Source organism: Citrus clementina, unplaced genomic scaffold, assembly GCF_000493195.1.
Source record: "Citrus clementina cultivar Clemenules unplaced genomic scaffold, Citrus_clementina_v1.0 scaffold_10, whole genome shotgun sequence".
Lineage (NCBI taxonomy): Eukaryota > Viridiplantae > Streptophyta > Magnoliopsida > Sapindales > Rutaceae > Citrus > Citrus x clementina.
The window spans coordinates 48,296-120,384 of NW_006263302.1; the positions used below are offsets into that span (position 1 = coordinate 48,296).

At 33.7% G+C, this 72,089-nt stretch overlaps 3 protein-coding genes and 1 pseudogene across 3 annotated transcripts; 3 read left to right on the forward strand and 1 right to left on the reverse strand.

Annotated features, from left to right (window-relative positions):
- Nucleotides 1-2,424: 2,424 nt before the first annotated feature.
- Nucleotides 2,425-8,752, forward strand: LOC18053646 (beta-amyrin synthase). Its single transcript, XM_006449959.1, has 17 exons — nt 2,425-2,628; nt 3,959-4,144; nt 4,624-4,713; nt 4,831-5,028; nt 5,144-5,228; nt 5,337-5,503; nt 5,607-5,798; nt 5,913-6,026; nt 6,119-6,238; nt 6,342-6,464; nt 6,565-6,663; nt 6,974-7,033; nt 7,415-7,605; nt 7,717-7,894; nt 8,056-8,136; nt 8,315-8,398; nt 8,639-8,752. Exons 1-17 carry the CDS (start codon nt 2,425-2,427, stop codon nt 8,750-8,752), a joined length of 2,286 nt encoding a protein of 761 aa, XP_006450022.1.
- A 13,880-nt stretch (nt 8,753-22,632) lies between these two features.
- On the forward strand, nt 22,633-31,214 carry LOC18053633 (pollen receptor-like kinase 4). The gene is made up of 7 exons (XM_024192212.1): nt 22,633-22,901; nt 23,021-23,219; nt 24,958-25,331; nt 28,426-29,081; nt 29,455-29,525; nt 29,586-30,120; nt 30,559-31,214. Exons 1-7 carry the CDS (start codon nt 22,633-22,635, stop codon nt 31,212-31,214), a joined length of 2,760 nt encoding a protein of 919 aa, XP_024047980.1.
- Nucleotides 31,215-41,590: 10,376 nt separating this feature from the next.
- On the reverse strand, nt 41,591-45,725 carry LOC18053647 (annotated as a pseudogene).
- A 7,823-nt stretch (nt 45,726-53,548) lies between these two features.
- Nucleotides 53,549-57,366, forward strand: LOC18053636 (U-box domain-containing protein 35). Its single transcript, XM_024192210.1, has 11 exons — nt 53,549-53,770; nt 53,873-53,985; nt 54,137-54,258; nt 54,587-54,786; nt 54,886-54,931; nt 55,053-55,344; nt 55,448-55,549; nt 55,635-56,063; nt 56,181-56,936; nt 57,016-57,100; nt 57,196-57,366. The coding sequence occupies exons 1-11, from the start codon at nt 53,587-53,589 to the stop codon at nt 57,213-57,215; spliced, it is 2,349 nt and encodes a 782-aa protein (XP_024047978.1). The 5' UTR covers nt 53,549-53,586; the 3' UTR covers nt 57,216-57,366.
- Nucleotides 57,367-72,089: the final 14,723 nt, after the last annotated feature.

Consider the following 72,089-nt stretch of genomic DNA (forward strand, 5'->3'; position numbering starts at 1 on the left):
ATAAATGGGTGACACAACTTTGTATCTATCAACTTTATACGACTACTTTGTGAACATTTGCGTTATGAATTTTTTCTTACTTCACCTTATTTATTTATATTTCAACTATCGACACGTTTTATAAAAGAGTAATGATACAACCACAAACTCTTGTACAAACTTATTTTGTACAAACTGATGTGACATTAATTCATTGGTTGAATGAAAATATAAATTAATAAAAATAAATCATGTGGGCCAAGTGATATTTAATTCAACCAATCTTATCATGCCACGTCAGTTTGTACAAAATAAGTTTGTACAAGAGTTTGTGGCTGTATCATTACTCTTTATAAAAATAACTGTTGAACATTTATGGTAAGTAGCTAGATCGAGTAAGGAATTCCTTTTATGGTAAGTAGATCATGTAGTAACTTTCATAGTACGTGGGTTCACACGTACGTGGGTTGATCGTGTAGTAACTTTCATAGTACGTGGGTTCAGGGCCGACTTTAGAGTCAGAGGGGCCTTAGGCGAAAATTTTTTTATAAGGCCTTTATTTATTTTATAATTTCAATATTCAAAGATATATTAAAAGGATCAAAATTTATTTCATCTTTTATTCTTGAATTTCAACAATAATTAAAAAAAGATAAAAAATTTTAAAAATAGAACCTAAAAAATAGTCAAGAAGATATATTTTTGTATTCCATTAAAACCATTAAAAACAAACAAACAAACAAATAAATAAAGACAATATTATTTTCAAATAGAATATTTAGAATGATAGAATATAAAAATTTGAAATGATAAATTGATGTTCAAAAATAAAAACGGACTTTATATTTTAAGAAACCAATTATTTTAAATGAACCAATGAATATAATAATTTTCTTTGTAGAGAAAAGAACAAGAAATTTTTTTCATTTACTAATTCTTGAGATTATAAGGTTTTTAATAAAAATTAAAAGAAATACTAAAAGTCAAGATTTTAACATTGAATAATTAAAAAGGTAAATAATTTTTTAGAAATATTAATAATGCATGAACTAATGGTTAAATCATATTATTAATTATATTTCTTTAAAATTAAGGTTCCGAAATATAGATTTTTTTTATCAAACATTTCTTAATTGTAGGATAATTAAGAATAGATAGATATTTAATAAAATTTTTGATTTTTTAAAATACATATTAAAATTTTTTATTAATTAGAGAATTATTAAAGAAATATTAAAAATATGAGGTCTTCTTAAAATATGAGGCCTTAGGCAACTGCTTTGTTCGCCTATATCTAAAGCCACCCCTGCGTGGGTTAACACGTTCTACAATTCTTTTTTTTTTTAAATGGATGTTATACAAATATGCATACAAATCAATCAACTTTATAAAGGTTCATAGTGGAAATCATCATAATTTGCAACGGCTCCACCAATAAAAAAACTAATATTCATTCAGAAAATTCAAATCTGGCGTACTCTGTAAACTTATGTTCGTGATTACCACCAAGAAGTCAAAGTTAGGCTATATTAAATAAAAGGATTCTCATTGCGACACTTGATTATCTTTATCTACCGATTTATAATTTCATTATATATAGAGTTTCTTTGGACCATAATACCATGCATAGAGTGGCATTTAAGCCTTGTATAGCTTTTTTAGCCAACCCCAACATTCTCAGTTCTTGCTCCTAGCAACCAAATCGATCAAATTCGTAAGCTTTTCAATATGACTCTTATTAGATTTCATTAATATGAGTTTAAATTTTTTCCCCTTCTTTTACACAGCTTTATTTTGTGTGTTTGTGTGTGTGTGTATACATATATGTATATGTATATGTATATGTAAAATCTTCATATCTGCAAAGTGAAACCATTTTGTTTTATTTTTATTCTTTGTTACTACTTTCGGATGTGCACATTTTATAAAAATGACAACTAATTAAACATTTATTGTATGCAGATCAAATAAAGAACTTCTTTATGATTGATCATGTAGAAACTTGGTTAATTATTATCATGTACGTTTTACTATTGTTTTTTTAAAGGACGTTTTACAAATCATAAGTATCAGAAAATGTTGATAAACTCATATTTTAATAAGTCGGTAGATTCATCTAGCTCTATAAACTTAGTACTAATCGATCAAATTGGTATATGCTATTTATGTTCCCAAAAAATTAAAAAAGAAAATCACTCATGTTAACTTACGTAATTAAAGTAGAAGAACACTTATAGGTTCGGCGAATATTCGAATTCTATTGTAGCTCTATAATGACAAGAAAATCGAGGATGAGAGATAAGTTTAATTTTCATGAATATAATGAATTAGATTTCTTCGTCTTTCTATCATTTTTTTTTTAACATCAAAGCATAATCTATAAATTATATAGTTATACCGTAAAGTTAACTATATGTATAAACAGAAATAAGGATCGAATCAAATATGTGGAGGCTGAAGATTGCAGTGGGTGACAAAAACAGCCCATATATGTTTACAACAAACAATTTTGTCGGGAGGCAAATATGGGAGTTTGATCCAAATGCTGGCTCACCAGAAGAGCTTGCTGAAGTTGAAGAAGCTCGACAAAGTTTTTACAAAAATCGACATAATGTGAAGCCGGCGGGTGATCTTCTTTGGCGCTTACAGGTGTGTAACTAATAAATTACTTCGTCTAAATTTCAATTTACCAGCTTTTATAAATTCATGCACTTCATTTTACCTCCGCGACCTATTAAAAACACATCAATCTATCCCCATTCTTCATTGAGAAGACAAAAATTTTTAATCAATACAACGACCTCCATTTACCTTAATCTTTTGAACCGCATATGAAGCTGCGTTCATGTTTTAAATAATTTGGGAAGTAAGTTGAAATTAAGAAACAAATTAATTGCATGCGTTAAATGTGAATTTCAAAGTTAGGTAGTACTCAACTATGTGTTTTATTTGGAAGTACTGTTCTCGTCATCATATGCGTCATATACTGTTCTGGACATTTAACTAATTAATTTGTTGCTGTGGACCATGATTTAATTGACAACGTATTAATTAATTTAAAAGTGTGTTCATTTTCTTATGGATTATTAAATAATCTACTCTTAGAAAGTATTACCCTACCATACCTACTTAAAAAATAGTACTGAAATAGAATAATTATAAGGTAATCTGTTTAAAATAAATGAATAAAATTAAACGGATTTTCGGTTAATTAACTTATTTGTTCAAAACCATAATCCTATTTTAACAGTAATCCCAACTGCCAGGTGGGGGACAACTTAACTTTATTAATCCCACATATTCCCAGAAAAGAAAAAGAAAAAAACTTTTAATTCCAATTATTTCCAAAATGGGGACGACGGAAGTCAGAGACTCGCAGCTAATTATGGTAGAATTACTGTATTAGACTTCCAGGTGGGGGACAACTTAACTTTATTAATCCCACATATTCCCAGAAAAGAAAAAGAAAAAAACTTTTAATTCCAATTATTTCCAAAAGGGAAAGTGGGGAACGACGGAAGTCAGAGTCTCACAGCTAATTATGGCAGTATTAGACTTTTTTTTTGACACTCGTCCAGAGACCTAACATTCTACTCTGCCCCACGATTTCCATATTGCCCTATAACTACTTCAGCGTTTTTTAGAAACTACAAAAAAAATAGTATATAAAAAATCAACTAAATGTCTCTTATAGGCATACTCAAAACTCAAACTTTCGACCTTAATAGAGAAGAAGCATGTGCCGACCAACTAGTGGGGAATTGTCTTTTAGGATTTAAATTGAATAAATATTATGAATTTTTTTTCAAAAGATCAACAAGATAAATAAGAGTAATCTCCGTTCTTATTATCTGAAATATTTAATTATGTATCCTTTTTCGTTCTTTTTTTTTAGAAGTAATTATGTATCTTGCCAAAAAATAAAGAGCTCTATTTTCTCATCGAATATTTAATTATGTTTGAAAAAAAAAAAAAACAGTTTCTGAGAGAGAAAAATTTCAAACCAAGAATTCCTCAAGTCAAGGTCAAGGATGGTGAAGCAATCACATATGAAACTGCCACCACTGCAATGAAGAGGGCTGCTCATTACTTTTCAGCTATACAAGCTAGCGACGGCCATTGGCCTGCTGAAAATGCCGGCCCCATGTATTTTCTTCCTCCATTTGTAAGTATTTTCTTTTCAACCTCACCTTCACATTATGAGAAAGGGAGAACGTCACTTTATCTATGATTTTTTCTCTTTCTTTATTTATTTATTTATTTATTATTTTTTGTTGGTAACTTGTCACTTTTTTCCCACAGTTTATAGAATACTCTATTACTTCTTGATGTGAAAATTTTAACAGCAAAATGTAGTTACTTTATGACTAGATTGAATTTTTTTGTGAAATAATTGACATCAGGAAAGTATGAAGTATGGTAAAAGCTGAAAATTATAGTGTGTCAATTTCCTTTGCCAAAATATAGTTGGGTCAGTATAGCCAAAAGACAAAACAAACTTAAAAAGTGTCTATGTGACCATTTCTAGAAACAATGGGATCTCTGTAACTATTTTCACTAAACCTATTGTTGTCCTTTTATTAGTTATTTTAGAATTTAGACAACTAACCTTTCAAATTTTTCTATTTCCTTGAAAATTTTCAGGTCTTCTGCTTGTACATTACAGGTCATCTTAACACTGTCTTCACAGTTGAGCATCGCAGAGAAATTCTTCGCTATTTGTACAACCATCAGGTGCTTGCTAAATAATTAATGTTCTTAGTTTTCTTAACTGAGCTTATTTATTAAACTTTGGTCACACACATTTATATACATGTATCTAATATTGTGACGATATTGTTTGTGCTGCAGCATGAAGATGGTGGCTGGGGAGTACATGTAGAGGCTCCAAGCAGCATGTTTGGTACAGTTTTCAGCTACCTTTGCATGCGTTTACTGGGTCTAGGACCCAATGATGGAGAAAACAATGCTTGTGCTAGAGCTCGTAAATGGATTCGCGACCATGGTGGTGTCACTTACATACCCTCTTGGGGAAAGAATTGGCTTTCAGTAAGATTGATCATATATGAATTAATAGTTACTTACACGCCAAGAAATATTTAATGATCAAAATTTTAATTTTCATTCTTCTCTTTATTTTGTTCCGTTGCACTGTGATCTATAGATACTTGGAATATTTGAATGGTCTGGCACCAACCCAATGCCCCCAGAGTTCTGGATCCTGCCTTCCTTTGTTCCACTTCATCCATGTATGTTCATTTTGTAATTCAATAGATACCTCTGATCAGGGCAGAGGATTTGCTTCTGTCTCTTTGACGGTCAATTATTCTGAAAACTTACATGAATTGTAAATGCAGCAAAAATGTGGTGCTATTGTAGACTGGTTTACATGCCCGTGTCTTACTTATACGGGAAAAGGTTTGTTGGTCCAATCACTCCACTAATTCAACAATTGAGGGAAGAACTTCACACTCAGCCTTACAATGAAATCAACTGGAGAAAAGTTCGCCATCTCTGCTCGAAGGTGATTTTATTAACATTTAGTGTTCTCGTTATATTTTGATTTTTAGGCACTGATGCTTTTATCTTGATCAAGTGTTATTAAATTTGCGAAATTGTTATTACAGGAGGATCTCTACTATCCCCATCCTTTTGTACAGGAATTACTTTGGGATACGCTTTACTTAGCCAGCGAGCCTCTCCTAACTCGTTGGCCTTTGAACAAGCTTATCAGACAGAAGGCTTTAAAAGAAACAATGAAGTTCATTCATTACGAGGACCACAACAGTCGGTACATTACCATAGGCTGTGTGGAAAAGGTAATGTTGTTATTACCATAATGCAGAACAAAAGGAAAACATGTATCAGTTTTCAATTTGTGCGTGTACCGTTGATGATCCAATTGATACAGTTACCACTCTCGAATTGAACAGCCATTGTGTATGCTTGCTTGTTGGGTTGAAGATCCAAACGGAATTGCATTTAAGAAGCATCTTAATAGGATTGCAGATTACATTTGGCTCGGGGAAGACGGAATGAAAGTTCAGGTTGCTACACTAGTACTCGTATTCGATACAATAGTACTAACAAGTTAACAATATATATAGCTAAATTTGATACTATTACCATCCTTATGCAGACTTTCGGCAGCCAAACATGGGATACTGCTCTTGGTCTTCAAGCTTTGATGGCTTGCAATATTGCTGACGAAGTTGAATCTGTACTCGGTAAAGGACACGACTACTTGAAGAAAGCTCAGGTTTCATAATCAAATCCTTATGTTAATACATGCTATATTTGTTTTTCCGGCCCCTCCAATTACTTTGCTCTTCATTGAAACATTCCCTTTGAAATTTTTGAAGATTAGGGACAATCCAGTAGGTGACTACAAAGGCAATTTTCGACACTTTTCTAAAGGAGCATGGACATTTTCGGATCAAGATCACGGATGGCAAGTTTCAGATTGTACCGCAGAAGGTTTGAAGGTAGCTCTATATCTTATTTCAACCACTTAAAGCTAGTTTAGAGCCAAATCTTTTATGCCAATCATGGTGTTCCTAACAAAAGTTTCTTGTATCTTCATAGTGTGTCCTACAACTCTCACTGATGCCACCAGAAATTGTTGGCGAGAAAATGGAACCTGAGAGACTATATGATGCTGTTAATTTCTTACTCTCTCTTCAGGTGACATTTAAATTGTATGATAATTCTTGTAGAGTTAATTTCAAATTATCCTCTCATGAATTAACTACCTTAAATCGCTATCTTTATTTTTAAAAACCTAAATTTGCCCTACATTTTTGTTAAGAATACCAAAAAAAAATTCATTAACCGACCTCTATTTTTTCTCCTTATCTTTTGACCAAACAAAGGCATAATTTGAGGTTCTTAAAAATAAAAAGGACAATTTGAAAATAGTGAATTTGTGAAATTTACCCTTCTTCTAATTCTTATTAGTTCAATATCGTTCAATAATCTTTTAAACTTATTGTAGGATGAAAAAACTGGTGGATTAGCAGTTTGGGAGCGAGCTGGAGCCTCGTTGCTGTTGGAGGTAACAATTTAAACCACACACCACACCAATTTAGCTCTATTTGGTATTGAGGTGTTGTACATTTTAAGCTGCAGCTGCTATAGAGAAAAAAATTATATATATGCAATAAAAGTTAATAGTATATAATAAATATAATTTTTAAATAATAATCTTAACAAAATTAGTAAATATATAATAGATTTTTTGTCATGCAATTATATAGTTAAACCAACTTAACTTTCAAAGTACACCAGCTAGTGTTTATGAAATACTTTAGTCCTGAAACTTAAAAACTACAGCTGTCTAGTCTTAATTCTAAATAAGAACTTAGTTTTCATTGTAAGCATTATTATTATAATCCTAAATGATACAATAGTTTTTGTAATCTGTTTTCCTCTGCAGTGGCTAAATCCGGTGGAGTTTCTTGAGGACCTTATAGTAGAGCACACTTACGTCGAATGCACTGCATCAGCAATCGAAGCATTTATGTTGTTTAAGAAATTATACCCTCATCATAGAAAAAAGGAGATTGAAAATTTCATCGTGAAAGCTGTGCATTACATCGAAGACGAACAAACTGCTGATGGTTCATGGTTAATTTTTTTTTTTTTAACATTAATTGAGCCTTTTGTAACATTTCTGTTCGATTAACGTCAAAGTGCTAGAGAAATTAGCATAATGAGCAAACATGTCTATGTCTATAGGTATGGAAATTGGGGAATTTGCTTCATATATGGTACCTGTTTTGCTCTTGGAGGGCTGCAAGTTGCTGGCAAGACTTACAACAATTGTCTTGCAATTCGAAGAGCAGTTGATTTTCTACTAAATGCACAAAGTGATGACGGTGGGTGGGGAGAGAGCTACAAATCATGCCCAAATAAGGTAATTTCACAATACTAGTGATGGCGCGTGCGTCCGTAGACATATCTACTTAACCGTTAGGCTCAAGCTATAACATATATGTATTTATATTAAGTTTTTTCATATAGTATACTGGCACTTAAAATAATTTAGCTGACTTTTGATTCTCATTGTTGATACAGATATATACACCTCTTGAAGGAAAGAGATCAACAGTGGTACACACCGCATTGGCAGTTCTTAGTTTAATTAGTGCTGGGCAGGTCAGTTTATATATTAACACTCATCCCGTGACATTATGCTTTAGTCACGTTAATTTTTATATTTCTATTGGATAAGAAAATAAATGCGCACAAACTATATCTTTAAAAGATCAACGGCTCAGATTAGCACGAGACTTGTTAACTACTGAACTTAAATTTATATTTTATTTTGTAATAGGCTGATAGAGACCCAACTCCTATTCATCGTGGTGTGAAGTTGTTGATCAACTCACAATTGGAAAATGGAGACTTCCCGCAACAGGTAAAAAATTGGTGCTTATAATAATTTTTATTTATTTATTTATTTTTAAAAGGTAGGAGTAGAGAAGGCTCAAATGAAGTTTTAGTCCCTATTTCTTCCAAAATTTAAACTCGAGTAATCAGTTAAAAAAAGCCACTTAAAAATGCTTTGGCCTTGATGCTTATACTATCAAATGCTTAAACAAGTGGCTTCAGTGACATCAAATGTTTGCTAATTATTGATTAATTTTTTTAATTGCAGGAAATTATGGGAGTGTTCATGAGAAACTGCATGTTACACTATGCAGAATACAGGAATATTTTCCCATTGAGGGCTTTAGCAGAGTATCGCAAAAGAGTTCCACTGCCTAATTAAAAAGCTTTTTCCTCCATTGGAAATAATAAGCCGATAAAGATTCGTATATATATTTTCATGTATGGAATCATGTTGAGAAATGGAACTGCTGCATAACTTGTAATGGAGATATGGAGCAAAATAAGTCTCAAATAATTGCTAAATTCAGCAAATATGGCCATCCAATTACTTGCCTTGCACTTATTAGAAGAATGATCTTGTTCATTATGTAAATAAATAAATAATTGATAAATGAGTCGCATCTAATTAGAAGTATGTTTAATTGTTGTGGCTGTGGTTCGATAGAATTACTTACTGTTAAGTAATAGTTTTGTAGTGAAAAGAAAAAAAATTGATTGAGTGAGTGCTAAATTAATTAAGTCAAATAAATTCAATTGTAAATATTGCCCTCAGATGATCAATATCCAGTGGAGTCCTAATTACAAGTAATTCTTGGGGGTGATTAGTTAAAGTGTAAATATTTTTATTCTTTCCCTACTCCATGTCAAAATAACAAATGACTAGAAGAGTTATTAAATTGTGACAGCTTACTACATCAAATATGTAAAATAATAGTTTAGTTGACTTATAAAATACCAATATTTGCTAAATAATTATAAAAGGTACAATCCTCCATTGAGTACTGCAAATTATTTCTTTTATGAATAAAAAGTAGAGTATACAATATTTGAGAACAGATAATGATTTAAAAAGTTAAAAAAAAAATTGAATTTAAGAAATTAGATTAGCAAATAAAAGGGATACAATGTGGCGACAAAGTTTTGTTTTGTTTAAATTTTGTTGAATAAAAGGGAGTGGGATATTATCTGTCTTGTCTCTACGACAAGTTTGTTTGTCCTGCCTCTATGACAAGTTAGATTTGGTTTTTTCATTGTTTGACCGTCTTTTCTCAATCATTGACTCTAGTCTCTTCATTATTTCTTCATCATTTCTCAATCATTTCCTCTAAAATCTTGCTTTTCCACCAAACTTTATGGGCGGCTCGAGTGATAACACTAAGTCAGACTTGCAAAATGCATATGCACGTCTGCAACTTGAAGACGATGAGGAAGGTAGTCTTATAGTGGCTGGAGAAGAGGAGGAAAGTAATGGGTCGGATAAGATTGACTCTCGCTATTTTCTTGTGGAACGATTTTTAATTGATAAGGTGATCAATTTTGCCGCTATGAAGAATACAATGGCAGGTCTATCTGGCAAGGGACTTATCATCAAGGATTTGTCTCCCACTTTGTTCCTATTTCAATTCTTCCATGAAATTGATATTAAGAGGGTGCTAGAATCTGGTCCATGGACTTTCGATCAACATATCCTCCTTGTCCATAGATTGGGGGCGGATGAACAAACTCAGCATGTTCATTTGTTTCATACTATCTTTTGGATCCAAGTTTACAATTTGCCCATTGGATTCCAATCGGAAAATATTTTGCAAAGCATAAGCAATTACATTGGCGCTTTTTTGGAGTTGGACCAAAATAATTTTAAAGTTATATGGGGGAATTACATATGGTTGCGAGTGTTAATCAATGTCAGGAAACCCCTCAAACGCTGAATGCATTTGAAGAGAACATTGTTAACATATATGTTTCCATAATGTTGATTTTGATGATAACAAACAAGATTAAGAATGATTAATCTTTTAAGCTCAAAATTATTTTTTTATATATTTTAAATAAATCATTATTTTCACATTATAAAGGTTTTATATTTAATGGAAAAATTATTTATGAAATTAGTTGTTTTTCAAGTTTATGATTTAATTTAAAGAGTTTTGAAAACTTTGAAATCAACAAGTATTGTTCGAAATTTTAGAGGACTTATTGGAAAAGTTTCATAACATTTGGGTCATATCATAATTTTAGAAAGTTTTGGGAATAGCAACCATTATTTAGAGATTCTGAAATTGGACCTATTTACAAAATAATATAACATTTTGGGCCATAATATATTTTTATAAAATTTTAGGGCCAAACTATAATTTTGGAAAATAGTGCATTGTACTGGTTACTGTAGCAAGCGGCTAACCGGGTATGGTAAACGGCAATCCGAATTTTGGGCAGTAAGCTTCTGGAGCATAAACAACTATCCGGATTTTGCAAGCGGCTGTCCGGATTTCGAAAGCGGCTAACCGGATATGAAAAGCGGCATGCTGGATATTCTGAAATTCAAATTTTTGCCTTAACGGTAACATAAAAGTGGCTAACCGAATTCCATAAACGGTAAACTGGTTATCACTAAAATGTGCATAACAGCTAGTTTTTGAGCTCAAACTATATAAACTCAAATCCAATTCATTTTCAAGCACTCGAGCAAGCAAAATCAAAAAGTACACAACATTCATTGAGCTCTCATTTCGCAAATCATAAAACCTTGAATCATCTTTTGTTCTTCAATTTATATATCTACTCTTTAAGGGAGTTTTTATTGTAATCTTCAATTCCTCATCTTAATTGTGAGTGTTTAAGTGTGTGAGACACTTGAGTGAAGAGATTGGGAGATAATCTATTTGTTGTAAAGGTTCATTGACACCGTGAAGTCAATTGTAAACTTTTGAAGCCTTGGAAGGCTTGGATAGTGAAATCCTCAAGTTTGGATTGCTTGGAGGCGTGGACGTAGGCGGGGATTGCCGAACCACGTAAAATTTCATGTGTTTGTTTCTCTTCTCTCTTACTCATTTGTTATTGTGCTTTTATCGAACTTATTGCTTTCAAATTTATTAAGGCTTTAGATTTGATTGTTGTGTGGTTTTGTTAGGATAATTTTTAAAATATCAATTCACCCCCCCCCCTTCTTGGGTTGCACACTTGTATTTCAAACATGAGGGGAATGGATTTTGGTGGACTTTAAGTACGAACGCCTTAAATATATTTTGCCTCATTTGTGGTCTTCTTGGACACACCGAGAGGAATTGTCCATCATTATATGAAAATGAAGATGGCAATGTTATTAAACCTTATGGCTCATGGATGAAAGCCCCTACTCAGAGAAGAGTGATGAATTCTGCGAGCGTTGGCTGAGGACTGCACCACCAAAGATGGAGGAAGGAAAAATTGGTATTCCTTTAAAATCTAGGATTGCAATGATTGTGGACGAGAATGTGGGCACCAAATCCGAGGATGATGGAAGCAAATCTCGTAGGAAGGAAATCATGGTTGAGAATATGGCATTAACTAAGGAAATTGTAATCCCTCCCACATCTTGTAGGCAAACGTGCCTTAATGGAAAAGATGTTGGGGATTCTGCCAATACTATGATTTTATTAAAGAAAAATGCAGAGGATTATGATTCAGAATTAATTATTTCGGATGCTAAGAGAAGGAGGTCACAAGTTGGGCCACAAACCCCAGTGGGCCTTGAAGATCCAACTACAACTCAACTAATGGAGATTACTGAAGATACAAAAAACGAACCAGCGGTGGGACCCGAGACCCAGGCCCATCGAGAACAATGAGTTGTTTAAGTTAGAACTGTTGTAGATTGGGCCACCCACAAACAATTCAAGTGCTTATAGATTTGGCCAAAAATAAAAAGCCTGATTTTATTTTTTTCGTGGAAATTTTATGTCAAAAATAAAATAGAGGGTATTAAAATTAAATTGGGTTATGTTCGTTTATCTGTGGTAAAGAATGTGGGTCGGAGCGGTGGGTTAGCATTGTTTTGGAACCCCAACTATAATGTCCATTTGTTAAAGTTTGGCCGTAACTTTATTGATGTTGCCATTGAAAACACAAAAGGGGAAAAGTGGAGAACTGCATGTTTCTATTGTTTTCCAGAGTCAAGTCGCCGTCAAGAATCACGGAATCTCTTGCGTTCACTTGCTTTGTCCTCTTCTTTGTCGTGGGTTGTCCTTGGTGACTTTAATGATTTGCTCAACTCAAATGAAAAATGTGGGAAGCTTGTCCACCCTAACTGGAAACTTCAAGGATTTAATAATGCTGTCTCTAATTCGGGGCTTCATGATTTGGGTATGGAGGGGTATCAATTCATGTGGGAAAGGTTAAGGGGTGATGAGAATTGGGTGGAGGAAAGGTTGGATCGTGTTCTAGCATCAATAAATGAATTTATCTCTTCCTGCGAGCTAAAGTCATCAGCTTAGAAGCCTTTTGTTCAGACCACCTCCCCATCTTCCTTGATCCTAATCCACTGGTATCTCAATCACAGGTAAAGAAATTTCATTTTGAAAATATTTAGCTCCGTGGGCCTGATTCTCAGGCGATTGTTCAAGATAGTTGAGCTTCTTCTGGTAATGTTTCTATTCAGAGTAAAATTGATGTTTGTGGTTCTGATTTACTTCGATGGGGCAACCATCTTTTGTGGGGTTTTCATAAATGCATTCAGGATTATAAGTAGAGAATGGGCTTGTTGCGGGGTTTGCGTGATGCTGTCAGCTTGGCTGAATTTACTGACGCTCGAAATAGATTTAATGAACTATTGCATAGCCATGAAATTTTCTAGAAACAGCATTTGAAATCGCTTTGGCTAAAGGAGGGTGACATGAACTCTAAGTACTTTCATGCTATGGCTTTGGCAAGGAAACGACATAATATGATTATAAAGCTTCGTAATAATGAGGGGCAGTGGTGTACTGATCCTGCAGAAATTAATGAGATAATTGGAGATTATTTGACTCATATTTTCTCTTCTAAAACTGGATCCTGTGATGAAGTTATCCAATGTGTTGAACCAAAGCTTACGGCCGAACAAAATCACTCTCTTACGGAGTCTTTTACTGTTGTGGATGTCCGTGATGTTATTTTCAGTAAACATCCTGATAAATCGCCAGGCCCAGATAGTATGAACCCTTTTTTTTTTCAGAAATTATGGTCTATTGTTGGTGCGGATGTTTCCTCTGCTTGTTTAGATTTTATTCGACAGTGTGAATTTCCTATTGGTTTGATGAAGCCTCTATTGTTTTTATCCCTAAGAAATCTAATTTGGAGCATATTACTGATTTGAAGTTGATTTCATTGTGTAATGTTCTCTACAAAATAATTACAAAGATGCTAGCTAATAGGCTCAAACTGGTTTTGGGGTCTATTATTTCTTATTAACAGAGTGCTTTTATCCCAGGCAGAGCTATAATTGATAATATTTTGATCTTGACTGAGATCATGCATTATTTAAAGCGGAAAAGGCAAGGTAAGGAGGGGACAACCGCTTTTAAGATTGATATGTCCAAGGCATATGATCGGATTGAGTGGAGTTTTCGTAAATCAATTATGTTTCGAATGGGGTTTGTTGTTGACTTTGTTGACTTGATCATGCTTTGTGTGTCTACTGTTACCTACAAGATCACGAGAGAGGGGGTGGATGTGAGCCCTATTTTACCTAGTCGTGGGCTTAGACATGGTGATCCTTTATCACTGTATATCTTCATTATATGTGCAGAGGGGTTGAGTTCGTTAATTCACCATTATGAGAAGGCAGGTTTGTTGCATAGGGTTAGAGTTGCTAGAGGTGCTCCTTGTATTACTCACCTCTTTTTAGCTGATGATTGTTTTCTTTTTTTCAAAACTAGTGTCCAGGAGGCTCATTTAATGAAGAGTATGTTAGAGTGCAATTTATGCAATAAATTTGTATTATTTACTTCCCTTAATATCGATGTTTTGCACTTAATAATAGTGATTTACTTGTATTTTACTTTTGCAGGTGCAATTCTATTGATTGGTGATAAAATTGAGTTACAAGATGATGTTTAAGGATGATTGTTCTCTTGGAGAAATTATGAGCGTCAGAAGAACTTTGTTGATAAAGCGTGGGTGCGTGCTGTCAACTACGGATTTGCAGTTTTTAGTTTAACGTGTTTTGTATTTTTTTGGTTATTTTTGTAATTACGAATTTAATATTTCAGATATTAGTATTTTGTTTTAAATAGAATTCTAGAGGAGAAGAAAGAGAGAGTATTTAAGGGAGGAATCTATTGTGAAAAGGGAGATTAGAGAAAAGAGAGGAACCCTAGATCTAAACTTTTCTCTTCTCTCTATGAAGAACTAAACCTATTTTTCTGGTTGAAGGTTAATGAAGCTTTGATTCATCACTACTGTGAGATCTTTCTTATGCTTTAATTGTTTTATTACTTTTTGGGTATTTGTTTATTCTTTGAATTATTTTCATGATTATGTTTGTTAATTAGGTAATTGGCCACTATTTAATTATCAACTTAATCTATTGTCAATTAAAGGATTTATCGTATGAAGATTTTAATGTTTGTGACAAATAACATAGCAGTGAGTTGTGTTATGAGAATAAACAATCTAATTTAAATGAACCATCGTATGTGTTTGTTGATTAGGATTTGAGTCTCTCTGGTTTTTCAGGCTGTCAATTGATTAAATCATATGATCGTATCTAGGGTTGTCCATTGATTAGGGAAATAAGCAACGGTCGTACCTTGGTTATCAACTAGTTAATGAGAGATTGGCTATTAGAGAGTCTCAGTAGCTATAACCGGTCTATTCATAAGTAGTAATAATTTATATTTGAATCAATAATCAGTAGTCGAATCAAGCTGAGTTAATTCCTTCAACCAGAGGTTTCTCCAATTTGAATTACAGCTTTAATTTGCATTCTAGTTATTTTAATTTGATTTCTATTATTGTCAACAAAACCCCCATTTTATGTTTTACGTTTTAAAAGGATTTAAATAATTACCAATCTTTGTGGATACGACCCTGCTCAATCATTATACACAATTTATTTAAAGTATGTATTTATTTTTGCTAGCTTCGACAACCATCAAATTTTGGTGTCGTTGCCGGGGATTGCTGTCATATAGTTAATCTTTTTTACATTTTACTTGGTGTATGGTTCGTTCTTCTCGTACAGGTAAGCTTTCGTTTGATCCTGAAATTGAGAAGACGGCTCGCCAGCTGAGAAAGCAGACGAAGCGAGCTAAGCAACGATCATCATAGCCTTTGCTTTCTGAAACAAATACGGTGCCTGATTTAGTTGAATCATCTAGCGATTCAGAAGAACAAGTGATGGATAGACCTGTACATGTAGAAAGAACTCTTAGAGAGTTAGCTGAACCAGACTTGAATCAACAACCACTCTGCATTCAATATGTAGACTTGGAAGTAAATTTTGAATTATAGTCTGGTCTTATTCATTTATTGCCCAAGTTTCATGGTTTTGCAGGTGAAGATCCTCATAAACATCTTAAGGAGTTTCATGTTGTGTGTTCAAGTATGAGGCCACAAGGTGTGACTGAAGAGCAGATTAAGCTGCGTGCTTTTCCGTTCTCTTTAGATGGACTAGCTAAAGGCTGGTTGTACTACTTGCCTCCTGGCTCAATTACAAAATGGTTTGAAGAAGCAGTTCCTCGAGAAGTACTTTCCTGCTTCAAGAGCTGCCAACATCAGAAAAGACATTTGTGGGATTAGATAACTTTCTGGGGAGACTTTGTATGAGTATTGGGAGGGATTCAAACAATTGTGTGCCAGCTGTCCTCAGCATCAGATTTCTGATCAACTTCTTATTCAATATTTTTACGAAGGACTGTCATTGATGGATAGGAGTATGATAGATGCTGCTAGTGGAGGCGTGTTGGTGAACAAGACCCCTACTCAAGCAAGGGAGTTGATCTCAAATATGGCTGCCAATGCACACCAATTTGGCAGCAGGCAAGATCCCACTTCAAGGAAGGTGAATGAGGTAAATATTTATTCTGTTGAACAACGTTTAGATAAACTTACTTCTCTTGTAGAAACGTTTGTTGTAGGTAATGTGCAACAGGTGAAGACTTGTGGCATTTGTTACAATATGGGTCATTTTACTGATATGTGTCCTACACTTCAAGAAGAACCCGTTGAACAAGCCAATGTAGTTGGAGGATTTCCAGGCATGCCTTAGAGGAGGTATGATCCTTATGCACAAATATACAATCCGGGATGGAAAGATCATCCCAACTTCAGTTATGGAGTTAGGCCGTCAGGATTCCCACAACAGTATCCACCAAGATAACCAGCACCTCCACAGTCAAACTCTAAGTCGGGTATATCTCTTGAAGAAATTGTTAAATCACTTGCGACTAACACTCAACAATTTCAGCAGGCAACTACAGCAAGCATTCAGAATTTGGAGAACCAAATAAGTCAATTGGCGACTACATTGAGCCGTCTGGAGTCTCAAGTATTAGGGAGATTGCCTTCACAATCTGAGGTGAATCCAAAGCAAAACGTTAGTGTTGTCATCCTTAGAAGTGGGAAGGAGTTGCAAGAGCCTAGTAAGAAAGTGACAAAGTATGTAGAAGATGAGCTTGAGAAGAATGAATTGATGCCTAAATCTCAAGATGCGCAACCCACCATAGCGAAACCCCTACCTATTGTGATACCTCCTCATTTTCTAAGCCGGTTTGTAAAATCCAAGAAGGAGGAATAAGAGAAAGACATCCTTGAGACATTTCACAAGGTTGAGGTAAATATTCCTTTATTAGATGCTATAAAACAAATACCTCGATATGCTAAAGTCCTTAAGGAACTGTGCACCTCCAAGAGAAAATTAGAGGAGATGAAAAAGTTCACATGGGGGAGAATGTTTCAGCAGTTCTCCAAAAGAAACTACCTCCTAAGTGTAAGGATCCAGGTATGTTTACTATCCCTTGTAAAATTGGTAGTGTTAGAGTTGAAAATGCTATGTTAGATCTAGGAGCTTCTATTAATGTCATGCCTCGTTCCATTTATTCATCTTTGAATGTTGGTCCATTAAAAGAAACTGGCGTGATAATTCAACTATCTGATAGGTCTAATGCATATCCTGATGGGGTATTAGAAGATGTCTTAGTACAAGTTAATGAGTTGGTTTTTCCTGTTGATTTTTATGTACTTGATATGGAAGAGGATAAGTCCTCTAATTCTGTCCCAATTTTGCTAGGAAGACCTTTTCTTAAGACTGCTAGGACTAAAATGGATGTACATAAAGGGGCTCTCACTATGGAGTTTGATGGAGAGGTTATAGAATTCAATATGAATGATGCCATGAAATATCCTAGTGAGGAACATTCGGTATTTTATGTGGATGTTATTAACCCTATAGTGCAAGAAGTTTTTTACAAGGAAAAGACGAAAACATTTCATGATAGAATGATTTTGAGAAAGGAGTTCTCTGTTGGTCAAAAAGTTCTTCTTTTTCATTCTAAGCTTTTTTCGGGTAAATTAAGTTCTTGCTGGGTTGGACCTTTTATTGTTACTAATGTTTTTCCTCATGGTGCAGTTGAGATTCGAAGTCCGACTTCTGACAAAGTTTTTAAGGTTAATGGTCATCGCTTAAAACCTTTTTATGAAGGTTTTTCGGTGAATATTGTGGAGGATGTGGCTCTCGAGAGTCCCAATTATGGAGATTGATGCATGAATGTGTCTAGCCAAAGACATAAAACAAAGGCGCTTTTTGGGAGGCAGCCCAAATGATTTATTTATTTTGTTTTTTTTGTTATATATTCTTTTAATTTTGATTTAGATTTTTTTAAAAAATAATGTTTTTGCTTATTTTGGACAGAAGAAAATTTTTTATAAGGCGTGCCCACGTCTTAACTAATAAGTACTTCTGTGATTTTTAACGTAAAATGGTTTTAAGGCGTGCCCACGTGCTTATTAAAAAAGTATTTCTGAAATTTTTAGTGTCTCAAAGTGATTCATTACTAAAACTAAAAAATAAAAAAAAATTTATTTATTTATTTATTTATTTGAAAATAAAAAAACAAAAAAATGTTTTTTTTCTTTCTTTTATATATATATTTTTTATTTATTTAAAAAAACGAAAAAAAAAATTTACTGTTCACAAAATCCCTAATTCACATAATTGGTTTTCTTCTCTAGCCGCTCCAGCCTTCACCGAGCAGCCACGCAGCACCAGCAATCCCGCGTCTCGCACTAGTCCACGTAGCAGCAGCAGCAGCAGTGCGCGCAACCAGCTCCATCTCGCGCGCGCGTAGATTCAGCCTTCACCGAGCAGCCATGCAGCACCAGCATCCCGCATCTCGCAGCACCAGCATCCCGCAACCATCAAATTTTCATGCAACCAGCCCCAGCCCGCGCGCGCAATGCAACCAGCGTCACCAGCGCGCAGCACCAGTTCCATCCCCCGCGTGCAACCAGCCCCAGCGCGCAGCATCATCCCCAGCCCGGTCGCAACACAACCAACCCCAACCCGCGTAGCACAACCATCCGCGAGCAACCTGAACCAGCAGCCGAGCAGCAATCATCCGCAACCAGCCTACGCCGTGCATTCCAGCCGCATGAATCGAAATCTGTGAGTGAAATTATTGTAACAATGCCGAAGAGGAAAGTATCAACTTCCAAGTCATCTAAAAAGACACCCGTCGCAAAGAAATTCAAGATTGTTGTTCCCACTACGGTTCCATGGAACACAGTTTCAGATTCACGCTAAGTCGTGAGACAAAGATCGAAACATGGAAAAGGCATGAGTGTTTTGCCACTTGCGGAATCCAATCTCGGAGGGTGCCTCGCATTCGCGACTCAACAAGAAAAAGAGAGGAATTTTTGGATATGTTTGTGTTTGAAAGAACATGTGTGATCGAATTCAAGGAGGGGAGATTTCAGTTTACTAAACCAGGACCCACTCAACTTCCAAAGAAGCTTTATGCTAGAAGTGGTGCTACCTCTGATGACGAGTTTGACGACGAAACTGCTGCCCCACCAACTATTCCTTCTACATCTGCACCACATTTGAGCATTAAATTAGAGAAAATGGAGCACAAGCTAAACAAGATGGAGCAGAATTTGGCCGCATGCTTCGAGAGTGTGGGATTTATCCCACCATTTTTGCCAAGCCCATAGACGTTATGAGGATCAAAGCTCACAATTCAGGGAAGTTTTTGCCTTTAATCTTTTATCATTACGCTTTAATTTTTATGTGAGCTTTGATTATCTTACATTGGGGACAATGTAAGTTCTTGGTGTGGGGGAGGGATTTTTGCATTATTGATGTCTGGAAGTATTATTTTCACTCTACTCATCCTTAAATGATTTTGGAGTTAGTATGCTTCATATATTATTATTTTTCTTTTCTTTTCTTTCTTACTACTATTTTCCCATCTATCTCAAATTATTTACATCTATTTTTATTCTATCATACTCTTTCATCAATTACATTTTATCTTTCACTTTTCATATTACTACATACATCTTTCTCACTTGTTATCATTTTTACCTTTCCTTTTATATATCACTCCTACCTTCTTCTCATTCCAAACTACTATTGATGGTTGATTCATTTGAAGAGTGTACATGATTTGATGGCAAATTTACCAACTTTGTGAGGATTTGAGCCTATGAGCAACCACTTTGCTCTAATATTTTTGTTATGTGGATATCAATCTTAGTTTGTATATTCTAGAACTTGCTTTGTTATGCATGTTGAAGTCGCATTACGGCATTTTATGCATTAAAATGATAAGGGCAAACCACTTTCCATTTTTCTATTCTCACATTTTTCTTCTTTTTCTCCACCCGAAAACCTTTATTTGTTATCTTTGTTTGAGCCTTAACCATTACCCATCTAATTCTCTCCGTCTACTTAACCATTTTTCTTCTTTTTGAGCCTCAATTTAAGGAGATTTTTGGACTCATTGGGTGGATATATTTTGTATATATTTTGTTGCTTTTTCTACCTTGTATTAAAGTTTCTCAATTAGATCAACAAGCATTATGCTTGAATTAAATTGTGCAAGGTTTGTTTCTTTTGTTTGATTAAAAAACAAAAACAAAAACAAAAACAAAAAAAAAAGAAAAGGAAAAGGAAAAAGAAAAAAAAAGTTTACATTCTTGGTGACTTGAGTAGAAATAAGTGTTTCGATATCATAAGGTTCATTCAATGAGTTCATTCTTCTCATTTTGATCTCTTTTTCTTTCATAGACCTTTTTTTTCATTTAACCCATTTAACCATGTTACAACCTTTTTAAGACCCTTAGATTTTTGCATTTAATTCATGTTTTGTGGATTGAGATGTGATATATAAGCAAGCTTATAGTAATAGCATTCTTTGATTTTATTTGAGTGCATAAATGACACCCTAAACACTTTGAGTGCATGGAGTGAAGTCAATGAGAGGGCTATTAAATCTTGTTGCACTTGAATTTTGAATGGATCTTCTTGGTGGTTGAATGTTTTTATTCTAGCTTATGAGATTCTATGCTTTAAAATCCTTGTCTCTCGAATGTTTATCGACTTAAATTCTTGAGGTATGCTTGCTTAAGATTGGTTTTGGATGAGTTGAGATGAGAATTGAGTGGAGATTTGGGATTAGTTTTGAGTTATATGGTTTTGGATGAGTTGAGATGAGAATTGAGTGGAGATTTGGGATTAGTTTTGAGTTATATGCTTGAGGACAAGCGTCATCTTGGTGTGGGGGAATTTGTTAGAGTGTAATTTATGCACTAGCTTTGTATTGTTTACTTCCCTTAATATCGATGTTTTGCACTTAATAATAGTGATTTACTTGTATTTTACTTTTGTAAGTGCAATTCTATTAATTGGTGATAAAATTGAGTTACAAGATGATGTTTAAGGATGATTGTTCTCTTGGAGAAATTATGAGCGTCAGAAGAACTTTGTTGATAAGGCGTGGGCGCGTGCTGTCAACTACGGACTTGCAGTTTTTAGTTTAACGTGTTTTGTATTTTTTTGGTTATTTTTGTAATTATGAATTTAATATTTCAGATATTAGTATTTTGTTTTAAATAGAATTCTAGAGGAGAAGAAAGAGAGAGTATTTAAGGGAGGAATCTATTGTGAAAAGGGAGATTAGAGAAAAGAGAGGAACCCTAGATCTAAACTTTTCTCTTCTCTCTATGAAGAACTAAACCTATTTTTCTAGTTGAAGGTTAATGAAGCTTTGATTCATCACTACTGTGAGATCCTTCTTATGCTTTAATTGTTTTATTGCTTTTTGGGTATTTGTTTATTCTCTGAATTATTTTCATGATTATGTTTGTTAATTAGGTAATTGGCCACTATTTAATTATCAATTTAATCTATTGTCAATTAAAGGATTCATCGTATGAAGATTTTAATGTTTGTGACAAATAACATAGCAGTGAGTTGTGTTATGAGAATAAACAATCTAATTTAAATGAATCATCGTATGTGTTTGTTGATTAGGATTTGGGTCTCTCTGGTTTTTCAGGCTGTCAATTGATTAAATCTTATGATCGTATCTAGGGTTGTCTATTGATTAGGGAAATAACCAACGGTCGTACCTTGGTTATCGACTAGTTAATGAGAGATTGGCTATTAGAGAGTCTCAGTAGGTATAACCGATCTATTCATAAGTAGTAATAATTTATATTTGAATCAATGATCAGTAGTCGAATCAAGCTGAATTAATTCCTTCAACCAGAGGTTTCTTCAATTTGAATTACAGCTTTAATTTGCATTCTAGTTATTTTAATTTGATTTCTATTATTGTCAACAAAACCCCCATTTTATGTTTTACGTTTTAAAATTATTTAAATAATTACCGATGTCTGTGGATACAACCCTGCTCAATCACTATACACAATTTATTTAGAGTAGGTATTTATTTTTGCTGGCTTCGACAACCATCAAAGTATTCTTTCTATGTATGGTGTTGTTTCAGGACAGAAGGTCAATTATAACAAGTCATCTATTTCTTTTAGTATGAGTGTTAGAAATGTTGTTCATTAAATTTGTGAATTACTCGGAGTCACGGCAATAGTAGATCATGGTACTTATTTGGGATTACCTTCCTCTATTGGCAGAAGAAAGTTGGATGCTCTTCGTTATATTAAAGACAAAGTTTAGAAGCGCCTCCATGGGTGGAATCTTTGGAAGCGCCTCCAGGGGTGGAATCAAAAGTTGTTATCTAGAGAAGGCAGGAGAGTTTGCTCAAGACAATTGCATAAACAATGCCCAACTATGCAATGAATATTTACCTGCTTCCTCTTGAGCTTTGTAGAGAGATTGAAAAGATGATGAATTCTTTTTGGTGGGGCAGCAAGGGTAACAGCAGTAGAGGTATTATTTGGATGAAATGGGACCGGTTATGCAAACCTAAGAACTATGGGGGATTTGGCTTCAAGAACCTACATCAATTTAACATCGCTATGCTCGGCAAGCAAGGATGGCATCTCTTAACCAATCCAGGTACTCTTGTGGCTAAATTGTTTAAGGCAAGGTATTATCCTCAAACTTTTTTTACTGAAGCTGCCTTGGGTAGCAATCCAAGCTATGTTTGGAGATCAATTTTGGCAGCATAGAAGGCTATTCTACAAGGTAGTCGTGTTCAAATTGGAGGGGTCAGCAAACTGTTATTGGTTTGGCTCATTGGCTTCCGGACAACAAGAATAGGTTTGCTCCTTCGTCTCTGCCCGATAATATTGCTACTGCTGTAATGGACAGTCTAATGGTTCCTAACCACCACCGATGGGATTATGATGTAGTCGTTGATATATTTAATATCAGGGACCGCAAGCTTATCCGTCAATTCCTCTTGGTACTTGTCTCCACAGTGATACTTGGTATTGGTTACCCGGTCCTAAAGGCTTGTACACAGTTCTCAGTTGTTACAGAATGTTAGAAAATCTGCCTAATCCTCCCAATAGCGGTATTTGGAAAAAAATTATGGCAGCTTCCAGTTCCTGCAAAGGTTAAAAACTTTCTTTGGAGAGCTTTGGTTAATGTGTTCCAACAGTTGACAATCTTTTGCAGCGCCGAGTAGAAGTACATCCTTTATGCCCTATTTGCAACGCATCAAATGAAACTATTTATCATATTTTGGTTGAATGCCCTATTGCTAAACTTGCTGGTGTTAACATATATGTTTCCATAATGTTGATTTTGATGATAACAAATAAGATTAAGAATGATTAAGTTTTTAAAAGCTCAAATTATTTTTATACAATTTTAATAAATCATTATTTTCACATTATAAACGTTTTATGTTTAATGGAAAAATGATTTTATGAAATTGGTTCTTTTTCATGTTTATGATCTAATTGAAAGAGTTTTGAAAACTTTGAAATCAACAAGTATTGTTTGGAATTCTGGAAAAGGACTTATTTGAAAAGTTTCATAGCATTTTAGGTCATATCATAATTTCAGAACATTTTAGGAATGACAAGCATTGTTTAGAAATTTCGAAAATGGACCTTTTTACAAAGTTTTATGATTTTTTGGACCATAATGCCGATATTAAACATTTTGGGGTAAAATTATAATTTTAAAAAATAGTTCATTGTAGCAGTCACTGTAGCAAGCAGTTAACCAGATTGAAGAAAGCGGCAAACCGATTATGGGCAGAAACTCTCTAGAATAAAAACGGCTAACCAGATTCATGAAAGTGGCATACCGGATGTGCAAAAATTCAAATTTTTTAACATAACGGTAACATGAAGCGGCTAATCGGATTCACAAAAATGGCAAGCCGGTTTTCACTAGAAAGTCAATAACGGCTAGTTTTCTTCTTCAACTATAAAATGGCTCAAATCTAATTAATTTAATATGATGCAACTATTGATATTTTGAGTATTTCTCTGCAAATCTAAAAGCATAAACTTTGTGTATTCATTTCATTTATTCACACATATTGGGCTTTCATTTGTATACAAACACATTGTGTAAGAGAAATTTTTGTAATCTTTTTTGTAAAATCAAATTGAGAGGTTGTAAGTGTTGGGATACACTTGGGTTAAGAGATTGTGGATAATCTCATGTTGTAAAGGTCCATTGATACCTTGGAAGTCAATTGTAAGCGTTTGAAACCTTGGGAGGTTTGGATAATGAAATTCTCAAGCCCGGTGTGCTTGGAGGAGTGGACGTAGGCGGGGATTGCCGAACCACGTAAAAATTATTGTGTTTGCTCTCTCTTCCCTTACTCTTTTATTATTGAGCTTTATTGAATTTATTGTTTTTGATTTGATTAAGGCAATAGATTATTGTTGCGCAATTTGTTTAACTTAAGTTTTAAAAAAAAAACAATTCACCCTCCTCTTGGGTTGCCTAGTTAGTGTTTCAGTTGGATGTCATCTGTGATTGGTTTTGTTGGGAGTTTTTTGAAGTTTGGAGAATGGCTAGAAGCTTTATTTGCTCACTGTAATGGAGATGATTGTAGTTTGGCTGCCGTGATTTGTTGGGGTATTTGATTAAATAGGAATAATAAAGTTTGGAAAAATATCAATGGAAGGGCGACAAATGTGCTCAATTTGGTTGGTCAGAGCTTGTTTCAATGGCAGCAAGCTTGCAAGAGTTCTTGCTTTGCACTGGCTTCTAATACTTTTGATCACGGTCTGCTTTGCTGGAAAAGACCTCATGAAGGGTGGCACAAGTGTAATGTTGATGCAGCTATTTCACGCTCTCGAGACACAATCAGCTTTGGGGCTGTCATATGGTCTTCTGAGGATGATTTTGTTGCGGCGATGAGTGGTTTCCTCCCCGGCATATTTAAAGCTCGCAAGGCCGATGCGATTGGCATGCGTGAAGCTCTTAGTTGGCTCAAGAATTTTCCAGACTTTCCTATTATTCTTGAGATGGATAGCTTACATGTTTTTAATGCTCTATGGATGCGTTTGGCACATTGTATTGTATTATGTTGTATTGCATTAGCACTGTATTATAATGATACTATACAATGTTTGGTACTATACTGTACTATATTAATTTTTTGTGATTAATTTCAATTAAATTAAATATTAAATTAGATTATATTAATATATTTAAATTGTATTAATATTTTATATTATTATTTATACTATTATTATTTTTAAATTAATATTATTAAAATTTATTCATATTTAAATATTTATTATTAGTTATAATCAATTATAAATTTATTAATAAATTATAATATAAAAATAAAAATATATTATAACAATATTGAATAATAAATTACATATTTATTAATTTATAGTAATAATTATAATGTAAAAAATTAAAAAATATATATATATATATATATAATATTACATTAAATAAAATATTTTATTTTATTTTATTTATTATTATTATTATTGTTAATAAGCAAAGGCAAAAGTCAAAGCAAAAGCACGTGAAAACGTTAAAGGAAAAAAAAAAAAAACAAACAAACAAGCGGCAGTTGCTTCATTAGCTTAATTCCGACTGTGAGTTAGGTTTAGTTGTTGTTGTAGCCTTTTATCTACCAAACATGGGGATGTGTAAATTTAATGAAATGAGGAGTTTTAATACCTCAACCAAACACACCCTATGTGATACTGCTGTTTATCCTAATGGCTTTGGTACTATTATTGCTGATTGTGGAGCTTTGGCTCACTCTTTAGGAGATGTTTCTTTCTTTTTTGTTCGTAGATTTGCGAAAACTGCCGCCCATACTATTGCTAGAGTGGGGGGTTCTATGTCAGGTCCGAGTGAGTGGAGTCATGTTCTACCTACCTATTTGATTAATTTCTTGTTTGTTTAATAAACTCTTATTTCCTTTAAAAAAAACTACAAAAGTACAACATACATTTTGTAATATCTAAACAACCCCAAAATAAACACAGATTTGAATAATTTCTATTTTTCTTAAAATTAGCCCAATTGACTCAACAAGTAGAGCTTTTTATAAGTAGAGATGACATTTTTTCCTGTTCGAATGGAATCATGTGGGATCCGATCTCCTTTGGGAAGAAATTGGAAAATATTTACACATCCCAAATTAAAGTGGGATGGGACAAAGACAAAAAATAAATCCCACCTTTATTTCTGGGATAGGAGGAGGACCAATTATAAAATCTCGTCTCATCTTGTATATCCCATTAATAATATAATTTGAAGACTATTTTAAATTTTTAATTATTTTATAATTTTAACTTAAGTAACGTTCAAAGTTGAAACCTAAAGCCTAAAATTAAATAATAAAAGTAATATAATTAGAAAGTGAAGTGTCAGCCAATAGTCACAATTAAAATTTATTTTTTATATTTTTTTATAGTCAAAATATAAGTTGATTACTGTCCAAATCTATAACTTTTGAAGCGTAAATCTTACTATTAATATGCAATGAAAGCAAACAGGTAATTAAAAAATGTTAGCATAGAATTGTATTCAAACATGTATGTAGTCAAAATAAAACTATTATTTGATTATTTTATTTTGTATTTATTTAAGATTTTTGCTCTATTGAGTTTTGATGGATCTTTAAAAGAAAAATAATGTCAAAATTTATTTATTTATTTATTTATTTATATTTAGGACTATTCAGGATAACGGATGAAACGAGATATTTAATAGGACAAGATTGGGATAAATTTTTGTCTCAAAAAAATAAAGGGACAAAAATAAGATTTTTTTATCTCACTTGCATATACTAAATAGAATTGGAATTGGCAAATCCTGCCCCATTCCATTCCATTGCCAACCCTACTTATTAGTAAGTTTTTATCAAAAATATTTTCGTTATCTGGTTTTTAATAAGAGGTTTTATTAAAAAATTATAAAATTACTTAATAGATAGGTTTTAAAAGTTGTATCATAAAATGAATGAAATAAGATTGTGAAATAAAAACATGACAGTTTAGACAATTTTAAAGGTTCTCTAACCTCTAGTCTCAAAAGTCTAAATAGCATATGTTAGTAAAGACAAAATAACTTACTTGAGAAAACTGAACAATACTAAAGGTTTTTAAAAGAGTTTTGAAGACTAAAAAAACACTCATGCCTATTAAATAAGTCATCTCAAGCATGCATATTATGTGTACAATGACAATAACTAACGAGTGTAGCACTTTCTTTTTTAACATTACCATGACAATAAACTTATATTGTAATAATAAAATAAAAAAACAATCAGACCATTTTTTATCCGTGAAGCAATTTTTTTTTTTCATTAACTCACATTTATTAAATTTGAAAAATAGGGGCTGAATTCTATGAAGCTTACTCCATACTTCTAAAATGGTAATAGACCTTAGCTAACTTTTACCTATAAAGCAACTAACATAATTCTGAGTACATTAGGAATATTTGTTGGGATGAAGAAGAAGTCTACTCCACTTAATTACGGGGAAATCAATAGAATTGCAAGAATTAAACCTCCTTCCCCGCAAATTTGGGGATAGAATAGAATAAAGTTGGTGATTATGCATCTATAATTAGGATATTATTTATAACCTACTTTAAGTTCACTAGCAAAATTTACTTAAAACTAGCAATATTGGTTGAACTTCGCTAGATAAATTAGTATTTTCACTACCTAAAAATCCGAAGTGTATGTGTTCCCTAAGGAGATTCAACAAGTCGAAGAGCAATAGATTTGCTAAAATTAAGGTAAATGGCTTGTAATATTTCCAAATAAATAGAGAATCCACCCACGTAGCCAACAAAATTGCACAACAAACATCATAAATATTCGAGGGCCAGCCTTAGATTTCTCTTACTGACAGCTCAACCTCTAAATGACAACTCATAGACTGGCAAATGAAGGAAAAAATAAAATTAATGTTAGCGTCTTAATTCCACTAATTTGGTTTAATTTCCTTTTGTTAGAAAAAAAAAAAAAAGAAGCCATCGACTTTCTATTCTTATCATTTTTTTCTGCTCAACTTGGCACCACCTTTGTCTCCATGATCGCCAGTTTTCTTTGCAAAGAAAATTTGATAAAACAAAAATTAATCTCTTTTCCTTGAAGAATTAAATTTGAAGAAGGTTTTGTTGTGTTCTCTTGGTACATGATTGCCAATGGGCAGGCACATTGGCAGGCCTGCGCGCAATGTTTTACATGTTTTGGTTTTAATATCATTTGTTGGTGTGACTTTTGGTTTATCAGACACTGAAATTCTCTTACAATTCAAGAGTTCATTGAATGATTCATCATCTGCTCTCGTTAATTGGAATGCTTTAAGGAATCCATGCACATTCAATTATCCAAATTGGAATGGTGTTCTTTGTTTGAATGGCAGTGTATGGGGACTGAAACTTGAGCAAATGAATTTATCAGGGACTATTGCTGCCGAATCTCTCGGTTTATTATCTTCGTTGCGCACAGTAAGTTTCATGAATAACAAATTTGAAGGCCCATTGCCTGATCTAAGGAAAATGGGGCCATTGAAATCTATCTATTTGTCAGACAATGGCTTTTCAGGGAACATTTCTGATGATGCATTTGAGGGTATGACTTCGTTGAAGAAATTGTATATGGCAAATAATAGGTTAACGGGTACAATTCCTTCATCACTTGTTCAATTGCCCAAGCTTATGGAGCTGAGGCTTGAAGCCAATAAATTTCAAGGACAAGTACCCGAAATTAAACAGAATGAGATGAGGTCTTTAGGTTTGGCCAATAATGAATTGGAAGGTCCAATTCCCGAAAGTTTAAGCAAGATGGACCCGTCCACCTTTGCAGGTAAGTATGTTATCCAAATCTATGCACATTTCAGTTACATATTAAGGTTTGAGCATCATAAATAAGGGTAAATTCTCCTGTAGTCTCTAGGATTTAAGCCAATTAAGCAGTTTTGTTGCTACTCCCTATAATTTTAAAGTTACACAAATCGTTGCCCCTTGAATTTGTTTGAATTTTAAGTTTTATAAAAGTAAAACAAAAGCAATTTAGCCTTAAAAGGTTCGATTCGGCAACCATAAAAATAACACTGTAAAAACATTTTATGTAATTTTTAAAATGAAGAGAACTAAGAGGATAGTTGACAGCATTGCCCTTTTCAATTTTTCACTTGCACAAATACTTTTGGTTCATAACTTTCATTTGCTCAATCCAGGTAACAAAAATTTATGTGGGCCGCCTTTAGACCCTTGTGTATTGCCGAAACATCCTGAGATTCCGAACAATGTGAGCCAGCCGCCGAAAGGGCAGCCGCCGATCATAGTCCAGGAGAATCCAAACCAAAAGAAGGAGGTATCTCTGCTAAAAATTATCATGATAGTATTAGTTCTAGGAGTTTCACTTGGAATTATTGCGGCTATTTTGATAATCTTCTACTTGAGAAAACGCAAAACACAGATCGAACGAGCCTCGTCATATGAAGACTCAAGCAAGTTGCCAACTTCATTTGGAAGTAGTAAAGTGGAACCGGAGCCTATTGAGATCAAGAAAAAGGCTGATTATGGGAAGCTTTCATTTGTGAGGGATGATATGGAGCCGTTTGATTTACAAGACATGCTTAGAGCATCGGCTGAGGTTTTGGGAAGTGGGACATTTGGTGCTTCTTACAAGACAGTTATATCAAATGGGCAAGCATATGTCGTGAAGAGATATAAACAAATGAACAATGTCGGAAGAGAAGATTTTCAAGAGCATATGAAGAGGCTTGGGAGATTGGAACATCCGAATTTGTTGCCTCTCACAGCTTTTTACTATCGGAAAGAGGAGAAGCTCTTGCTTTATGAGTTTGTTGAGAATGGTAGCTTGGCTAGTAAACTTCATGGTAAGATTCTTAACTTACCTGATTTTAATTTTAAATGTTTTTGCGCTTACAATTATCCGTGTCAATTCATAGATGTTTATTTGGGAGCATTCTTTTATTAGATCAGGATTCCTTAGGATCAAGATTTTTTTATAATATGAGTTTATTCACATAGGTGATTACTGATTAATATAGATTAAAAAAAAAGTTAAATTCCGACAAAGAGCTTTCACTAGTTGAGTTGAGACACAAAATCTTTAAAAATTTATGAAATTTCAGATCAGAATGATACTAATTATCTATCAGCATCTAAAACGATGTGTGTATTGCCCATTTTCTTAGCTTTCTGTTGACAATATTGTCTTGCACACCACTATTGCATCTCTCTTGTGAAATTCTCAACAAACCACAAGTATTTGCTCAGATACTGATCATATTGGATAATTTTCTTTTGTCCAGCAAATCATACTAAACAACGACCAGGCCTTGATTGGCAAACCCGGCTGAAAATCATAAAAGGGGTAGTCAAAGGCATGGCTTATCTCCACAATGAGCTTCCAGGCTCAATTATCCCTCATGGTCACCTTAAATCATCCAATGTGCTTCTTGACAGGTCCTTTGAACCACTATTAACAGATTATGCTCTAAGGCCATTGATCAACCCCGACAATGCACACACGCTCATGGTTGCTTATAAGTCGCCCGAGTATGCACACAATGGCAAAATATCGAAGAAGTCTGATGTATGGAGCCTTGGAATACTAATCTTAGAGTTATTAACTGGCAAATATCCTGAAAACTATCTATTACAAGGTTATGATAGTAAGGCAAGCTTGTCAAATTGGGTCAATAACATGGTTAAAGAAAAACGGACAGGTGATGTGTTTGATAAAGAGATGAAGGGAGCCAAATATAGTAAGAGTGAAATGATAAATCTTTTGAAGATAGGATTGAGTTGTTGTGAAGAAGATGTGTTGGCAAGGATGGAATTGAAAGAAGTTATTGAGAAGATTGAGCGGTTGAAAGAGGGAGGTAATGATCATGATGAATATTTTTGTGATGGGTATGTTCAAAGCATTAATGGGTCAGGGGACGGGTTCTTCTCACATGGCTGATTGGAAACCACGCAAACATTTGAGGTATGATTTGTTGCACCTGCTGATAATTGACTATAAAAACATAAAGATAAAGATGGAATTGGTTATTCTGAGGGGATCAATTTCATATTCATGAATGAAACGTGAGGTTAGTAGGGAGAAAAAAAATGAGGTTATTGTGGTTAGCCAGTCGTGTAATTAATTTGCGTAAGTTGAAGTTTAGGCGATAGAAATTCATAATTTGTTGGTTTGTAGAAAGAAAATGAATGAAACGATCACCTTTTTGTTTTCCTTTTCTTTCTTTTTGTTTTGTTTTATTTTATTTTTGGTTAATTCATTATTTTACTTACCTGTTAATTGCATGATCATCTCTATATCATGAAACATGATAGATTCACCATAACAACGTGAGTCTTATAGATTTTATCAATTATAAAATTCACTATTAATAGATGAAATATATATAATAGTTGGAACTCAAATATTAGGATCCTTAATATTATTCATAATGATAATTTAATTTCTCTAGAAAAAATGCATGGCGAGGATCAATTAGTTGAATTGAATTTTTTAATAGAATGATTTGAGTTTCAATGGAATAAAATTCACGTGATTGTAGTTAATTACACCATATAGTTAAAAGGATCAAGAGACCTCAAAAGCTTAATCAAAATTTACACAAAATCTCGAGCAAATGTTTTTCACATTTCTATAATTCGTGAAATGTTTATAAATAAAAATATAAGAATAGTTTAAATCACAAACAAAATCTATCATCAATATTCAATACACTCGTTACGCCATATAATTAAAAGGATCAATAGACCACAAAAGTTTAATCAAAATGCACACAAAGACCTTGAGTAAATGTTTTTCACATCCCTATAATTTGTGAAATAGCTCAACACATCCCTCTCCCCGATTTTTTTGTATATTTTAACTGTTTTACCCTTAATGAATTTGGATATTTCAAATAGATGAAAAAACTGTTTTAAACAAAACTATTGTGAATTACTTTTTTTTTTTAATTTTCTTACTATTTAGAGGAAACCAACTCAACCCAATCAAATAACTATTGAGGATATATGTTTTGTGGGGAATGGAAAATGCAGATAATTGAAGTGATAAAAGTGGAATTGTAATAAAGTCAAGATAATTGCAGTGATAAAAGTGGAACTATAATAAAGTCATATGTCTACAACCATATAGGTACAAAGAAAACAATAATAATAGGTGAATTACAGAAAATTAATGTGTATTTTAAGACACGTTACAATTGTTGCTTTCTATAAGATATTATTTGTCCCCATCAATCGAGTGAGGCACATGTGTTAAGCAATACACCTCCAGGATATAATATAGCACTTATTTGTTAGCTTGTATTGTGCATTGATAAAAACAAACCTGAATACTCTTGGATATTTTATGCATAAAAAATAAATGTTATGTAATGCAATTTGTTTTAGGAAAAAGGGCTGAGGAAATAGTGGTGTAGGATCATTATTTTCGTGATTATTTCAAATGAAATACCATCATGAAAGGATACATCCTTAAGTAAAAAATATCTCATGTATAAGGCATAACTAATTGGACATGTCTTTATAATAAGACATATTTTTATAATAAAACATCATTTATTTCGAAATTATTCATAATTTATTTTGAAATTGGTCCAACAATAACATGCCCATCCCAAACCAATGCAACCCTTAAATAGTTGGGTTGGGTTGGGTTGACGGGGTTGACAGTTCAATTATAATTGAAAATTAAATAAATTAAAACATTGAAAAAAACTATTAGTACTTAAAATCGAATTAAAATGGAGGTAAAAATAAAACATTAATTCTGCATCATAATATGAAATGTTGTTTGTAGTCTAATATTTATCGGTAAACAAGGGAGCAAAAATAAATGTTGTAAACCATATGGCATAATATATTTGAATATCAACTTATGTTTATTGACAATCGAATGGGATTATTAAATTTTGGAATTGGGACTGAACATTAGAATAAACGCCAAGCTTAAAAGAGAAAAGTTCAAAAGAACTATTTTTCAATAAAAGAGTAGAAAGGGTTAAAAATTAGGTTTATTTATTTTGGGTTTGGTAGTTGAAAGTTAACAGATTGGGTAAGTTGGGAGGGCTATTTTTAGAAATCTTCCCTGAAGTTTGATATAATTTCAGTTAGATAGCGAGATTAATTGTATTCTCACTTACCTCCCCTGCCGTTAGTATACACACTACTTGACCGTTAGTTGACTTGAGAAACGACTGAAATATCCAAACCAATTATTCAACCCAAAATTTTGGCGCCAGCAAAGTAAGGGTATGACGAAAATAGCTTGCCAAATATATACCTTCTCTTCTCTCCAAATTCAACCTAAGTCTTGAGTTTTCCGGCGACAAGGGAACAGCGGTTGGACGGGCGTTTGACAGCAAGTTGATCTCCGGCAACACGTTGCTCTACTTCCGCCATTTTGGCCACAATATATCACGTTAGTTTCCGGTAATTTGGCAAGCCTTATATTGTAAATTCTTTTTGTTTTTTGTTTGCCTAAGATTGATTGATGACAAATGAGTATATAAATGATTATAGATGAGCATTAGGATTGATTGGTGTGTAAATATTAAAAATGGTTTAATGAAATGGTAGTTAATAAATGGCACATGAGGTGCTTGACAAAATGTCTATTCGGGTTTGTTTGTCTTGTTTTAGGTAGATTAAGGTGTTGATGGTGCATTCATGCGAATTCTTGTTTTGTAAGCTCATTATCTAGAACGAAAAGTTTGCGATTACTAGCTTAAGAGGGTCTTTTGCATTTATGCAGAATCCCACGCGCGACAGGGCCTATTGCGACAAGCGCCTGTGATTTAGAGCGACGGGCACCGTCTCCCGGGCGACAGGTGTATGTCTCCCCAAATTACAGAAAGCTTGTTTCTGTAATTTTGAGCCATGAATGCTCGTCTCCCGAGAGACAGTGTATGTCTCCCCAAATTACAGAAAGCTTGTTTAACTAGTGCGTGAAATCAAAAACCACTAAAAAATAATTTAGTTCTCTCAGCAACTTACTATACCAGTCTCCAAAATACGTTAAAGGATTTCATCACCACCAAACCACCAATATTTTACTTGTTTAAAGAAATAAGTAAATTCCAAACCATCAAGTTGTATGTCACCAAACCAGCAACACAAATAACAAATAACGAACATTTAAATTCGTACTGAGAGGAAAAAAAACATTAGTATGAGTTAATTGAATTGGAAAATAATACTAAGTGGATTGGCACCATAATTTAAATTACAGTCACATGTGCATTTCTGCAGCTTACAGTTGGTGACAGTCACAAATTGACTAAATTTCATCAACCTATACATCCAACAGTAACCCATATATACAAAAAGAACAAAATTAACTAACAGTGTGTCATGATAGCTGAGTTATACTTTATATATGGTATTGTCACTATAATGTGAGTTTATTAGTATCACATTTATACAAAGTATACAAAATATACAAAAATTCAATCTTGTGCCTATGACTGAGTACAAAAAGATGGTACGACATCCTAATTTGCTAGCATCCTCTCAAGAGAATCTTTTATTGCCGTCACCTGCTCAATGTGAACCTCATCATTCAAATAAGGGAGAGCAAACTCATTCTCGTTTGCTAAGTCAAACAAGTCCATTTCTGCTGCCGGTTTCAGTGGAACACCAGACGATTCAACTAGCCTTTCGCCCCTATCATATGTGAATATGCACACGTTAATAAGTGAAAGAAAAGTAATAATTAAGAATAATAATAATAACAACATTACTAAACAACAACAACAACAACAATTACAATAATAAAGAAAAATAATGATAATAGTAATACATTTTAATAAAGATATTAAAAATATGTATATATATGTTTTAATTACATATGTGTGTGTGTGTGTGTGTTTACTATTTTTATTTTGAATTAATATTAAGTAAAAACTGTGATTTTCATGTGACATGCATGTTGCACAAGCGACAAAATACTGTCGCACGAGAGACAAAACTTGTTGCCCAAAAACACAGAATGTGTGTACATGCGACAAGAGTATGTCGCCGCCCAAAACATAAAAACAGTATTTTTGGGCAACATTGGTTGTCGCCCAAAAACACAGAAACTGTGTTCGTGCGACGTGAGCCTATCGCACGAGGGACAAGCAATGTCGCTCAAAAACGCAGGAATTGTGTTTGTGTGATAGGCGTACAAAAACACTGCAAATTCATAAATAGATCCACTTTAGCAAACTTGAAAAATAAAAACTACAACTAAGACTACTATTTTACATACCCATTTGCATAAGAATAACAAATAATTGGCTTTATATGTCTTATTACACTATGTATAGTGTAAATCACAAATATAAAATAACCAATAACAATTTTTTTCAACTCATGGCCACATATGGTTGAACCCACTCTCCTTTGAATCAAATTTTCCACCACCAACCAATGAACAAGACAAATCAAACACAACCAACTACCACTTATAAAATCTCCAAAAACAAGAAAATCAAAGGTATTTAAAAATTTTAGACTTTGATAAAGTAACTAATTTCTTACAAACTCCAATACCAGTGGCATATACCGGCCGCCGTTGATCGTCACCAGTTGGTAGCCTTCTCCGACCACTCATGTTTGTCTTCTTCATGGGTTATATATGCTCTTTGTGTTTAGTTCCTTTTGTTCTAGCAACTAAGAATAGGAGAGTGGAGTGAAAAATGCTTTGATTGTTAATGTGAGAGAAAGAAATCTTCATTACTTTTTTGTACTGGAGAAAGAGAAATACACTCTTTTACACAATGAATATTGTGTCTAATCGGATAATATAATTATCCAATGGATTTCAATTTTTTTTTATTATTACTTGATTTTTTTAGATTTTCAGCATATCTTTTACATTTTTGCTCTCAAATAGTCAAATACTAATGTTATACGTGTATGTATACTAACGGTAGGGGAGATAAGTGAGAATATAATCAATCTCGCCATCTAATTGAAATTATATCAAACCTTAAGGGAGGTTTCTAAAATTAACCCTAAATTGGAATGTATGGATCCATCATGAACCAAACCCAACCAATCATTAATGGGCTTTGAAAAAATTGATTCAATTAACTCATTAAAATGCACCCAACTCATCCGAATTTAATTAGGAGAGGTGATATTTTCTACCCCTCATTTTATCTAATTTTCCCCACCAAGCACTTTTATTATAGTTTTTATATTGTCCTTGTGTGAGATTATTTCAGAGAGTAAATAGATTTTAAGTACATCTAAAATTTTAATAATTAAAGATTTCAGACAAGCTTGCCCACACCCACAAGCCATGGCTGCCCTTGTAGGAGAAAAAAAAAGAAACACTGCTGCCCCAGTAAAGAAAGAGAAAGATTATTATTTTTTTAAGATAAAATTATAATAAGGATAAATAGAGATTAGGTGGGATATATTATGAGATAAAGATTATTTAAAAATTTTTAATAAGATTAATTAAGAATTGAATTAAAGGGTCAAACATCGGGCTGCGTTGCGTTTGCCACCTCTATTTTCATGTGAATATATGAAAAATGTAAATAATTTATAAGATTAAATTTGTAGAAGCTTCTGTTGCTAGTCATGTATTGTAAATTTTCATCAAATCAAACATGAATTTTGAATGAAAAAAAATTTATATATATATATATAGTTTCATAGATTATTAATTTTAATATACTTTTAGTTTTTTTTTTTTCATAATCCATTGAATATGGATTTTTAAAAAATATTCAATTACCAAAAAATGTATATACATTTAAAATACTAGAGGAAACTAATACCATGTTTTGTTGTTATGTAATAATAAAAAGATAATTGCAGGTATAAAATTTTTTAATTTATTAATTTACTGAAAAATTAATTAATTTCTTTGAAAATGCCACATTTTAATTGTTTTATTGTGTTAAACTGTTTTTAATTTATTACTTATATTTGTTTCTTTATTTTTAATTAATTAGTAACTGTACCTATGCTATTTGTTAAATGTTGATGATTTGGTCTTGTGAGTGTTGTTGATGTTGCACTGCTTGTGCGGTGTTATATTAGATTTGTTGCAATTTATGATCAATATGCTTTATTATCTTTAGATTAATAATATCACCACAAACTAGGGATGGCAATAAATTTTGGATTCGACCCAAATCCGCAAAGATCTCGAAAATCTAGACCCAGATCCGGATGCAAGTGCATCTGAAAAATCGGATATCCGAATCCGTATTATTTTATAATTAAATTTTAATTGAAAAAGTATATAAATTAAATTATTTATTTAATATTTATGAGCATAATTAACTCGACAATCTTTATTGACTATGAAAAATATGTCAAAAACTAAAAAAAAAAAATAATAATTAGAGAATATTGTAATGAATCGGTTTACCTGAGATTTTTTTTTAAATTTTTTTATGTTTGATTTATGTTGTGCAATTATCGTTTGTGAATTTATAGTGTTGTTGTACGTTATTGATGTTGAATTGTTGATTGTTAGATTATAATTGAATTTTACTTGATATTATTAGGTAAATTATTAAATTTAAAATTATATTTAATTTTATTATTATACGGATTTGGATTTCAAGAAAATTTGCCCGCAATCCGTGCGGATATTACCTGCATTCGGATGCCAAAAGTTCAATGCGGATTTGGATTCGGATCTGGATTTTGCCCTCCCTGCCACAAACACTTGTACAAATCTATTTTATACAAACTGATGTGGCATAATTAAATCGGTTGAATTAAACATCTCTTGGTCCACATGAAATGTTTTTATTATTTTCTATTTTCATTCAATAAATAAATTAGTGTCAAATCAGTTTGTACATCAAAAAGTTTGTACATGAATTTATAGGTGTATCATCACTCTTATCTTTATTGTAATTAAAATGGACTACTCATTTTACTAGTATTAAAAAAGTTCATTTTTAATATTTTATGTAGATATTCAGTGGTTGAAATTAAAAAGAAGTTTGATGGGAAATGTAACACTAAAAGAAGGTTTAAGGAAACGAATGATTGAGACACAAAAGAACAGATGAAAAGCATGAAAATAGAGCTACATAAACTTAAAGAAACGGAGTTGTCGCCATAGACATTGGACATTCAAATTTAGGAGTGTCCTTATTTGCTAAGCAGTTTGATGAATTGGAGTTGGAAAGTGAAAAAACTGAGATGCTAAAGGAGGTAAAGCCACTCTATGGTTTTGGAAGGGGTAAGAACAGATATTTAATTAATAAAATTGTTAAAGAAATGAAAGCAGACATATTTGCTGTTGCTGATGGCGATCGATACATAGATAAAAAATTTGATAAAAAATAATTGTATTTTAACAATTGACATGACATTGAATTTCTATTAAAGTTCAAAATTTTAGAACAACAATAGTTTTGGGTCACATGTTCTCGCTATCACACTGGCTAAATGTAAAATAAATTATTGTAAGCTAGAGAGCGATTTGAGGCACGACACAAAATCAGAAAGCTATGAACATTTATGAATAATTGTATGCTAAAATTATCTTTGTAGATTTAAAACTTCAAATGGCGGAAGAGAAAAATTTGACCTAAAACTTTAACATTTGCTAAAAAAAGAAATAAACTGGGTCCTGGACAGAATGTTTAGCATGTTTCTGGCCAACAATCTCTTTCAAATTCCTGCACAGGAAGATGAATCCAGTATTGGCTTAATTTGAGAATTAATATGCTTTATTGATCTGCAAATTTATGCAAGGCATTTAAGTGACTAAATAAACTCTTTACATTGTGAGATATGTAAATTTCTATAAACTCTTTACCTTGTGACATATGTCAATTCCTTGCATATGTCGATGTATAGATCATAAACTCCCAACTTAATTACATCTATATATTCACCTAGTATAAGCAGAAATGATTGGTATCTTGCTCGATTCACAATTAAAGATACATGGAAAATTAATTGAGTTTTTTTTTTAATTTCTTATTTATTCAAAAACAAAGTTCTAATTGGATCGTATCCAAGATAGGGATTGTCCTGCTCTTTTTTTTTTTTTTTTTTGTGTGTGTGTTCACGACCAACGAACCTCAATTCCATCCGTAGCGGCAATTTTACGTACAGGTGCCTGCAACTCCATGCTCAAATTATTGATATGAAAATTTTAATTATTAGTAATAATAATGCTAGATGTGCCCAAATTTATCCCAAAAATTCAACCAATAGACACTATGAACAAAAGTGGTGGAAGATTTTTCTAAATTTCTGTAAAATTATGTAGTACCGTTTTTAACGCAAGTGATTAATGCCATTTAATTTGAAATGAATCTTTTGAGATATGTATTCATAGAGTGATCGTAATACTAGTATTAAAAATCTATTTGAGATAATAAAATCTCTTGTATTAAAAATTAAGAGAAAATCATGTAAACCCTGCTCGTATGGGTGGGGAAAGAAATTGGGTTACCGTTAGGTTAAATAATTGGAAAAAAAAAACACAATAACTGCAAGATTATATATACTAGGAAATTTGGAACAACCTTATTCATGCCTAACTAGACTCATTGTTTTTATGTTGTTTGGCAGAAGAGGATTTGCTGCGTTAAATGATTTCAAAGAAATAATAAATAAAACCACTTAGTCAACGGCCAAATGGTCAGGTCTGCTGGCCTCATAGTTTGAACCCCCATATAACATTGTGGGGGTTAAAATTTCTTCCTCAATTATAACAAATAATTAAGTAGAGCTAATCTTCTCATTTACAAAGGTATAGCATATATCACTTGAATATTAGTGAGGGTAAAAATATGGGCAGTGCTTCATAAAAAATAATGTAAATTAATTTTCAATAATAATCTAATTGTAAATATTAATAGTAGGCTCATATAATATGAGTTATAGTTTGATTGAAATATGAATAAATAAAAAAAGTGATAAACAAACAAGAGAAATGGTGGTCGTGAACAAGTCCATAAACAAGGTTACGTCGTCAAAGAGGGAGTCTTATTAATTGAAGTTCAATTACATTGTAATCTTTCGTAACTTAGTGGAGTGTGCAATAGTTGAGAGTGGCTCTGTATATTTGGGAATTTTCAGAACTATGTGAAAATTGCTTATGTTATTTCTTTAGTTTTATGCATTTCCTAATTTAATTAAGTTGACTTCAATTAAAATTGCCTAACTAAGAAAACGGATCTAACACTTTTTAACAGTAACATTCATCACTTTGTTGATTCCTTTCATTCGCACAAATGCTTCTGGTTAATAAATCGCACAATACAGGTTAACAAAAATTTATCAAAAATAGTAAGAAATGTAATAAATCAAATCGGCAAGCATATGTCGTGAAGAGGTATAAACAAATGAACTATGTAGATCGGAACGCCTGAATTTGTTGCCACTCTGAGCTTTCTACTATAGGCAAGAGGAGAAGCTCTTGCTTTATGAGTTTGTTGACAATGGTAGCTTGGCTAGTAAATTTCATGGTAAGAATTTTAACTTCTTTGATTTGATTTTAAATGTTTTAGTTCATTAACATGTTTATAGTTATAGGTACCCTTCATACATGTCTATTTGAGAGCATTCTGTCAGGAGATCAAGATTCCTTGGGACAAGAATTTCTTTTAAGTTCATCTTGAGTAAAATTCACATGGTTAATTAGCGGTTAATATGCATGAAAATAATAGTCAAATTTTTGCAACAAACTATCACTAGTTAGACCCGCAACACAAGGTGTTTAAAAATTTAGGAAAATTTCGATGAGAAGGATGCCAATTATCTATCATCAGCACCTAAAATATGCGTGTATTGCTCATTTTCTTAGCTCCCTGTTGACCATATTCTCTTGCTCGCTACTTTTGTATCTTTCTTGTGGAATTCTTTCATGAACCACAACTGTTTACTGTTTAGTCAGATACTGGTCGTGTTGGAGAATTTTCTTTTGTCCAGCAAGTCATACTGTAAAACAACCACACTAGTAGAAAAATGACCTTTGTTAATATTATTTTGGTTTCAATAATATATTTTGCTGACACCAAATTTTAGTATCAACATAGCCCATGTCAGTGTCATAACGACACTAGAAAATAGTATCAGTAATTTTATATAGCTGTAGTATTAAAACCATTTTGATTTTAGGACATCATATATACAACAATACTATGGTATCAAACACATTGATACAAGGGTATTACAAAGATAACGATACCATAGCAACAATATTTATTCGAAGAAAATTACCAAAAAAAAACAGAAATAGAAATTTCCAATTGGTGCTTGAATTGAAATATTCATTGAATAATCTGAAAATTTATTAGTCTGTGGAACTACATGAATATTGAAATGTAAAAGCCAAAACATTGTGTCAAACCCAAACGAGCAAAGAGTTTACAATAAAAACTACGTGAAGAATCAACCATTACCAATTACAATCTTGTACTTATTTCTGTAATCTTGCGCAATCCTGAAAACCTGTTAAAGGGAAAAAAAAAAAAAAAACTGTTATGTTAACTAAAAATTAAAAAGGTTTTCTCAAAATACAAATCTTAAAAGAAAGCGAAAACTAACTCATCAGCTATCAAATTATATGTGTGCATAACCAAAGAAAAAATAAAAAATAATTTAAACACAGTGGTATTATTACTTCAGCCAACAAAAATCAATACTTGTACTTCATTTTAAATCTTTCTTTTTTTATTTTTCTTTTTTTGGAAAAGAATTTAACTCAACTGAAAAATTCTTATTAATTTCGATGTACTGTGAATAATTTAATCCATGATTTAAATGATTAGTGCAACACCGAAATGCCATTAGCTAAGCATGATGCTGAAGTAAAGAGCAACTTTAAGCATAAAGCATAGTCACAGAGATTTACATTAAACCCAATGCTTGGCAGCAAGCATTTTGTTAAGACACCACATACATGGAATAATATATAGATTTAATGTGTCCATTAGACTATTTATTCTCCATCAACATTAAGTACATATTTTAAAGAAGATTCACCAAAGGTTAATTTTTCAAAAATATTTGTTTTTGTGTTCGATCTTATTAGGGCTTGTTCAATCAGATAAAATATGCAAAAACAAAGATTAGGACTTCACAAGATATTATTATCTCACTCTACCATGGCCTAAAAACAAAAATGCATTCAATAAACAAGCCAGCCCATTACGCACATATATTTTCCTGATTATCCAATACTCAGCATAATGGCTTTGATGCAGACTCAAATAATATGCAATAGATGGAATCTAAAAAAGGAACAAAAGAAAACTCATTCGAAATTTTAGCAGTTATGTTGGTTACCTCAACATCAGATGCCCTTCAACTGCCCTTGCCATGTTTCCGGAGTTGATGGAAAAAAACACATCACTTTCAGCAGAAACAAATTAGTTGAGTGCGGCCATTTGAGATGCATGATTGACAAATGGTTCCAGCTTCTCAACAGATGCCAACTTTTCCAACAAAGAAAGCAATCACAAACACAAATCAACATGCTAACTATCAGTCAAAATATATAAAAGTTTAAAAGTTGAGCTGTGAAAATTAAAACAACATAAAAGTCATTTCATCCCTTTTGTTTGTTGTAAGCAAGAAATAGAGGGTGAAGAAAATTTGTTAATGATCAGAAGCAAATGGTGAAATTGAACACTACCACAATGAGTTCCACAATTAACCAATGGCTGAAGTTGATTACAGAGAGGTCCTTCTATTATAATTGACAGTACTTGCATGGTTATGAGACTGATGGGCTAAACTCATCAGCACAATATCATATGACTAACTGGATTATAATCTCAGATGAGTTGCACATCATGTTTATCACGCACTCATGAACATTCTATTGCATTTTCTATTTTGAGGTTTTACATGGTCAATGTTCATCAAAAACCTCATAAATTATTGTAGGACCATATCATAATCAAGCACCAGAATTTACTTTAAGACAAGAATCACACACCATGTAAGACACAAGTAATACCTTACTCATCATTATAGGATAGTAGGACTGTAAATCGACCATACGAGCATCACCATCATATATCTCTGCAGCAGCAATATATATCGAAGTGCTTGATGGATATCCTAGAGCAGTAAGAAATATTCCAACCTCCTTTGGATTTAGGGAACAATAACCATTGGATGTCGGTTCCTTGGAATCAATTTCCTTCACTTTCCAGTTGGCAGTGTTTTCTCTACAAAGTTTAAACCAAGTTAAAATAAATAACATGCATCAAGTAACATAAACAACTAATCAAGTGAAGAAGCATCAAATTGAGCATTTAAATCATTAGATAGTCAACTCAGACCTTATTGCCCTTAGTTCATCTGCCTCAATAGGAAATAAATCATGGGTGCGTGCATCCACTATCTTGGTTTGAGAGAACTGATCCAAGAATTACTTGCTCTTGTGCATCCGATCTCGGAGTTCCTTGGTCTGCGAGTTCGTTTTCTTCTTTACTTTGATTCGATAATTCAAAAGAATTAGGCCAAAAATTAGGATACATTCTGGAAAAATAAAACTTCCATCGAAGGCAAGCATCCTTCTCATATCGCAAATGCAGTGCAATATGAGGACAGTAAGACCTCATCCGATCCACCAACAACTACAATAAAATAAATTTTTTCCTATATATAATTGCATAGGTCACAAGAAATATAGCACTAAAAAAGATCAAATGAAAATTCAGGACTAATTATTTACTTTCCTCATTGCATCAATTTGAGGGGCAAAACGGAGGGCTAAGAAATCGATTCTAAAAACTAACTAAAAGCTAAAAAAGGGTATCCTGAGCAATTGGATCACGAAATCTTGGTGATCTTCTCTATCTAATGAATGGGGAGTCCGCTTTGAAATCGCCCGCCCTTCTTTTCAATTTTAATGGAAATAGTAAGAAAAATAGAACCAGAAAGAAAGAGAAGGAATAGGAAAGGGCCGTATAGACCCATTTTAAATTTAAAACAAATCAGTCGTAAGTGGACGGTAGTTGGAGTCGGCGGCTCTCTTAGGGTTCCCTCATCTGGGATCCCTGGGGAAGAGGATCAAGTTGGCCCTTGCGAACAGCTTGATGAGTTGGAGCCGGGCCTTCCTTTCGCACTATTACGGATACGAAATTAATGGGAAAAATTGGATTCAATTGTCAACTGCTCCTAGAAATAGGATTGACAATGCAGCTTCTGAATATCCGGAGGTATATTATTATTTGCTAAATAAGAATCAGATTTGGCAGCTCGAATAATCTACAAAGAATTATGTGAGTATCAAGATGATCACATTTGGAATACTATGCAAAGCTGCAAACAGAAATGTGGTGAAGAATTTCAATAAACACACCAGATAATCCTCCCAGATGCTAGCTATCTCTCCCAGGTAGTTATCCATACCAGACTAGCTTCTGAAATGTTTAAGTGCTCTGGCAGCTGTACTGAGTTCATTAGGAAGATCTTTTATGACTTTTACATCATTAGCCAAAGAGTTATTTAAATTATCTTCATCAGAAGAGTTGCTGCAGACAAAGAAAGTAGAAAACAGACCACAGAATTCGACTGTTAAGACATTGATGCAGAGACAAACAGCTAACATCCAAAATGGGAAAGGGAGGAACCTAGAATCTTGCCAAAATGACCGTTTATCAAGATATGGAACTACAATAGTGGCATTTATGATACAAGCTACAGCTACCATGTCGCATATCTGCAACTCAAACATTTAGACTATAACTCAGCTCTCAATAATAGCCACAAAATATATTTAGCAAAGCAGTTGACGCTAAGCAAGAGGAAACTGAAAAACATATATTAGAAAAACTACATTTTTTATAGTTAGTGGACCAAACACTAGAAGACGCACCAATCAACTAAACTAAGACCTTTTGCATTTAAATTGTCTAAAATACTATCAATAGAAGGAGGAAACGTAGCAGGAAAAGCAAAGCAATTTCAAGCAGCAAGCTTATAGATGGTTAATGAGAAAAGTATTCTAAGTGAGTACAACAGATAAATATTTGTAGTTCATCCAATCCGACACTCACAGATAGGACACCAGGTTATGCTTATACATGTGTAACTAAAAAAAATACAAATACATTATATTCATACTTTTAGTACTAATGATAATAATCATATCTAGATGATATTAACCTAAAATGAAGAAATATAAAAAGATGCATAAATGGTTTTTGCTGTTCTCTTTTAACCAATGTTTTAATCAATTTTCAAAAATATGTAAACGAATAAACATTAAAATAGAACTCAGAAACGGACATTATAACAGGTCAAAATGGAATCATTCACTGAAGCATTCCAGGTGTATATTTTGTAACTTCTCAATTCACCATATCAGAAAATAAAGAGCTTCCTAGCAATGGGATAATTACACAGACAAAATGGAAACTTATGGATAGACGAAAACAAAAATACAAACCTGAGCACGCATCTGGTTGAATCCAGTTAGCCATCTGATGTTGTCTCCAGTGAATCTCCTATACATTTTCCTTACAGATTAAATATTTTGTCCAAGAGAAGTAAGGTTCAAAATCCAAACAACAACTTCAAAATCAGTGAAATCAAACGACAAATAAGCTTCAAAATTTAACTAATTCGTTACCAAAACCCACTGAAACGCTAAATAGAGATAATCTTTATTTGATCAAATTAAGTCACTCACTTCAACTTATCAAATAAGAGATAAGAAATAACAATATGAACAAATACCTAGGGTTTATTCAAGAAAAACTCCAGCGCTGAAAAAAGGGCTAGGAATTCTTTAATAAGGACAACGACGCGACAGCTGCAGGCTCGACTTTGTCCGTCAAAAGGAACGGCTATTGTTTAATAGCATGACGGCGGAAAGGAACGGCTATCATCGGCTCAAAATAATGGCAACAAGGAACAACGGTGTAAATCAAACGGCTATCATCGGCGAGTCAATGACCGGCCAAAATGACGGTGAGAACGGCCGGATTCGTAGGGGAATTTCAGTGAGACCTTCAATCTGTCCAAGTTGTTTTCCGATCAATCATTTTAGAGGCTGTAATTTTTTTTTTTTCCCCCGTGGTTTCTTCTAATTTGATGTAGAGTTTTGCTTTATTTGAGTTTTAGGGTCAGTGGAGAGCGCGGGAATCGATTGTGTTAACAGAGGGAAGACTAGGAGACAAAAAATTCAAGTGTTCCCGATTTTTAAGACAAGAAAACGACGACGTATATATTTGAAAAATAAAATTAATTGATACATCTGTTGGTATGAATCCAGTGTAATGATACCAAAATATCAATAGTTATTATCATTATCATGCTAAAGTTGCTAAATAGTAAATACGCTCATGTCATCAAATATTGACATGATCCCTTGCTCGGTCATTAATTTTTTTTTTTAAATGTAACCTCACATTCTTTTTAGAAGAGTTAAATAAAAAAAATTAAGTATATTTTTTATATAACAAAAGATTTATAATTCAATGATAAAAGTGTTATTTGTTGGTTTTAAGTCTTGGTTTAATTCCCAATAACCACATTATTTTGTTTTTTTAATATTTTGTAGAAATTACTTACGAAAATGATATTTTTACACATTTAAAATAAATAATTTATTATTATTATTATTTAAAATATAAAAAAATTAAATCTATGAGACTTAAAATGTATTTAAGTGAACATTAAAAAAAAAGTATTCCAAATTAAATAAAAAAATTTTAACTAAGCCACTCCTAATTTAAGTGTCTGGGCCCCGCCACTAAATACTAAAATTCTTTTTCATTTAATATTAGCAATTTAATATTAGCAATTTAGTATCTAACTAAAGTCATTTTTCTACTAGTGGCACGGCTTGATTGAAAAAAGGCTGAAAAGGGGTGGTCAAAGGCATGGCTTATCTCCACAATGAGCTTCCAGGCTCAATTACCCCTCACGGTCACTTTAAATCATCCAATGTGCTTCTTGACAAGTCCTTTAAACGACCATTAACAGATTATGCCCCAAGGCCATTGATCAACCCCGACAATGCACACACTCTCATGGCTGCTTACAAGTCACCCCAGTATGCACACAATGCCAAGATATCAAAGAAATCTGATGTATGGAGCCTTGGAATACTAATAACTATCTATTGCAAGGTTATGATAGTAAGGCAAGCTTATCAAGTTGCGTCAATAACATGGTTAAAGAAACAAGGACAAGTGAATTGTTTGATAAAGAGATGAAGGCCAGGGAGCCGAAAATAGTAAGAGTGAAATGATAAATCTTTTGAAGATAGGATTGAGTTGTTGTGAAGAAGATGTGTTGGCAAGGATGGAATTGAAAGAAGTCACTGAGAAGATTGAGCGGTTGAAAGAGGGAGGTAATGATCATGATGAACATTTTTGTGATGGGTATGTTCAAAGCATCAATGGGTCAGGGGATGGGTTCTTCTCACATGGCTGATTGGGAGTTATGCAAACATTTGAGGTATGATTTGTTGCACCTGCTGATAATTGATGATGAAAACATAAAGATGAAGATGAAACTGGTTGTTTTGAGGGGGTAGATTTCATATTTATGAATGAAATGTGAGGTTGGGAGAGAGAAAAGAATGAGGTTATTGTGGTTAGCCAGTAGTGTAATTAATTTGCTTAAGTTGAAGTCTAAGTGATAGAAATTCATAATTTGTTGGACTGTAGAAAGAAAATGAATTAAACGATCACCTTTCTGTTTTCCTTTTCTTTTTTGTTTTATTCTATTTTGGTTAATTCACTATTTTATTTAGCTGGTAATTGCATGATCATGACTAGCTAATGGAACATGATAGATTCATCATAACAACTTGAGTTTCGACATGGCATTCATCTGCTAGATTTTATCAATTATGAAATTAACTATCCAATAGATGAATAATACATAATAGTTGGGATTCAACAATTGAGATCCTTAATATTATTCATAATAATAATCTAATTTTTCTAGAGAAAATGTATGGGGAGGACTAATTAGTTGAAGTGAATCTTTAAACACCATACTCTCGTAATATGAGTTTCAATAGAATAAAATTAACGTAAGTGTAAGTTAATTATACCATGTAATTAAAAGGATCAAGAAAGCCCAAAAGTTAATCAAAATGCACTCAAAGACCTTGAGTAAATGTTTTTCACATCCCTATAATTTGTGAAATGTTAATAAATAAAAACCTAAGAGTAGCTAATTCACAGACAAATGCTATCATCAATAGACTCGTTATACCATATTATTGAAAAGATCAAGAGACCACAAAAGTTTAATCAAAATGTAGATAAAGACCTTGAGCAAATGTTTTTCACATCCCTATAGTTTGTGAAATGTCTCAAGACATCCCTCTCACCGATTTTTTGTATAACTTAACGGCTTTACCCTTAATGGACTTGGATAATTCAAATAAATGGAAAAACTATTTTAAATAAAAATATTGTGAATTACATAATGTTTTAGTTTTTGTATTTAATTTTCTTACTATCTAGGAGAAACCAACTCAAGCCAATCAAATGACACTTCCATCTCAAACCAATCCAACCCTTAAATCGTTGGGCTGGATTTGATGGGGTTGACAATTTGATTATAATTGAAAATTAAATAAATTAAAACATTGAAAAATTAAAAAAAATACTAGTACTTAAAATCAAATTAAAATGGAGGTAAAAATTAAATATATTAATTCTACATCATAATATAACAGAAAAACCAATTTCCCCTTCTACTGTGATCAATATATATCATTTGTCCCCTCACTATTTTTATAATGACCAATATTCCCCTGACAGCATAAGTTTACAATATTACTTTTATTTTCAAATATCATTTTATTCATGTTTATTATAGATTAAATAAATCACATGAATGAAAATTAAAATTAAAATTAAATATTTAAAATAAAAGATATATTTTTTATGTGAAAAAATTAATAATAAAAATATTTTTCTTGTATTTTTTACATTTAATTTTAAAATCTTATAAAATATTTATTAGAAGAAAATGTTTACAAAATAAAAAGGTACAAGAAAAAAATTTTATTATTAGTTTTTTTGTTCACATCAAAAAATATATTTCATATTTTTAATACTTAAATTTTTTATTTAGTTTCTATTCATATGATTTATTTTATTTATAATAAATAAAAATAAAAGTCTATTTGAAAATAGGGATGATATTGTAAACCTATACTGTCATGGGGGTTATTAGCTATTATGAAAATAATAGGGGTTAAATGCTATATATTGATTACAATAGGAGGAAATTGACAATCTCTCTAATATAAAATGTTGCTTGTAGTCTAATATTTTATGGATAAACAAACAACAATAGATGCTTTCAACCGTATGGCATAATATATTTGAATATCTACTTAAGTTTATTGACAATTTGTTGTTTGTGTGATTTTTAAATTTGGGATTGAACATTAGAATAAACGCCGACTTTAAAAGAGAACAGTTCAAAAGAATTCTTTTTTTTAATAGAAGAGTATAAATGATTAAAAATTAAGTTTATTTTATTTTGGGTTTAGCAGTTGAAAGTTGACAGATTTTTTATATATCATTTTTATTGTTATTGGGTTATCTTGGGATGTATAGATTCATCATAAACCCCAAACCAAATAATCATTAATTGAGTTTGAAAAAATTGACTTAATTAACTCGTTTATGAGTAGTGATATTTTTTACCTCCTCATTTTATTTAATTTTCCCCACTAATCACTTTTATCATAATATTTATTTTGTCCTTATGTGAGATTACTTCAAAAAGTAATAGGATTTAGGTACACCCACATAATTGTTCATCTTTTAGATATGAATCTTGTTTTGGGTGGTGATATTAAGCAAGGAATAGTTAACATATATAACAAGACTTGCTCCTGTAGAGTATTCCAACTTAATTAGCTTGTATGTGCGTATGCAACTACTGCTTGTTTGACCGTTCGAGTGGATTACATAAGTTTTTGTTCTAATTATTGCTCCAAAGAATCATTGGTCATGGCACAGCACAATCAACAGAGTCGGTTGGCGACATGGCAAACTGGAAAATTCCAGCAAAAATCTGGGAAACGAAGGTTAACTCATCGGTTAAAGCATCACCACCCGGTCGTCGTTTAGAGCTCAGAATACCTTCTATTGGTGAGGATGTAAAGCGAAGGACTGTGAAATGCGAGTAATGTAATGAACCGAGCCATAACCGCAAGAGATGTAAGAATCTCATTGAGTCGAATACAAACCAGTTGTATCATTCCAACTAATTATGTATTTTGAACTCTTATTTTTGGTGTGTTGTAAAATTATATATAATGATGTTGTCTCTTGGTGCGACAAGGTGCCTGTCGCGAGCTGCATACAACAGGCGTGCCCGTGCGCGCACGTTGTGTATGATAGCCGAGCCTTCTATTCTTTCATCGATCGCAAAATTTACTCTCCATCGCACTTGATGTAGGTAAAACAATGCACACAATTCAACAACTCCCCCCATCGCACCTTCATTATACACAAACTAAACATAAATTATCTAAGAGAAATTTCATCAAACACCTACTATGCAATAGTTATAAATCATCATTTTAGCTAAATTTTGTTTCATTATATCACTCCAACAACCTATAATCATGTAGAATCCCAATCAAATTCACTCAAACCATTAAACAATGTTAAAGTTTGCTTACCTAACTCTTTTCAATTTCTTGGATTTGTTTCTGGTTTGCATAGATTACGGTGGATTTAGTTGGATTTTAGTTTGCCATTGCCGTCACCGTTCGCTATTCAAGAGCACAAGTTTGGAGTGTGGTTAGAGAGAGTTTGGAGTGTGGAAATATAGAGGGTAATTTGGGGAAAAAAAGTTTTTTTGGCTACTTATGAAATGGAAAATTTTGAGGGGTTAAATTCAAAAAATGTAAACATTTGAAGGTTATTTTTGTAAACTTTCCTTAAAATTCATGGGATCGATTTCACAAAATCTGACAACTTTCAGCTATCATATAGAATGAATTTGATGCGTAAGAATAGATTTAGATTCTCAGATGTGTTACCAAATTTCTACTTTTATAAGCTCAAAAACATGAGCAAAACCAAGACTCAATAGCAGCAATATTAAAAGATAAAACAATGACCAACAATACAACAAACCCACATTTATTTGCCAAGATACTCTGACAATTTCACAAAACAACCCATCCAACCTATTGACAAATTCTATGATTATCAATTCTTTGTTCAAGCTAAGTTGTGGATATGATCATCAACATGGTAAAAATTCATATAATATTACAGAAAAGTTAATTTATTTATTATAAAATATCAGAGTCAATTTTCTAGATTTATAGAGTCAAAGAGTAAAATAGCTAATAGAATAAGATTATAGAGGCTATAGATTGTCTTTTCTATTTTGTTTACACTAATTGTATAAGGGTAAAGCTATTTGAACCCATCAAATTTCTCTTTATACCTACCTAAAAAAAATATATTAACTACTAAAATTAAAAAAAATTAAAATCTCAAAATTGCCCTTCACCGATTTTCTCTCTCTACTTACAGATTTGTATTTTCTCTTTATTATCACATTATACATCTTGAAATCTCAATTTCATTTTTTTTTTGCCATTGATTCTTTTCTTTTTTTCATAAATCAAACTTTATTTCTTTCTTCCTACTATTATTTTCTTTTTTGTTCATCTTAAATTTTGTTGTTTCAAGAATAAAAATGAAACCCAAAGAAACTTTTATGGTTTTTATGGCTAGTAAAAATTGATTAATATTCTTTATTTGGTAGATTTTTTATCTTCCAATTTGTAATAGCCATTGCGAAACTGACTTTTCGAGAAGTCGAGAAGCAAGTGCCAATGTTTATTTGAATTAAAAGATAAAAGTTTAAATTACCTATAGGCAAATTGAGGAATTGTGAGAGAAAGAAAAGCATGGTTAATTAAGTAATTTTATCAAAAAAATCTTAAAATAAAAACTTAATTTAAATAGAGGGTTTAGAAAGAAGATTGGTGGGTTCTAATAGCCCTATCCATTGTAAAAAAATAAAGGTGTATGTTTTAATATAAAAATAGGAAAAAGGACACCTATACCCCTAAGGTTTCGGGAAATTGTCACAAAGATTCTTAAGTTTTTAAACAGAGACACCCTTTTTTTTACCATAATACGCTTTGAATTTAATAATTTAAAAATTGACTTTGAAGTTTTTTAATTAATACAAATTTAATATAAATAAGATAATATTTCCAGTAGACTAATAATATTAAATTATTTTAACATTTAAAATAATATTAAATATTAAATTGTTATATTTATTTTAATAATATATTTTTATTTATTATAGGGATTTTAAACAAATCTTTGAGTGAAATAGATTTTACAATTAACAAAATATCTCCCTATTAATAATATTAGAATTATTTTTTTCTAATATTCAAAGTAATTTTGATTTTTATTTATTTATTTTAATATTATGTTTCTATTTATTATTAAAATTTCTTTAATATAATGAATTAGGTCTAATAGATTGTAAAATATAAAAATATTTTTACATATTAAAATTGTTATTACATTTATTTTAATGTCATATTTCTATTTATTATAAAAGTTTAGGGTCAATTTTTTTGGGTTAATAAAGTCAAAAGATATTATTGTCAAAAAAGGTCTTTATGACCATTTCCTCAAAACCATAGTGAGTCTAAGTATCCTTTTTCCTATAAAAAAATTTGCGTTTTCTTTTTAGTTATATTGGTATTTTGTTTAATTCCGTTCTGGAGCACACCAACAACACCATGGCTAAGCATGCATGCATGTAAAATAACTGTAAGCTAGAGTGCAATTTGGGCCGGACACAAAATCAGAAAGTTACGGTTGGCATAAAATAATATTGAATTTTAATTAATTTGTAATGTTTCATGTGATTAATAATTGTGTGCTAAAATTATCTCAGTGGATTCAAACTTCAAATAGCCTAACCATTTATGATTCTCCGAACTAGTTTATTGAGACTTTCCGTAAAACAAATCAAAATGTCAGAGGAAGAGAAAAATCTGGCTTCTTCTTGTTTTCATTCTCAGCTAATTTTAGCATCGTATGCTGCATTGTAGTCAAAAGTTATTTGTGTGGCTTCTGTTTGAATGGCCAAAAATGGAGACACCAATGAAATTATTTTAAGATAAGTGGACATTAAAGTTCTTGGTCATGGTCAAACTCATATAATATTTGTCGTCTAAACAGAGAAGAGAGGTTTTTTTGAGGCCTCTCTTGTAAGTACTATTTTTCAGTACACAAATCTGGGTTCCCTTTGTACAGTTAAATTGTGAAAGTTTTCAGAATAATTTTTCCTTTTCTTGATCTAAAACCTTTAGAAGTTTTAGAAAGAAAAGAGAAATGTGGCAACCAAAAGGGAATGGGGTGAAGAAAACTGGAGGCAATGGGCTGATAGCAGTTGCTGTTGACAAGGACAAAAGTAGCCAGCATGCTCTCAAATGGGCAGTTGATAATCTTCTCAATAGAGGCCAAACTGTTGTTCTAATCCATGTTGCTCAACGAACATCAGTATCTTCTGTTTCAAGTAATTGGTCTTGTTGATTCAATTTCAGTTTGAAATTATTAAATTTAATGAATGTAGTACATTTTATTTCTTGTTTCTTGTTGTTTCCTCTTTTGGGTGCAGGCCAGAGCCAAGTTTATGATGCCAGTGCAACAACAAATCCACATCAAAAGCAACCTGACAAGCAAATCAGGGATCTGTTCCTTACTTTTCGTTGCTATTGTACTCGTAAAGATGTATGTTTCCTGGCCCTATTCTCTGTTTCTTTCATCCATGGATTACCAATTTGTATAGCCTTAACTTAGCATGTTATATAAACATGCATCATTAACCTGAAATAATTTTTTTTTTTTTTTTTTGTATATGCAATATAATTTCTTGTGTCAGATAAAATGCTTTGATGTGCTACTTGAAGATGTTGATATTGTGAAAGCGATAACAGAATATGTTTCCTTTGCTGCAATTGAGGATTTGGTCCTTGGTGCCCCATCTCGACATGGATTTATGAGGTATGTGCCTCATCACAACTTTGACTTATATATATATATAATATGACTGCAGCATATGTGCATGGCTTTAGACGCGAGGGAAATTTTGCTTGGCCAATGAAGCATTACTTGTATGCAGTTTAAATAATAGCCACTGTATTTTGAGGAATTACTGGGTGTAGCTTCAACGCTTATTGATAAGCTTCTTCAATAGCTATGTCATATGTGTAGCGCTGAAATATGCACATAATTTGCTGTCATTTTCGCAGAGGAAATGATAATAAAATCTGTTCTTTTTGTGCAAAACTTAATTGAAATTCTCCAGATTTTGATAGTTTTTGTCTTGCAGAAAATTCAAGGCAGATGTACCTAGCAGTGTGTCAAAAGCGGCTCCTGATTTCTGTAACATATATGTCGTATCCAAGGGAAAGATCTCTTCGAAGCGAAATGCGTCTCGTTCTGCCCCATTCACTTCCCCACTATTAGATCAACTACAGAGCCAAAATGATATTTCTGACACACAATCCAGATATAGTATGAATTTGCGAGGTTTGTTTCTCCAAATCATAAAGATATTTCGAAAAACATTAGTTCTATTTTGGGTTGCTCAAGTACTAACCAATATTTTCCACCCTTCATATGCTGCAGATAGGACATCCTTCAAGCCTCGTATGTCATTTGAAGAGTCTGCCAAGTAAATTCTTCATCCTCCATAGATTATCACATTCGTAAGATTAGATAATTACATTGCAATAGTACATTGGTTTAAATTATTGTGTCATGGAGTAATTACCCCATGCCATTATGTGAAACAGGTCACCAGCAAGAGGAAGAGGTTTCGATAGAAAGTCTTTCATGGACTCCTCGGAATCAGATACTGACATATCATTTGTGAGTTCGGGCAGGCCAAGCTCTGACCACAGCCCATCTATGCACTACGAATTCGTTGATGTGGGTCGAAACTCACGGATATCAACCAGCTCAGAACACAGCTTAGGGTCGTTCCGTTTGGGACTTAGGTACTCTGACAGAAGTTCTCCATATGATTTGTCATCAATCTCACAGGATAGCGGAGCAACATCATGTTCATGCTCATCACAGAACTTGGTAAGGAACCAATCTCCTTCGAAATAGCATTATAAGAATCATCTTGGAAAATCCAAAAAGTTTAATCATGGATGATTATGGGTTTGTATTACAAAACACACAGGATGAAGTGGAAGCCGAAATGAGAAGGTTAAAGTTAGAGCTCAAGCAGACAATGGACATGTATAGTACCGCATGCAAAGAAGCACTTGTGGCAAAACAGAAGGTGGTCTGAAGTCTGTTTTACTATTTGCATTTTTATTAAATTCAATGAGACATACAGTATTCATAATGAAATGTGTATACCGCAGGCATTGGAGCTGCAACGCTGGAGACTTGACGAAGAAAGAAGATTAGAAGAGGCCCGTTTTGCTGAGGAAACAGCACTGTCACTTGCAGAGAAAGAGAGAGCCAGGTGCAAGGCGGCAGTGGAAGCAGCAGAAGCAGCAAAGAGAATTGCAGAACTAGAAGCACAAAGAAGATTGAGTGCAGAAATGAACCGCCTCAAAGAATCTGATGAAGTAAAAATAGCATCAAGTAATTTGAGCACCAAGGACCTTAGATATAGGAGATACACTATAGAAGATATTGAAGAGGCTACGCAATTTTTCACTGAATCTCGTAAGATTGGGGAAGGAGGTTACGGCCCTGTCTACAAGTGTTATCTTGATCATACTCCCGTTGCAGTCAAGGTTCTACGTCCGGATGCTGCTCAAGGAAGGTCACAGTTTCAACGAGAGGTTAGAAAAAGGAAAAAACAAAATCAAGTTCACTTGCATTGATCTTACAAGATTTAAGACCCATACTAACATCTTTAAGCATATTTATTCTGTCACGAACCTATGTTTCTAATACAGATTGAAGTACTTAGCTGCATAAGGCATCCAAACATGGTACTCCTTTTAGGAGCCTGCCCGGAATATGGGATAATAGTCTATGAATACTTGGCAAATGGGAGCTTAGATGATCGTATCTTCCGGAGAGGGAATACCCCACCTCTTTCTTGGCAACAGAGGTTCCGGATAGCTGCAGAGATTGCCACAGGCCTGCTCTTTCTTCATCAGACGAAGCCTGAGCCACTAGTGCATCGTGACCTAAAGCCTGGCAATATTTTACTAGACCACAACTACGTTAGTAAAATCAGTGATGTTGGATTAGCCAGGCTTGTACCTGCTGTTGCAGAGAATGTAACACAGTGCCACTTGACGTCAACAGCTGGGACATTTTGTTATATTGATCCAGAGTATCAACAAACAGGAATGCTTGGTGTAAAATCAGACGTTTATTCGCTGGGGATCCTTCTTCTGCAACTGATAACAGCAAAGCAACCGATGGGGTTGACACACTTTGTCGAAAGGTCTATTGAGAATGGTACATTGGGTGAGATGCTGGACCCAACTGTGACTGATTGGCCATTCGAAGAAACCTTAGGCTTTGCAAAGCTGGCACTTCAATGTTCAGAACTTAGAAGAAAAGACAGGCCAGATCTTGGCAAAGTCGTCTTGCCGGAGTTGAATAGATTGCGAGAACTCGCAGATGAAAGCATGGGCCAGACCTTCTTCGGAGGCAGTTTATGTCCCTCCTCCAAAAGCAATGCTTCAATGACAATGCAGGTGAGTTAATAAACACAAAATCCAGTTAAAGCTGATACTAGTCGAAATGTTGAACAAACATCTGGGAATTTTCCTGCAGGATGTATTAAGTGATCCTCAGCCTTGGAATTCAGAAAGTTTGAAGAGCCAATCAGGCTCATCTTCGCATCTAGAAAAACCATCAGGTATTTTAACTGAGAAAATTATTGCATTTTAAAGCATGAAAAATTAAACTTAAAAGCCGCCACAATTTATACGTTATTATTTCTTTGATTCACAGAACAACCAGAGGAGAGTTAGAAGCACTTGAAGTTGTTCAGCGAACCGGATTGAGTCATCTCTATCTTTTGTATCCATTTAGCTACATAAAAGACAAGCAAGATTGGAGCATAGCTAGGATGGAGCGTAATGTAATTGAAGTTTTGTGTACTAGAGTTAGAATAAAAAATCTCCGGTAGCAAATGTCTATTTTTGTGTAAATATATGATTTATCATGAAATGGGGGAAGTACATATAGGTATTTTTAGCATTTACTCCGATTTTACTGGTAAAATAAATATTCCCTTAATCTTCTGTGATTCCATGTACTCAATCCAGATGCTTTTTCATGTCGTACAGATCAAATTAAATAGCCAATGCTTGCATATCATGCCGTATAAATGACAACACTACAACAATGAGTGTCATAATTCTAATGTGTTCCCTCAATTTTACAAATTTTCATGGCACATGCAAGATCAAACAGGAAACAGCTATATAATCTCAAGCTAGCAATAATGATGTAAGTCAAATTTGCATAATGCTTGGTGAACCATGGCAGCTTCTTATGTCTCATTTTAGGTGGACTATGGTATGAAAGGCCTATTATGTGTTCGATGCAGAATGCTGACTTGAGAGAATTTGATTTAGGCAATAGTAATAAACCCATTTTAAAATTTATAATTTTGACCGCAATTTTTTCTTCTTTTAATTGCACAACAATGTATGGAAATTCCTAAATCAATTAAAAACATACTTATGAAGAAATTCATAGAATACTGAATTAAAGAGGAAGAGATTTTATATAACATCAACGTTATCAGAGCAACAATCCACCGTGCAAGCGATGTTACAGTAATCGAAACTCATAGAAGCACCACCACGAAAGAGTCAGTGGTTCAAACATTTCCAGGCACAAGGCAAGAGTTTCTTTGGAACATATGGAAACCTACCCTTCATATCTAAAATTCAATCCAAATAACATACGGCATAACACTTATCGAACCTCGCCGTTGCTTGCCCTATGAACAACAGCATCAGCATCACAGCTAAGATGACTTTCTTCTCCATTGTTAGGCTAATTCCTAGTAGCTAGCTGTATCAATGGCTTAATTTGCTGGTTTGGCAGATTCAATTTCTAAATCATAAAACATACTAGTCTTGTACATGAAATAACATTAATATTATTATCACACAAATTACTTGTTATCTTTTCAATGTATGGAATGTATGTGAATGTGAATTTAATTGACATTAACTTTTCCACAAAAGTAGTAAGACATTTATGAAGAACTAAATAGAAACAATGACTAAACTATATTTAGCATTATTAAGTCATCATAGGTTATCTGACGTGGCTTACGCTTTTCTTTGGGTGAGAGTTTTACCTTCACCATGTCAGTAAACTTTTAATTTGGTAAGTGTGTCCTGCTAACTAAAAAAGAGACAAATAATAAATGCCTTTTTTTTTTTTTGAGGGAAATATAAACTTCATTAAGCAGATAACTTAGAAATCAACTAAGGAGGTGGAACAAGCCTCCACTCTCTCGGACCTGATAAAGAACCCCCCACCCTAACAATAGAATGGGCAGCGGAGTTCGCAGATCTCCTAACAAAATAGAAAGTAACATCTCTTAGAGATTGAGCTAATGCTCTACAATCGTCAACAATAAGACCGAAACCATTAGGACTAAAACTAGCAGTAGTCAAAACATTGAAAACTTGCAAGCTGTCCATTTCAACAATAACAGGAAAGACGGGTAATCCCTTGAGCCAGCTGAGAATCTCTCGCACCCCAATAGTTTCAGCCTCCCGAGCACCAAAACTGCCCATAAAGCAGTCACTCCTTGCAGCGAAGAAAGCCCCATCAGAATTACGAATTGCAGCCCCATGACTAATCTTGCTAACACACTGCCCCATGAGAAGATGAAACAAAAGTGTTATCAAACAGTTGAAGCTTCCTCACAGAACGCCATTGAAAAAGATCCTGGCCGGCTAGATTAAGAACACTTGACAGCCTCCCATTTCTGTTCTTCCAAACCTTAGAATTTCTATTCAACCAAAGGCTCCAACAAATCATGGCAGCAAGGTCGCAATCATCACTACTACAACGGGCAAAGACTCTCTCCAACCAATCCACAAAATACACACAAGCCCCCTCATAACTAATTGGAGACAACAACCAACAGGATTTAGCAAATGAACAGTTCACAAGACAATGGACAACAGATTCATTAGCTGCATTACAAATGGGACAAACAGAAGATAACTCAACTTGACGGCGTCGTAAATTATCCGCGGTGGGCAGGACATTAACCACCGCATGCCAAATAAAATGCTTAACTTTAGCAAGGACTTTAAGCTTCCAAATTCGTTGCCAAACATTGCTAGAAGGAATCTCCGAAAGATAAACTAACATTTTATAGCAGCTACGAACAGTAAACAAACCTCTAGAGTCAGCCAACCAATACCAGACATCATCATCTCTTCTGCTACTTAGAGGAATTTGGGTGATAAGGGCTCGATCTCTCTCATTAAAAATATATGTCAGTGCATCCAAGTCCCAGTTGCATTGCCCTGGTAACATGAGGCTGCTTACTGGAGCATTGATTATAGCATCAGGCAGGGAAGTAGTAACATATCCATGATCCAGATCTAGAAGCCAAGGAGAGCCACCAATCGTGGTTTGGAGCCCATTACTGATTTGAATGCGACTGCCCTGTATAATCACATTATGAGCTGCCATAATAGACTGCCAAGCATAGCTAGGATTGCTTCCCACAGTAGCTTTGCCAAATGAGGACAGCGGGAAGTATCTAGCTTTAAGGTTGCGCGCCACCAAACTATCAAGATGAGATAAAAGCCTCCACCCTTGTTTTCCAAGCATTGCAACATTAAAGTAGTGCAGCTGCTTAAAACCAATTACACCATGAGTTTTAGGCTTACATAACCTCTCCCACCGTATCCAACTTATACCTCTGCTGCCACTTCGATGATTACCCCCACCAAAATGAGTTCATCATGTGCTCAAGATCTCTACAAAGATCCAAAGGAAGAAGATATAAGTTCATTGTATAATTCGGCATTGCCTGTGCAACTGTTTTCAATTAGATTTCTTTCCCCGCTCTAGATAACAGCTTCTGATTCTAGCCTTGGAGACGTTGCCAAACCTTGTCACGGATATAGCGAAAAGCCTCATTCTTGTTTCGACCAATAGAAGATGGCAGGCAAAGGTATGAGCCATGGTTGCTGGTAGCTGCAACCTTCAGAATGTTGCAAACTTGTTGTGCTGAGACAACACGAACATTAGCACTATAAGAGATCGAGATTTATTGTAATTCACCACTTGTCCCGAAGCTGCCTCATATATAGCCAATGACTGTTTGATGATCCGAGCCTCTTGATCATTTGCATGAAAGAAAAGAAAGCAGTCATCCACAATAAAGAGATGAGTCACTATCGGAGCTCCCTTAGCTACCCAACCTCCATGCATCAAGCCTGCCCTATCTTGCTTGCGAAGTAAAGAACTCAACCCCTCTGCACAAATGATGAACAAATACGAAGACAGAGGATCTCCCTGCCTCAGCCCTCTGCTAGGAACAATTGGGCCCACTTCTTTATTGCCCTGGAGAACCTTATAAGTGACGGTAGAAACACACAATAATATTAGCTCAACCCATCTCTCAGCAAATCCCAACTTCAACATCATAGCCTTTAAAAAGCCCCATTCAATCCTATCGTACGCCTTGGACTTCGCTTTAAATAATGCATAAGCTCTGCCGATATTAGGATGTTATCAGTGATGACCCTCCCAGGGACAAACACACTTTGATTATCTAAGATAATCGAGCTGAGAACAGCCTTCATACAATTAGCTAACATCTTGGCCACAATCTTGTAAAGAATATTACATAATGCTATTGGTCGTAAGTATGCTAAATACTCAGGTTGGGACTTTTTTGGAATTAACACTATGGCAGTAACATTTAACTCATCAGGGAATTCACATTTGTCAATGAAACTTAAACAAGCAGCAGTAACATCACCTCCAATAATATGCCAAAATTTCTGAAAGAATGTAGAGTTCATTCCATCCGGCCCGGGCGATTTGTCTGGATGCATGCTAAAGAGTGCATCACGAACATCAGTAGCTGTGAAAGGCTCCAATAACTCCTGATTTTGTGCAGCAGTAATCTTAGTTGCAACACATGATAGAATATCTGCACTAGTACTTCCTTCCGACTGAAATAATTTTGAGAAATACTCCACTCTTAAAGAGTTCACCTCAGCCGAATTTGAGCACCACTACCCAGAGCTATTCTGTAATCTTCCAATCGTGTTATGCCGCTTCCTCGTAGAGGCAGTAGAGTGGAAATACCAAGAGTTCATGTCCCCTTCCTTCAACTACAACGACTTCGACCTTTGTTTCGAAAACACTTCATGGCTGTGCAATAACTCATTGTAACGCTTCCTTGTTTCCACAAATTCAACCAAACTCGTTTGATCTCGACAACCCCTAAGAGACCCCATTTTTTGCTTGCAGGATACCAGCCGATTAAAAAAATCACAGGCAAGATGACCTCCCCAACGCATAAGATTAGACCTACATAACGAAAGCTTAGATTGAATAGAACGACCAACTGAAAACTCCCAACTCTTTGTAAAAACCTCCACACAATCTGGCTCACGAAGCCAAACATTCTCAAACCTGAACCTCTTAATCCTAGGATAATGATGATGTGGGAATGGGTCCAGAAAAATTGGCAGGTGATCGGAACACATAGCCTCTAGACTCACTACTCTAGCTTTCAGAAAAAAGGGAGAACCAAGTGCTGGAAACCAGAGCTCTATCTAATCTCTCCTCCACCCAGTCAACCGTCCCCCAAGACCTCTCCCATGTGTACTGATAGCCTTCCATGCCTAAGTCGACCAAACCAGAATCAGAAACAATCGCACGAAATCCCTTAAGCTTCTAATTTGGATACTGACATCTGCCACGCTTCTCACTGTTATGTAGGAGATCATTAAAATCTCCAATGCACACCCACGGTAAAGAAGAAAGGGAGGACAAAGAGCAAAGAAGCTCCCAGGAATCCCGCCTCTTGCTCGTCTCAGGGAAGCCGTAGAACCTCGTACACCGCCACGTTCCAGAGTCTGCGTTTTCAACTCGAATGTCAATGAAATTACGCTCAAATTTAAGAAGCCTAATATTGTGTGAAGATTTCCAGTAAAGGGCAAGCCCACCACTTCGGCCCACTTTATCCATATTAAACAAATTATCAAAGCTCAGCTTAACTTTCAAGCTCTCTAATTTTTCTCTACTACACATAGTTTCCATTAGAAATATAAAATCTGATTTTTTACTTTTGACCAAGTCCAACAAAACCTGAACTATCCGTGGGTGGCCCAGCCCACAATAGTTCCAACTTAAGCAACTCATTGCTCTCGGTGGGCCTATGAACCAAGACCCACCGCTAATCCATTTTTTGATCCACCCACATTATCCATCACTTGGGTGTATTTGGCCTCATCACTCCCCATCTCTAGCTGCACTACACCATGAGCCCTTCTCCGTTTGGCATTTATAACAATAATACCCAAATTAAACTCTTCCCCACATTCCTGCAGTTGACCCGAAACTTTAGGAGGTGCCATCACATCATTTCCTTTATCAAGCAGTTGACCACATTTTGTCAGAAAATGTTGAGATCCTGCTATAGTATCCACAATCCCGGCAATGTCTCCCCCCTCATAATTATTGCCCTCATTCAAGCCTGGATTTATGGTACCTTCCATATCAACTGTCATAGCCTCACCGGAATTAATGTAGCTTCCAAATTTCATCTCATCCTCCCCTGGTGGAGTTGACTGCAGCCAACGATCGTCGGCGTTCATCAAATTTCTTCGTGTAGGCGCCTTCATCCAGTGGCCATACGGCTTAGTAATAGTAGCCATAGTACTCTCATACAAAGATGGACAACTTTTCTCTGTGTGACTAAGGAGACCACAGATAAAGCAAAACACATTCAACCTTTCGTATTTGAAATCCACCCACATCCAATCTCTACCTGCTTTCTTGAGACGCATCCTACGCTTGAGAGGCTGCCTAACATCAATGGCCACCCGAATCCTCATATAGTTCGTCCAAATCCCTTTAAGATTATTTTCGTCCGATTCCACAAACTTGCCAACATAATTACCAATGCTCTGTAGGATTTTCTCTGATTGAAATTCGATAGGAAGGTTGTAGATTTGGGTCCAAAAAGATGTATGAAATAAAGGTACATGTTGAGGTTGATCATCTACCTCCAAACGCTGAACGATGAGGATATGTTGGTCAAATGTCCAAGGCCCTGAGTCTATCACTCTATTGATGTCAATTTCATGAAAAAATTGGAAGAGAAATAGTGTAGGCGACAAATCTTTAATACAAACTCCTCTGCCAGGCCTCCACAACGAAGCCATAGTGTTCTTCATGGCTGGAAAATTAATCACCTTGTCCGTCAAAAACCTACCCACAAGGCAGTAACAAATATCACTTTTGGGCTCCTCGTGTTCATCATCCTCTGCCCTCGCTACAATTATCCCCCCCTCCGTCCTCCTCAGCAAGAGTAAGTCGTGCATAAGAATTGTTCAAGTCAGCCTCCATGGTTGTGATCGTACTCGCCATACTCAGAACAACGTGAATATCTTGGTAGAAAATGATACAATGAATAAGAGAATATTAAAGAGCAAAGAAAACGAAGAAGGCATTCATTAACTTGTCAAGCAGACAAGACAAAGCACATAATAAATGCTTTCTTAAGATTTGTAGTATCCAAACTAGGGTCTGACCCAAGACTTAATATTATCCCGAGTTAAATTTTAAAACGAACATAAAATTTTGTAAGTAAACAAAAGTATATTAAATAAGGAGGCCCCAAGAACCTTGTCCCTCTAAATATGTATTATAGACAAAAAATAATTTAAAAAAAGAGTAGAAAACAAAAGACAAATCAAATGTAAAAATACTATCTTTCAATGATAAACAAAAGACAACTCAAATGTAAAAATACTATCTTTCAATTATACAATCTGACACTGCAACCTACAATAACATGTAATTATATAATGTTTAAAAAATCAATTAAGAATTTCAAATTAAAATAAATCAATACATATAATTACAATCAATTAAAAAGAAATTTCTTGAAGTAGGATTGCAGCCAAATGATTGCCATGAAATGAGTTGGGGTCAATCCATGATTTTTTTGTTTTGGCTGGATCAATCCCTGCATGCTTTTGTGATTTGGCCTCTCTAAGGAACCTTTCATTGGCTTCCAATGAGTTAATTTCTGTCATACCCTCGACTTTTTGGAACCTTAAGGACATATTATACCTCAACCTTTCATTAAATTCTTTGACTGGCCCCATCCCATTGGAGATTGAAAATTTGAAGGTTTTAGTAAAAATATATTTTTCGATGAATAATTTTGTAGGTGTTATTCCAAATGCAATTGGATGCCTAAACATTCTACAACATCTGTTCTTAGGATATAATAGATTGCAAAGCTCGATTTCATATTCAAAATGGTGATTAGATGAGCTTGAAATCCTTGAATTTGTCCAATAATAATCTCTCTAGGACTATTACAATATCTTTAGGGAAACTTTCATATCTCAAAAATCTAAATCTTTGTTTCAACAAGCTAGAAGGAGAAATCCCTAACTTTCAGAAATTTCTCAACTGAATCATTTGAGGGGAATGAATTATTATGTGGTTCACTCAATCTACAATTCCACCATGCAAAACTAGCATCCACCAAACATCAAGGAAAAATTCTCTTCTCCTAAGAATTGTCTTGCCATTGAGTACTATATTTATGATAGTAGTAATTTCGTTGATTGCAAGATATCGAAAGAGAGGGAAATGACCACCAAATGTTATTAATATGCCACTAGTAACAACGTGGAGTAGGTTTTCATGCTTAGAACTTTGTCGAGTAACAAACGGTTTCAGTGAAGACAATCTAATCAGTAGAGGAGGTTTTGGCTCCATTCACAAAGCGAGAATTCAAGATAGGATGGAGTTTTCAGTGAAGGGTTTTCACCTACAATGTAGTGGAGCATTTAAGAGTTTCGATTTTGAATGTGATGTGATGAAAAGTACTTGCTATCGAAACCTTATCAAAATCATCAGCAGTCGTTCAAATGAAGATTTTAAAGTGTTGGTACTAGAATACATGCCTCGTGGAAGTTTGGAGAAATGTTTATATTCGAGCAACTGTATTTTGTATTTCAAAGATTGGACTTAATGATAGATGTTGGATTTGCTTTGGAATATCTGCATTTTGATTATTCAGTTCTTATAATTCATTATGACTTAAAGCCTAGCAATGTATTGTTTGACGATAATATAGTTACTCATTTAAGTGATTTTGGCATCGCAAAGCTCTTAATTAGGGAAGACCATTTTATGATTCAAACACAAACACTTGCCACAATAGGCTATATGGCATCCTGTTTGTTATGTGTTAAATATTTTTTGTTCCATTTAAACTTCATAACAAGTTTTTCATTTAGCATGACCTTTAAATGAAGAAATTATTATTAATGATTTGTCTTACTATCTAACTGTTGAATTCATAGAGTATGGAAGAGAAGGACGAGTTTTCACAAATGGAGATGTTTATAGTTTTGGGATTATGTTATTGGAAGTATTTACTAGGAAGAAACCCACAAACAAGATTTTTTTTTCCCAAAGAAATGACATTAAGGCGTTGGGTTAATGATTTACTGCCTATTTCAGTTATGGAAGTCGTTGATGCAAATCTGGTAAGTCAGGAGGACAAACGTTTTGCAGCCAAAGAGGAATGTTTGTAATTTGTCTTCAATCGGCTATGAAGTGTACTGTAGAATCACCAGAGTAGAGAATGAATGCAAAAGAAATTGTAACAAGACTCTCAAAAATTAGAGATTCATTGCTTAGAAATGTTGAAGCAGAACGTATGAAATTGATTTTTTTTTTATTTGGCAGTAGTAATGAATCCTTATCCTTATAGTGAATAATTACAATAATGGAGTGTAAGACTATTTTCCTTTAAACATTCGTGGGAAATATTCTTATTTCAGCTTCAATTCTTGCTCTGCGTTCCAGGGCTATGCCCTTATGATTTTGGCTTCTCTCATTTTCAAATATTATTCAAAACTTAACCATTTACTGCTTCATCCGTTAACAAAGCATTGTCTATTATTGATTTCCTTTTGTTGTTTTATTATCCTCATCTCAATAGAAAACAGCGCCTAAGTTGGATTGAATTAATAATGTTTTCCTGTGTGGTATAAATTGTATAAGATTGGAAATTTTCATACATTTTCTCATTCAAACTAACGTGACAATATTTTATCATTAATTGTCTTGTATTTCATATTATTTATTTTCTTAGATTATTTTCATTTTAATGTATGATGCGACAATAATAAGAAAAATATTTCTGGCTACATATACTACTAGTATGACTCTAATTGTTAAATACATTCTAAGTTATCTTGATACTTTGGAGATTTAATCATATATCTGCAAGGCAACAAAATTTTTTAAGTTATCTCAATACTTTGGAGATTTTAACTTCAACTATCATCACCTATTCTAACAATTAAATTGCATAGCTTGGATCTTTACTCGAACAGTTTCACTAGTTCTATTTCACAATTCCTATATCATCATTTCTAGGGATAAATGTTCGTTTGGCCCTATAATTTGATTGATCAAGTGTTTATTTAGTAATTATATTTTAAAAAAGGAAAATTATCCACCGACCACCTATTTTTTCGGATTTTTTCAAAAATACACAATTCTTTTTTTTTTTTTTGCTGGAATCCACCTGAAGTTACATTTCTTTTCACTTGTCCATTTTCGTTTGGAGACTGTTATGAAAACTAATGGAATATTGTATAAATGACTTTTTTACTCTCAAATGTAAAAGATAAATTATCCACCAACTACCTATCTTTTTGTATTTTTTCAAAAATACACAATTCTTAATTATTATTTTTTTGCCGAACTCCACTTGAAGTTATATTATTTTGCACTTGTCCACCATTATGTCATTGTGAAATGACAATTTTACCCTTATGATGTTAGCAAAGTTCTAACGGTATTATAACGAGAGTAGACCAATGAAAAAAATATTAACTTCAGGTAGAGCGCTGCAAAAAAAAAATTATGTATTTTTGAAAAACAGTGAAAAAACAGGTGGTCGATGGATAATTTCCCTTTAAAAAATGTCTTAAGATGACTTTGTAGTTAAATTTATTACCTTCTGCCCTATTTTCTTTGCTTTTACAATAAATACTCTTACAATAATTATTCTTGACATTAATTAATTTATCTATAAATAAGTTAATTAGTAAATTAATCAGCAATTATTTATTAACAAATTAACCAATAAATATCAATATATAAGAACTAGCATTTTTTGTACCCTTATAAAAATCTTGCTAATAATTATTAAAAATAAATTAATATCAACCAACTAATTAAAGGAATGTTTAATATCCTATCAACAATCTTACAAATAATTATTTATAAAAAATTAATAACCAACTTAATCTTAAAAGTAAAATTGTAACATAAAAATTTACACTAACTTTTATTTTATTTTTAAGGTTAATTTATTAAATTAACATTTATTCTTTTTATTAATGTCTACAAAAATATTACAGCAAAGATATTATTATTAAAAATAAAAAATAAAGGTAACAATAGAACATATTTAATATTAAGATATCTTGAAATATTTTTTAAAACATAAGGATTAAAGGAACTCCTAAATCAAAATACAGGAACCAACAAATTGAATATTTACCCATCATTTCACCGAGTATATATTATTAGAATGATTAGTTAATGTCGTTAAGTCCTCTTCTGTATGGTTGTTAGCTTTATTTAGTTATTTATCAGGAGATTCATTTCTCACTAGATGCTAGAAATTGATGGATCAATTACTTTTTATTTTTTTCTCCTTTTAGATGACAACTTGCTATCTCTGGTGAGTATTGATAGAATACGAAAAATAAAATAGTTTTCTATTTTCCAAATTGCATTTTTGATAACAACTCAAATGATCAAATCTCTGTGGTCGAGTTACAAGTTAGCCTTCCCCCAGATCTCTGCCATTTTCCCCTCCACGTCCATTTGGTCCAAACACTCCAACACCTTCTCCTGGTAATATCTCATACATCTTAGCTCAATTTATTCGTTTATCGATCTTATCGATTTTAATTATTGCTGCCCCAACAATTAAAAAAGTATATCATATCCCAGTCAAGTTAATTGGACTTCTGAGTCACCACATCAATAAATAGATTTGATGTCATCCAAATTTGTCACTCTTCGATTGTCTTCTCTTTTATTGATTTGGCAACTCGTTAGTTCTGAGTGGGGTTATAAGGGTTGAAAAAAATGTTAAATTTTGGGCCATAAAAGCATGCATAATTAATTAATGGGCCACTAATTTCTTTTTCTTAAAAAGAGAATTTTTGGAGGGAGTTCGGAAGAAGGCCAATTCATAAATGAGTCTCCCCACAAATACAATTCAAGCCACACAATTTCTCTTGTTATACATACTCTACTTAATGGCGTTTGCGAATTCTTGAATTATCAAACGAATAGCAAGATAACACTTCAACATCTGTGGTCACATGGAGTGAAATCCTCTCTCTCTTTGATGTAATATTTGGACACTCTACATTGACTTGTCATGTTGTTGAGAAACTATTACATTATGTTAGAAAATTGATGGATGAAGCAGACACGCAGCTAAAATAAAATTAGAAAATAATAAAGAACAAGCACAAAAGAGGACACCAGAAATTACGTGGTTCAGCTTTTAGTCTACGTCCACAGGCGAAAATAGAAGGAAAATATTTTACTAGTGAAAATGAGTTATAAGTATTGTGATATTTTAGCTCACTACCCAAAATCCCAATACACCTAAACTCTCAAAACACTAATCACTCAAGAGTTTATTAAACTCTTAATACTCTCACCTCTCTAAAGGAAGGAAATGCTTCTCTCTCGATGGAATGCTTCAGCTCTTCATTTGTACTTCTATTTATAGCAAAATGATGGCCAAGAAAGTCAAAATCGTGTTCCTCATTTTCTTCTTCAAACTGCCTCTTTTTCCATTTTCCTCTTCAAGCATTTCGGCCCATTTTCAACATTTCTAGGAGAGTGGTGCCCCATATTCAACATTTCTCCCACTTGGAGATTTGATTGAGAACCAATCAATCTTCACACCATCCTTTCTACTTCGCCATAATCATGTTGCCTACGTTTCTGCTAGGCCACAAGAGGATCTACTCTAGATAAACTTATCAGCTTTGATTGGCTTGGTCAAAACATCTACTAGGTTCTCCTTCGTATGGATTTTCTATAAATCCACACTTCCGTCTTCCACTACTTCTCGAACAAAATGATACTGAACTCTTATGTGCTTTGTCCTGGAATGAAAGCCTGGATTCCTTGCAATGTGCAAGACACTCTGACTGTCACAATACACATAAATTTTTCTTGTTTGTGTCCGAGCTACTCCAATAACCTTTGTATCCAAATAGCTTCCTTGCAAGCTTGTGTAGCTGCCATGTACTCTGCTTCTGTTGTAGATAAAGCCACAACGGTCTACAGTTTCGAAACCCAGCGTACGGCTGATCCCACAAGTGTAAACACATAGCCAGTAGTGGATTTCCTCTTATCAAGATCTCCTGCAAAATCTGAATCCACATAGACCCTGACAGTAAATTCTGATCTTTCATAACATAATGCAACATCTGAGGTTCCTCTTATGTATCTCAGAATCCTCTTCACAGCTATCCAATGCTCGCCACCAGGATTCGCCATGTATCGACTGACTGCTCCCACTGCTTGTGCAATGTCCGGTCTAGTACATATCATAGCGAACATTAAACTTCCCACTGCTGATGCATACGGTACTCGAGACATCTCCTTCCTCTCTGCTTCATTGCTAGGACACATACTTGAGGATAATTTGAAATTAACAGGAAGTGGGGTAGAAATTGACTTACAATCTTGCATGTTGAAGCGTCGCAAGATTTTCTTCAAGTAGTTCTTTTGTGAAAGCCAAATCTTCCAATTATTTTTGTCTCGGTGAATTTTCATCCCTAAAATCTTATTTGCTAGTCCCAAGTCCTTCATTTCAAACTCCCTAGCCAATTGTGCCTTCAATTCTTGGACTCGATCTTTGTTGAGGCCTGCTACTAACATATCATCCACGTACAACAGCAAAATGATGAAATCATTATCTTCAAACCTCTTGTAATATGCACAATGGTCTGAACTGAATCTATTGTATCCAAGGCTCATGATTAAAAAATCAAATCTCTTATACCAACACCTCGGTGCTTGTTTGAGACTGTATAGAGATTTATTCAACCTACAAACCAAGTTCTCATTTCTTGTTTCTGCAAAACCTTCTGGTTTGAGCATATATATTTCTTCTTCAAGTTCTCCATGAAGAAATGCAGTTTCACATCCAACTGCTCAAGATGTAAGTCAAATGTAGCACACATCGCCAAGACAACTCTGACTGTTGTAAGTCAAACCACTGGAGAAAATATCTCGTTAAAGTCAATACCTTCTTTCTGAGCATATCCTTTCACTACCAATCTTGCACGATACCACTCCACTTGGTCATTGGCATCACGCTTGATCTTGTAGACCCATTTGTTTCCAATGGCTTTTCTTCCGTGTGGTAGTAGTACAAGTTCTTATGTCTTGTTCTTGTGTAGAGCTTTAATTTCTTCCTGCATTGCTGTCATCCACAAAGCAACATCTGAGCTATTTAAAGCTTCATGGAAAGTTGAAGGCTCTCCATTCTCTGTTAGAAGACAATATGCAATGTTGATCTCTGTGACATACTCCGAGTGCCACGTTGGCGATCGTCTCTCACGAGTTGACCGACGAACTTCTGGAGCCTCAGACTCGATTGGTTCTTGTTCTTCATGCTCTGGTGCTGCTTCAGAAGAATCTGAATCTTCTGGATTATTTTCCACATATACCGGTATAGTCTCTGACTTTTCTTTTACACTGTTATCATCCTCATCTCTCCTTTGTAGTTGATCTTTTATAAAGATAACATCTCTGCTGATGACGATCTTGTTGGCAGTGGGGTCCCACAGACGATACCCCTTTACTCCATCAGCATATCCCAAGAAGATACATCTTTTAGATTTTGGATCCAGTTTTGTTCTTTCTTGGGCATTGTACATCACGTACATAGGACACCCAAATGCGTGTAGGTAGGAATAATCAGCTGGCTTTCCAGTCCACATCTCCATCGCCGTCTTCAACCCAATAGTTGTAGATGGCGGCCGATTTACTATATAATAGGCAGTTTTGGCTGCTTCTGCCCAAAATCAATTAGGTAGACCAACAGTCCTCAACATAGCTCTTATCCATTCTGTAAGAGTTCTATTCATCCGCTCTGCCACTCCATTTTGTTGAGGAGTGTATGCCACCGTGAACTGCCTTTGAATACCTTCTTACTTACAGAAAGCAAGAAACTCGCCGTCTGTATACTCTCCACCATTATCTGTCCTTAAGCACTTGATCTTTTTACCAGATTCAAGTTCCACCCGTGCTTTGTATTCTTTAAACACTGGAAATACATCTGACTTTTCTTAATTGGATACACCCAACATCTTTTGGAATAATCATCAATGAAAGTCACCATGTACTTTGCACCTCCTATGGATATATCCGGTGATTCCCAAACATCAGAATGAATCGAGTCTAGAATGCATATACTTCTAGCAATAGATCTACTGAATTTTAATCTATGCTGCTTACTTGTAACACAATGCTCGCAAAATGGTAAACTTACCGATTTGAGCCCCGGAAGCAATTTTCACTCAGAG

Bases quoted from the DNA above. Each gene is read 5' to 3' on its own strand.
- LOC18053636 (XM_024192210.1), top strand. From the start codon at position 53,587: ATGTGGCAACCAAAAGGGAATGGGGTGAAGAAAACTGGAGGCAATGGG. The intron at 54,932-55,052 runs GTAAATTCTTCA...TATGTGAAACAG, and splicing joins TCATTTGAAGAGTCTGCCAA to GTCACCAGCAAGAGGAAGAG. The intron at 55,345-55,447 runs GTAAGGAACCAA...CAAAACACACAG, and splicing joins CATGCTCATCACAGAACTTG to GATGAAGTGGAAGCCGAAAT.
- LOC18053633 (XM_024192212.1), top strand. From the start codon at position 22,633: ATGCCCAACTATGCAATGAATATTTACCTGCTTCCTCTTGAGCTTTGT. The intron at 23,220-24,957 runs GTACTTGTCTCC...TTTCAATGGCAG, and splicing joins TTATCCGTCAATTCCTCTTG to CAAGCTTGCAAGAGTTCTTG. The intron at 29,526-29,585 runs GTGAGCCAGCCG...CCAAACCAAAAG, and splicing joins ATCCTGAGATTCCGAACAAT to AAGGAGGTATCTCTGCTAAA.
- LOC18053646 (XM_006449959.1), top strand. From the start codon at position 2,425: ATGTGGAGGCTGAAGATTGCAGTGGGTGACAAAAACAGCCCATATATG. The intron at 7,034-7,414 runs GTAACAATTTAA...TTTCCTCTGCAG, and splicing joins GAGCCTCGTTGCTGTTGGAG to TGGCTAAATCCGGTGGAGTT. The intron at 7,895-8,055 runs GTAATTTCACAA...TTGTTGATACAG, and splicing joins ACAAATCATGCCCAAATAAG to ATATATACACCTCTTGAAGG.